The following is a 71619-nucleotide window of genomic DNA, read 5'->3' on the forward strand; positions in this document are numbered from 1 at the left end:
GCTTTTAGAGGCCATAACGAGCAAGTCCAAGTGACTTGATAGTTGTAGCCCAGAAAGCCCTGCAGCTGATGGCACACTTCACAATCAGCAGGGGACACAGCTAGGCCAAAGCCCAGACCTCTGCTGGGAACCTTTCTCCTCAAATACCCTTCAGACAAACCTCCATGCAAGTCAGTTGGGGAAGTTTCTTCAAATGATACATTTCTGGCACATAACTACACAGGGTTAATTGAAAGATTCTAAAGCAGCTGCTCTGGAGTCAAAGAGGCAGCACTAAGAGTCCCTGTCATCTCTTTGTAGCTAAATCACACTTTGGGGGAGTTGAAGGAGTTCGTAACGAGCTAAAGAGCGGACCTCTGAGTTTTTTAGATGATGCCATTGCTTTTTCTTGTCTTCTACACAGACAGGAAGGGTGAGTTTGGCTCACATCTCCACCGCATGGGTCACAAGGCCACAAGACTTGTAGTTACAAGAGCTTTGAAGGATTTCTTGGCCAAGAAGACACTGCCAACAAGGATATTTGTGTTTTGGAGCCAACCCTTCAATATTTCATCTTATGGACTCACGCTAGAGTGTAAGCTTCCTTAGCCAATCATGTTATCACACACAAACCTACAGCACTGCATCCTAAACTTCTTGTTTACCATTGTAACTACTTTTATTTTTTCTAGATCTTGAACTCTAAAACTCTAAACTTTCCTCCCCGTGTCTCTGCTATAAACTAGAAATCTGCATTCTTGCTTCTAGCGCCTAAGTTTGGAAGCCCTTTCCAAGGTCTCAGACCAAATCCTGTGTTTAATTCTAAGCTTTGCTGACAAGACCAAAGGTCTGAGATTTTCCTGCATTTGGATTTCCAACAACACCGATGCTGTTGGTTGCAGAGTGCCCAGGATCCTTCTTGCAAGTCAACTCTGTCAGGATCAAGGCAGCTGGCAGGGGGCTGCTTGTGGCCTCTGACAGCCCATTGCTCAGGGCTTGCCAGCGCCCCAGCCCCTCAGGGGCTGCCCCAGCCCGGCCAAGCTGCCCGGCAGCAGCGCCGCAGCCCCACAGCAGCTCCAGAGCAGCCCCATCCAGAGGCGCCTGGGAGCCCTCAGCAAGGCAGCCAGCAGCACACGGGCAGGAGGACACAGATGGCACTTCCTGCCTGGCACAGGGCTTGAGGCCATCTCCAGGCACTGCTCTGGCAGGGATCCCTGCAGCCCCGGCCCCTGCCCAGCCACTCTGTGGGCAGCACAAAGGCTTCAGCAGAGCCACCAAAGGCCAAGGGGCTTCTGGCCATTTCCCCTCTCCCGCTGCACGCCTGGGCAGCTGGCTGAGCACAAGCACCCTTTTCCCCCTTCAGGGCCTCATCACCCCTCAGCCTGCTGTGCTGCTGAGCACAAGCACCCTTTCCGCCCTTTCCTGCCTCTTGCCCTGCAGACCCTGGGCAGCAAAGAAAAGCTCCTGGCAGTCTGTGTATCATAACACATTCTAGAATTATTTACAGTAATCTATAATCTATAATAATATATATAATTCTATATACTCTATAATTTATTTATTTACAATAAAGATAAAAAATGGAAAAGAAGAAAAGAAAAATATTAAAGAAAAGGAAAATTACCCCTGGCTCAGGTTGCACCAACAAAGACAGCCTCCCAGATCAGCTCTCCTCCTCAGTCATCTGGCAGCGCAGGCAGCCGAGCCCCGACAGGCGAGGCCGAGTCCTCCATGCCCTGCGCAGCTGATCTTGCAGCCTCTGGATGGTGGAATATCGCCCACACTGTATTGCCAGGAGGACATGCAGTGTTTCAAGTGCCAGCTGCGACACGGCACTGCTCGTGTCCTCCGTCAGGCATTCCAGGGCTGCAAGAGAGTGGAACAGAGGCATGGTCAGAGCCGGATCTGCAGGGAGCCCAGGAGAGCCCCCTGCCAGGGCCATCCCAGCCGGCTCTTGCCATGGCCAGGAGGGAGCAGGGAGCAAGGGGATCAGCCCGAAGCTGCTGGCCACCAATGGCCCACGTGGCCCTGAAAGCTCTGTGTGCTCTGCCCACGGGAGCTGAGCCCTCCGCAGCTAGGGCAGGGCTTGCAGCTCCCCTCGGCAGCCCGCGCTGTCAGCCCGCTGCCCTCACTCACCAGTGCAGATCAGCTGGAGCTCTTGCTGCTGCCCCCTCAGGCGCCGCCCGGCCATGCCTGTGAACACAGAGCCTGTCACGGCCCCAGTGGCACAGCTCCCTGCCAGCGGCGCTGCCGGCGCTGTGGCCACACGGGCTGCTGGACCGGCAGGGCTCAGCCCGGCCCTTGCCGCTCGCTGCCGCCCCAGGGCACGGCTGCCAGAGGGCGGCAGCAGCAATGCCCAGGCCAGGCGGGGCTCCACGGCGCCAGACCCGGCTGGCGCTGCCAGGGCAGCAGGCGGGGCCGGGGCCGAGCTGCAGCGGGCGGGCCGGGAAGGGAGCCCGGGCTCGGGACTCACCCATGAACCTGACGGCCGCCGCTCGCAGGGGCTCCTGTGGGCTCTGCAGGTAGCGCAGGGCCTGGCGCAGGTGTTCGGCCACTCGGCTCCTGTCCTCCGCCAGCTGCAGAGAACGGCAGGAGGGAAGGGTTGGCGCGGGCTCAGCCCCTGGGCCGGGCGCTGCCTGCGCCCAGCCCTGGCCTCCCCTGCCCGCACAGCCCTGAGGCGCGGCCAGCAGCCGCTGGCCAAGGGCTCCCAAGGGCAGGGGGCAGAGGGCCGGCTGCTGCCCGGGGAGCCGCGGTGCCGGCCCGCCCCGCAGCCCCGCCGGGCCGGAGCTCCATGGGCACCCGGCTCGGGCCCACGGGAGCCTGGAGAAGAGCCCGCGCGGCCCAGGGAAGACAGCGGCGTGTGGGGCACAGGCTGGCGGCCCTGGCTGCAGCAGCGGGCAGGGGCACAGCTGCCAGCCCCGCACACTGAGCACCGCCCTCAGGGGCCTTCTCCAGGCTGAGGCTGGGGCTTGCAGGCCCTCCTTACCAGGAACTCAGTGAACTTCCATAGCTTCTTGCTCTTCAGCAGTCTTTCAAGATCCCTCCTCTTCAGGAACTCAGCCACACAAAGCAGCGTTTCCTGAGAAGCCTGGGGAGCAGCAGAGACGTGGAGATGTCCCCGAGCCCAGGGCACAGGACCCACGTCCCTGTGCCAAGGCCAGGAGGAGGCTGCAGTCCAGCAGGCGCCAGGGCAGGAGACAGCCGAGCCCCCTGCCAGGGGGACAGCAGCAGCCCACGAGTCCCCACCTGTGCCACACGCTGATTCTCATCATGGCAGTTGAAGAAGAGGGGCAGCAGGCTCTGGCGCAGGGGTGTCTTCAGGTCCTTTTTTGCCTTTTCCTCTGGATGAGTCACCAATGTTTGGAAGAGCAATATGGAGATCAGCTGCACCTGGCTATTGTCCTGTATGAAAGGAAGAAAAAAAGACCTCAGCATTGGCTGCAAGGAGCTCAGCTTGGCACAAGCCTGCAAGGGCATAAAGTGTCTGGGCAGCACCCAGTGGCTGTGGCTGGGAGCAGTGAGCCTTACGTGGTCAAAGAGTGGCAGGAGCGCCTCAAGCAGCTGCAGTGTGATGGGGCTGGGCAGCAGCCTGTCACTGTCCAAGATGATAGAGTTGAGTAGCATGACTGCCATGAAAACCATCTCTCCATCCCACAGGAGCTCCACAAGACTTTCAGTCAGGCTCTGCATGTTTTTGGTCTGTGCAGAACACAAGTTTATGAAATGCCATCCTGCTGCTGCAGGGCCCAGAGGCCAAAGGCCTGTCCCGAAGCACTCGGGCAGCTGAACTGGGAGGCAGGAGAGCTGGGAGCAGCTGCTCCAGCACCCAAAGCCCAGCGAAGCCCAAGTGACTGCATTCCCCCGCTAAGCTTCAGCTGTTGCCCTCTTCTCACCATGCAGGGATCATCAGTGAACTTGAGAAGGGCCCTGAGTGCCAGGCGACGCCTCTCCCTGCATTCACTCTGCAGCTGCCTTGACAAAATTTGCAGGACCCTGTTAGCACCACGTTCACTCAAGTCCAGCCACTCGAGGACCTGAAAGGCACAGGGCAGTGTCAGGGACCCGGCCGGCAGGAGCCCGGGGCCGCACAGGGCTGGGCCCAGGCAGCAGCACAGGGCGCGGGCACCGTGCCAGGCAGCTGCGGCTCCGAGAGGGCAGAGAGCTGGGGGGCAGCTCAGCCAGGCAGCGCTGGCCATCAGGCTCACCTCCACAAGGAATGCTAGGGCGGGAAGCTCCCAGCGTGGCTCCTGTGTGCTGAGCAGCCAGAGCAGGTAGTGAGCGATCTGGGAACACAAGGGGATGGCGACACAGCACATCCTCCTGGCAGGAGAAAAAGAAACCAAGACTGTGGTCCAGGGGGACAAACCTCTGCCAGGACTGACACACAGAGGTCTGGTCTTTCCCCAGCATCCTGCAAGAGGCCCTGGACTATTTGGGAGGTGGCTCCCTGTGGGCACCCTCCTCTCCCAGCCTCTTCCAGTCTGCTTGGAGATCCCTCGGTGACAAGGCCCTCTGGCCCATGACCTCGGGGACTGTGTGGAGCTCCCTGGGCACAGAGCACAATTGGCAGAGGCAGTGGGGAGAAGGGGGTCTCACCTGGCCAGCAGAGCCACGGCATAGTGGTGGGTGTCAGCGCACAGCAGCGTGTCCCAGCCACAATTGCGTTCTATTGCCACCACCACATCCTCGTGCTGCATTCGGCAGAGCAGGGACTTGAGGGTCTGCACTGCAAACCTGCGTGCACAGCAAAGCCCAGGTCATGCTGGGAGCACTGACTCCTGCCCAGGGACGTAGCAGGGAAAGGAGGAGTGGGATGGAGCACCTGTTGGGGCTGGTGGCAAGGCTGTGCTCTTCCTGGCATTCCTTCCAGAATGCATCAACCTCCTCTGGCATATCCAGAGTGCTGAAGAACACTTGGAAGAGCAGATGCACAAAGAGGTCGGGGAAATACGGCTCCACTACACGTGGGACAGGGGGCACCTGGAGGATCTTCCACATCACCACAGTTGCCTGCAAAGGACAAAGACCCCGAGACAGCGCTCAGTGCCGAGGTGTGCATGTGGCAGGGCCCGAGCGTGGCAGGGAGAGGCCAGGAGAGACCTTGGCAGGGGGAGCACGGGGCCTGGTGGGCTTGAAGCTGCCCCTGGGCCAGGTTTCAGGCCAGTGCCTGAGGAAGGGAGATGCAGTGGGGGAAGGAGGATGGAGAGCTCTGGAGAGGCGGCCTTGGGGCCAGGAAAGGCCAGTTGCAGAAACTCACAGCCAGGACAAAGACACCCGTTTTGTCCCCATTGGAGGTGCGCATGCTGTGCTCTGGCCAGCTCTCCAGCACATCCAGGAGTATCAGCTGCACTGGCTCCGCAGTCCTCGCTGAGCCCATGATGGTCTTCCACATGGAGATGGCAGCTCTGCGGGGTCAGAGCTCTGTCTCAGGGGCGTCTCAGACACAGCACCGTGGCCTGGGCATCCCTAGGGGCCCGGGCTGACTGCTGGTGCTGCCTCTGCCCACTGCCCCCCTGCCAGCAGCAGCCAGGCAGACCAGCCCTGTGGGGACAGGGCCCTGAGAGGCGGCAAGGGAGCATGGCAGCAGGCTCAGGGGCTGTCATAGCAGGGCTGGGAAAGGCAGCAGCCAGAGTGTGGTAGATAGGGAAAAGGCGCTGCGGAAGATCTCGCGATGTCACAGAAAGGCAGGACTCTCTGTTCCCCTTAGATAAGACCATCTGTTCCCCGTAGATAAGAAATTAACATAGGAATGTAGCCTCCCTCAACGGAATACCAGTAACTTTCCATCCCCTACCCAGTAACTTTCCACTCCTTACTAACCATAGATGGTAAAGACAGACCCACGCTGACGTAGAGACCCCTTAGACTATAAAAACCCAAGAGATGAGATAATAAAAGCCTTTTGACCGTCCATCATATTGATGCCTGCGTGTGTCATTGGCCCGAGCGGCCCTGGAGAGTTTGGGCCGCCGTGCTGTTCCTCTGAACCAGGTCGCCTGCCTTGCTCCAGAAGGCAACACCAGAGGGCCCTGGAAGTCTTTGTTGCTCAGACACCTGGGACAGGTGGTACAGGCTGATGGGCTGGGGAGGCCTGAGCCGTGTGGGCAGGTGGGCCCCATACCTGTCACAGGACGGGGCCACACGCAGGAGCGTCACGACTGCGTCAGCCGGGTGTGCTGTGGTGAGATTCAGCAGGGCCTTGTCCAGCCTGTGCTCGGCAAAATCATTGGCCATGAGCCAGCGGTGAATGTACCTCACCATGGCGGGCACCTGGAGAAGGCACGGGGAGACTTGGAAAGCTGCCAGAGGGAGCAATGTCCCCAGGGTCCCCAGAGAAGTCCTTCCCTTGCCAGCGCACTGCCATGGCCTCAAAGGCTCCCAGGGACCACCAGGCGTGGCTGGGAAAGCCATGGGACTCATGGGGGAATTGAAGCCTGGCCCCAGGCTGCTTACTTGTTCTGGCCTGGCAACACCCTTCTCCAGGAGCAAATCCAGCAGGGCGGCACTGGTCTCATGATGGAGGAGCTCGGAGTGTGCTCTGAGCCCAGTGCCCATGGTGCTGGTCTCTTCCTGCCAAATGCTCCTGATGAAGTCGCAAACAAGCTGTAGCAGAAGGGCAAGAAGCCGGGGATGTTGCATGGAATGCTGCACACACGGGGCTGGGCTGAGCAGGGACAGCAGGCCCAGCCCAGGTGGGGGTGGCTGCAGGTACCTGCGCTGTGCTGCGGAAGCGGCCACGTCTGCGCTCCTGCTGCTGTGTGCGCTCCAGGGCTGCATCTGGCAAAGAGCGAGCGCAGCCAGAGATGAGGGGCTGCGGGAGAGGCGGGAGAACACAGCCCAGCCCTGTGCTCACAGGCAGGGAGAGCCCCGGGATGCCCCAGGGGATGGAGCACGGCCCCTGCGGGGTGTCTGCCCGGCCCCTCTTCCATCCTGTCCTTGGGCATTTCCCCAGGGGATAGGATGGGATGGGATGGGATGGGATGGGACGGGATGGGATGGGATGGAGCCAAGTTGGCTGCAGGCTCCAGTCATGCAGCCCATCTCTGCCACTCACCCTCCTGCGGTGGATGGAATGGCACTGACTCTTCATTCTCCTCTGCTGGAGCAGCTCCAGAGCCTTCTTCCTCCTCCTCCTCTACAGTGGTCAGCTTGGGCACTCTCGAGGCTCTCTGGCGCCCCAGCACCGAACGCAGCCGGTGCCGCTCCTGCAGGGCCTCCTGCGCCTCACCTGCGGGCGGGACGCGGCGGTCAGCGCTCGGCCCGGGGCCAGCAACGGCCCCCGAGCGCCCCTCACCCGCCCCGGGCCGGCCATGCCCAGGCGTTCGCTTCCGGGAACGCGGCACGGGAGGCTCGGGGCCGGCGGCCGCGCTGCCGAGCGGCGGAGCTCGGGCCGGGGAAGCCGCAGCGGAGGCGGCGGGAGCGGCCGCGCCGCCTGTGTCCTCCGCGGGCCCCGGGAGGAGCCGGGGCCGGGGCCGGGGCCGGGGCCGGGGCCGGGGTCGGGGTCGGGACTGGACCCTGCCTCGGGTCCGGGGCCGGGCTCGGGCCAGGCGGAGCCGAAGGGCGGCGATGCCGCCCCCGCACCAGCCACTGACGCCCGCCCAGCAGCGCCACCGCCAGTACGGCCAGAGCCAGGCGGAGGCGAGATCGCGGCGGGACGGCCGGGGCCGGGCACGGGGTAGCCCCGCCCGGGGCCGGGGGCGGGCCGGGGGCATGGCCCGGCCTCGCAGGGGAGAGGGAGGCGGGGAGAGGAGAGGGACGCCGGGCAAGGGACCCCGAGAGAAGGGTGCCCGACAGCGGGAAAAGGAGAGAAAGAGAAAGAAAAAGAGAAAGAAAAAGAGAAATAGAAAGAGTGTTTAAAACTATCTCTTTGCTGCTGCTGCTGCTGCCGCTGCTGCTGCCGCTGCTGCTGCCGCTGCTGCTGCCGCTGCTGCAACTGAAGCACCGGGGCCGTTCGTCCCCGTGTCCGTTCCCCGCTCGCCCCACGAGCCCCACGTTCGAGCCCCGCGCGCCCCGGGGACAGCCCCTCCGTCTGCCCAAACACGGGAACTTTGCAGCCTTGAGCCCGGATGCAGAGCCCTGACTCCTGCGCACTGGCACAGCGATCCCCTCGCCTGCTGCTGTGCATTGTCCTTGCTGAGGGTCAAACACTGTCGGGCCACCTTCCCTTGGGGTAGGATTCCTACCTGACCCAAGCACTGCACTTACATCTCCAGTGTTGCTTTCCAGTAAAAACAGGGGAAGGAAAAGTGTGTGTGGCTCATGGGATTTTAGAGTGTCTAAAAATCACTAAGTCATCAATCTTAGAGATGAGGTGCATCTGGAATTTCTGGGGTGCAACATAAAAAAGGGGAGCATAGAAATAGATAGGGGAAAACATCTTGGATTGTTTCTTTCATTTTCATTTCACTTCTGGAAAGCTGTTTCAGTTTTCCAGGAATCTTCTCCTGTCTGCTCTTCCCAAGAATCTCTCATGGAGAGCAAGGTCAAGCTTCTGTCACAAGATTTGCCACCAGGAAATTATGCCACTGGTGAAGTTTTCATTGTGACTGTTTGTGCTGGCTTAGGGCAAATTTTGGGAGGAAATCTCCAAAAGGGGTCCATCTAGAAAGCAAGTTCAAGTGTCCCCTCCCCCTACTAGTTCAGGGAAAGACTTCCCTTGAGAAAAGTGAAAAAACCCCAGTTTATTAAACAAGTAAAGTATTCACAAGCATGAAAAATGAATCATATTAAATCAAACCTCTGACAGTGCTGAAGAGATGTCACATTCAGAAAGTCCTTTTTGTGGGTTGTAGTTGGCTCACTCGGTCTCTTCTAAGTCCCTCTGGTGCTGGAATGCAGCGTCCCAGAGCTCAGGGGGCCACAGGTGTGAGCTGCCGGTGTTTGTCTGGGTTTTCAGTCCACAGCAGGTTTAAACAGTTCCAAGAAAAAGGAAAGTCACAGCCCGAGGAACTTCTCTGCTCCAGCTAGCTAAAAAACAATTGCTAGACCTGGACTGTGAAGGCATCAGGAATTTTCCAAATCTGGGCACTGGCGGTCCCAGCAAACACCAGAGCTGGATGGTGCTGGAGCCAGAACCTGCAAATTTCCAAACTTTGGCTTTCTGTGCCAGCAAATCACTGGACTTGGGCTGTGCCAGCACCAGGAAGTTTTCAGATCTGGGCACTGGCACTGCCAGCAAACACCAGATCTGGGTGGTGTCATTGCCAGTGACAGAAATCTGCCAGATTTGGGCTCTGCTGGCACCAGGAAATTTCCAAATCTGGGTTCTGGTGCAGCAAACACAAGATGTGGGCGGTGCCAGACCAAGTGGCAGGAAGCTGCCACGGGCTTTGGATTTCTGTGCCAGCAAATTGCTGCACTTGGGCTGTGCCAGAAGAGGGAAATGTCCAGATCTGGGCACTGGCAGTGCCAGCAAACAGCCCATTTCAGGCTCCAGGCTCCAGGAAGGATTGGATCTGGATGCCTTCCTTTTTTCTTTCCTTCTATCCTTCCTTCTTTCCTGGGATCCTGCCGCCAGTAAACTCCAGATTGGGCGGTACTGGCAAGGGGAAATTGCCAGGTTTTAGCTTTCTTTGCCAGCAAATTGCTGGATATGGGTGGTGCCAGAAGAGGGAAATTGCCAGATGTGGGCACTGGCAGTGCCAGTGCACACCAGATCTGGGTGGGGGATGTGCCAGCACCAGGAAATTGCCAGATGTTAACTTTCAGTGCCAGCATATTGCTGGAATTATGCTGTGCAGGAACCTGAAAAATTCTGGATCTGGGCACTTGTGGTGTCAGCAAACACAAGACTGGGTTGCTGTAGGTACCAGGTATTTGCAAGGTTTTGGCTTTCTTTGCTAGAAAATTACTAGACTTGGGCTGTGCTGGCACCAGGAAATTCCTGCATCTGGGCACTGGTGGTGCCAGCAAACACCGGATCTTGGCATTGCCAATGACGGTAGCAGGGAATTGCCAGATTGTGGCTTTCTTTACCAGAAAATTGCTGGACTTGGCTCTGCCAGAATAGGGAAATATCCAGATGTGAGCACTGTCAGTGGCAGCAAACATCAGGTCTGGGCACCTGTATTGGCATCAGGAAATTGCCGGATTTTGGCTTTCGGTGCCAGCAAATTGCTGGACTTGGGCTGTGCCAGCGCTGGGAAATTTCCGGATCTGGGCACTTGCGCAGCAAACACCAGACCTGGGTGAGGCTGGTGGCAGCACTGGGAAGCTGCTGGGTTCTGGCTTTCTTTGCCAGAAAATTGCTGCATTTAGGTTTTGCTGGCAGTGAGAAATTTCCAGATGCTAATTTTGCAGTGCCAGCAAACTGCTGGAATTAGGCTGTGCAGGCATCTGAGACATTCCCGATCTGGGCACTGGTGGTGTCAGCAAACATGAGATCGGGTTGCTGTAGGTACCAGGTCTTTGCTTGGTTTTGGCTTTCTTTGCCAGCAAATTGCTGCACTTGGGCTGTGCCAGAATAGGGAAATATCAAGAACTGGGAACTGGCAGTGCCAGCAAACCCCACATTTCAGGAAGGATTGGATCTGGACCCGTTCCCTCCCTGCCTCCCTCCCTCAGCAAGGTGCCAGAGGGGCTGGACAGCAGCCAGGCAAAAGGGACCTGCAGGGACTGATGGACAGCAGGCTGGACATGAGGCAGCAGTGTGCCCGGGTGGCCAAGAAGGCCAATGGCTACTGGCCTGGCTCAGGAATGGTGTGGCCAGCAGGAGCAGGGACAGGATTCTTCCCCTGTGCTCAGCACTGCTTGGGCAGCACCTCGAGTGCTGTGTTCAGATCTGGAGCCCCCAATTTAGGAAGAACATGGAGGGGCTGGAGCGTTTCCAGAGAAGGACAAGGCTGGTGATGGATCTGGAACACAAGTGCTGTGATAAGTTCCTGAGGAAGCTGAGCTTGTGTATCCTGGAGAAGAGGAGGCTCAGGGGAGAAAAGGCAGTGTAAGGGCACAGGTTGGACTTGATGATCTCCATGGCCTGTTCCACCCTTGCTGATTCTGGGATTCTCTGAAGCCACCCTTGGAGCAGTTGCAGGAGGAGCCCTGGGCCTCCTCTTCAGCAGCTCCAGCAGCCCAGGTCCCTCAGCTTCTCCTGCCAGCCCCAAGGCCCATCCTGTCAGTCCTGCAGAGCCTCTGCAGCTCCTCCTCACTGCCCAGAACAGGGAGCCCCAGAGGCAGACACAGCAGCCCAGATGTGCCCCCCTGGCCTGGGGTGCCTCTGGCAAGGGAGCAGCACCAGGCACTGCAGGAGCCTGCAGACAATTGATCTGAAGGCCAAAGCTCCTTAGCTCCTTCTGGAAGAGCAGGAACAGTTCCTCATTCCAATGTGGTGGAATGCTGGGCACCACAGCTCCAGGTGAGGACTGGACACAAGTTTGCTCCCACTGAGTGCTGTGATGGGTTCTCCAGGAGCTCTGGGCTCCTGTGCTTGCCAGGCAGAATGAGGAGAGAAGGAGCCAAGTGCACTGATGTGGGAAATGGATTTGTAGAAAGCTTTTAGGGCCTAATAGAAGGCCCACAAAGTAGGAATCTGTATATAAATCTTGAGACAAGAAATGCTAACTTAAAAATGCCATGGCACAGGACAGATATTGTTGAGAGAAAAATGGAGCTAGAAAAAAGTTTCAAAAGACGGCCTTGCAAATAAGATTTTGGAAAAACAGAGCTATGAAAGATGCATTGTAGTGGGACCCATGAGGGGCAGTTTTAAATAATTGGCTTTAAGGCATCTACAACGTGGATTGGCAAAAGGCTGATAGACCAAGAAACGCTTATAATGTATTATAATTAGGAAATAGTTGGCTTCTGATTGTGATGGCGTGAATTATAACATCTGTATTGTCTCACCCTTCTCATGAGACTGAAAATGGAATAAAAGTTATTAAAACACCTCTCAGTGTCCCCATCTCTAGGTCAAGAAAAGAGTATTATCCAACACACTGACACACCTTTGCCTCGAGCATAACCCAGCCTGGACCAAACACACTGAAAGTTCCCCTGTGGCCCATGTCTCGAAACATCAGGTCTGCTGTTTGACAACTCAGGTTGGTTTGGTGCCAAGGAGTTCCCTCAGAAATACTGGGTTTGTCTTCCTCTGTGCCTTCCCCTCAGCAGCCTTGGGGATGCTCCTGTGTGAAGCCATCTGTCTCCCACAGTTTCAGACAACTTCAAACAGGATATTGTGCAATTAGTCGTCTCCTCTAAAGTGTTCCAACTATCCCTTTCCAGCAATAGGGAATTATTACTAATAGATGAAAGTGGAAAAACCCCAACAGTTTATTAACAAACAGAATCCCCCCATGGCACGCGTTACAAGAAGGTGCCGGGGTCTCTCTCGGAAGAACAGGAGCTGTCACGGAGCAGTTCCAGCAGCTGATGGAAGCTCGGGGGCTCGTCCGGCGTTGGCTTTCTCCCATGGCAGAGCTCCATGGGGCGGGCAGGGCAGTGAAGCAGCTGGGCTGGAGCCCCTCGCTGCCTTTTCTCCCCGGCGTGGCTCAGCTCACAGACTCTCGGGCTGGGAGCAGGGCCGCTCCGCTCCTGCCGGCACCGTGTCCCTGGGCTTGGACAAACAGTTTCCTGCCAGGAGAGCCCTGCACACTGCTCCACAGATCTTTCATAAAGGCCCAAACCAACTCCAAACACTCTGTCTGCAGTAGCTTTTCACAAAGGGCTGCAGCAATCCAGGACAGCTGCAAGTGAGTGTCGGAAGGCTCTTGTCTTGTTCCTGACAGCAGAATTCTTGATGATCTTGTGCAATTTTATTCAGATGTAACATGGGAGCTGAGGTTTTTTTTGTTAAAATATTTCATGATGAGTATGAAGCCTTGAGAGTGTGAGGTGAAAGACTGATGTGTGAAAGCATGAGCATATCCTCCAAAGTGGCCAGTTTAATTGTCCATTTTATTACTCTTGTATTTACTCCACACTAATTAGGAAAACCAAGCTTTGCTTGGAGGCAAAACAGGCATGGGATACACTACAGTCCATCGCAGGCTCAGCAGGGCTGGCAGTGACACAGCAGGCAGTCTGCTTCATTGTGAACCACTACAGAGCTACATCCCAATCTGGTTTAAGTAGCGTGCTGTTATTAAGAGCTCCTTTTCTGCATGAGACACCAAAAGGAGATCCCAAATGATCTTCATGCAAGCATGCAGTAAAGAACTGCTCCTGCTATCCTAACAAAGCATTTGCTTTGGCAATTACACTCTTCCCATTCATCTTTTTATGCAGGCACTTCAGGTTTTCCCCCACACCCCTGCAAGGCTGGCAGTCACTGTTTCCCATTTCCTGTTCTTCCCTAGAGATGGTGCAGTGGCTGCTTTGAAACAAAAAAGCCCTGGGATCTGGACAGCTTGAAGGAGCATGAAATGCTAATTAGGTGCTCATATTGGTAATACCCAGGTCTGCACTGCCCAGTCCTCTGAAGCAGCAGCAGCAGCAGGACCATGCATCATTCCTGTTGGTGGATGCTCATGCTTCTGGTGTGCAAGAGCAATGACTTTGAGGAGGGACAAAAATGCCCCTATTCAAACAGTGGGTGTGCAAGGAGGTGTGAAGTTTCACAGCCTTTTCTAGGATATTGCAGAAAGATCTAAGGTAATATTGTGGCATGGAGTAGGTCACTAAATTTGTCTCCAGAGGAATCCCCAGAGGGCACATTCACTCTGCTGCTGATGACAACCCCATAAGCTCACAGACCAGTTTTCCTTGCAACGTGCCACCCTGCCTGGGCTTTACTAGGCCGGGACTAGGCCCAGAGCTAAGCAAGCACATGCAGCCAGGTGACATTGTGTGACAACAGAAGCTGGCAACCATGAGGATTTTGCTGTCAAAAGGTTACAGCTTGCACTGGGCCCAGAAGTGTTTTACCCTAAAGCAAAGCAAATTAAAATGTGAAGTTTCAAAGTTTCAAATGACTATGAAAGGAAACTGCAGAATAATTTCTGGATGGGCAGCATTGTCAATGATCATATAGCCCACCAAGAGCTGGAGCTGAATCCAGAATTGCTTCTTCCAGCTGTGCAGGAATTCATTCCACTGGCAAGCACTGGTCCATGGGAACAAATGATCCCCTAGCTCTAGGCTGAATGGCAGCCAGGCTGCAGTGCAGATTGGAGGAACCCTTGTCACTTGTTATTGGCCTCCCAGTGCACTCATCCTTCTGCAAACAAGGGGCAAACAACACAGCTGCACTGCTGTCCCGGGTAAATATACATACAGGTGGCTTTTCCAAAGCAGTGCATCTTTTCCCAGTGAAATACATTACCTCTTCTTACCTATGGAATTGTGATTGAAGACACCTGTGAGCCAGATCTGTGGGAGATTGCAAAGGAGCAAAGCTTTGGGATTTGGGCACACTTCTCTTGGTTTCTTTGCTCAGGCCTTTGGTGAGCACAGAACACACCTTTGACTATACAGGATCTTTTGGATCCATTGTCCGTCAAACAGGTCAACAGGTGACTCTGTTGTAATGCCAAGTAACAAAGAGCAGCACAAATGACACAAAGAAAACATGGCCAAAGAGGAGGAGGAGAGGCCCAATGCGGAAAGGATGTGAGACGCTGGCACATTGAGTGAGCTGCACTCCCATAATCTCTAGGCTAGCAGGTCCTGGTCTCACATTCTCCTTTTGATTTTTTCAATTTTGTTTATTTATTTACTTTTTGTCATCATCAAAAAAAATATAGAATTAAAAATATGTCATCAAAACTTAAAGACAGAATCAAAACACGTTAATTCAAAACTGTATCTAAAGATCAGAACATATGTACAGCTCTAACTGTGAAGCTGTTATGTTTGCCCAATTATCCCATCATAAAAAAACCCCAAACAATATTAAAAGTAGTCGCTATTTGAATAGTTAAAATAAAAAAATATATAAAATTGGATACAATATAATTTGATTAAAATAAGGGATAATTTGGCTCAAATAAGAGCACATAAGCAAAAACAACCGCGGGGTACAGAGTGCGGGGTTCAATGACCCTTGCCACTTCACGTACAAGCTTGCCAAGTGAAAGTCACCCCTTATATGCTATGTGTCAATTCCATCTCCTCCCATTTTTGGTTCCTCATATCTCTATCTCCCCCTTCATTACCACCTTTACCATGCATGTGCCACCACTCGGTTTGGTGGTCGCACAAGTCTTTGGAGGTCGTCACTGATGAAGGCTCAGTAGTCTTCTTCGTTGTCCTTTAATTCACCTTTGGGTTACACAGGCGCACCAAGCCAGTACAATGTAAGCCAAGACTAACGTATCACTGCATCTACATATCAAGGCAATAAATCCCTTATAATTAGCATTTTCTGGGATCCAACCCGGTTCTTGGTCATTTTTAGAAACTCTATCTTCAGCTTCTTTCCTGTGGTCCTTGAGAACATCTGCTGGGAAGGGTGGGTGGAGCCCCTCCTCTCCCTCTCTTCTTTGGCATTACAACTTTAAACTATTTTATTATTCTCAAATATTAATTACTGTATCAATATTGATTCCTGTTTCAATATTTATCAGCAGAAATCATACCTATTTATCACAGACTGATGTCACTGGAAAAATTCCCTCTTTTCCAAAGGTTTTCATTTGCTTTGGCTGTACTTCGTATGGCTGCAGGTCACATTTCCTTTGGCTTAAGGAAGTATCTTGGCAGTTACTCTTGGTAATATATCTTGCTAATTCTGCCCTTGGAGGAATTACTCAGTTCTGCAGTCCTTATTACACGCCCTGTTCTAAAAGACTTTTATATTGTTTTCCCTCTCTCTGTGTTTTCACACTTGTTCAACCAGGTTTTCTTTCTAAGAATATTAGTCACAATATCCCAAAGGATTAAAAAATGCTTAGGTATTTGTTCCCTAAGTATTTACTAAAGAAAAATATAATAATTTAAAAAACCTGTATGCATGCTGGATGTAAAATACAAACAGAAATCAACTTGAGAGTTCTCCCAAAAACCTTAAGAAAAAACCCCATGTATTCCATAAAACCTGGAGTATTCATCTACAGTATACACAAAAGGGCATGTTCTAGAAGAGAAAATTTGTGCAATGGTTCCGCACAGAATTCTATGCTTTCAAGCTGTTTGCCCTTCAAGGGCAATACCATTCTCTGAACTGCAATGCTCTGAGCATGTTCTGCTCACCATGGCAGCTTTCTGCTCTCCCCTGGTACAGATCATCCTCCCAGCAAAGGGGCAGTGCAGCCACCACAACTCGCAGCACCTTCCCACACAGCAAGAACCTGAAGGAGACAGATGGCTTTCACCAGCTGCTGCGGGTTCTAATAGTGCCACCTCTCAGCTGCCGAAACCCTGAATTTCTGTGTTGCAGTGTGGTAGTTTATTGAGCCAAATGTTCTGTTATATAGTGCTATGCTCAAGTGTTCCCTGAGTTATTAGAGTTAGTCTCTCCCCTGTGTTAGGCCCTCCTACCCAAGTGTCTCTCAAGGAATTCCATCCCTCCTCACCAGATTTTTCCCTGTCTGTCAAGACAACCCGGCCCCTTTGCCCTACCCATCAGCCCAAACCCTACCCTTTGTTCCAGAAAGTTCCCTGTCCCTCACCCTAAGATCCAATCCCTATCCCAACGCTCTCTCTTCCCCTTGTTCTGATTTGTTGTAGGCCTCAAAACCACACCCCAAGAGTCGCTTATTGGTTACTATATGGTGTCCACGCCCTGTTTTGAAAGATTTTAAAAACCCGTGCACAGGGGTGCTGGGGCTTCTCTGAACATCTGTTCCCTTTGGGAATTTTTGCCTGCAGAACCTTCCCCCTGCCTCTCCTGATGAATTTGCTGCACTTCACACCGCAGAAGAGCCTCCTCTGCTTCCTTCACTCGGTCCTCCAGAGGTCTCTACTGCTCGGCATTTGGCCTAGAGGTTCTGGCTCAGGCAAAACCCTAACCTAGCCAGATCCCCGCTCTTGCCGTTGTCCCTGGAGCATCACAGAGCTAGCCAGGGCTGCGGAGGGCAGTGACAGTGACCCATGCCCTGGCATGTCACAGCCCCCAGAGCCACACCTGCCAGGCCACAAGCCCCAGCCCTGGTCCCCACTGCCGGCATCAGGGGCTCCTGGGCATCCTCACCCTGAGTGCAAAGGCAGCCTCAGGAGCCCCCCAGGGTGCTCTGGATCCAGGCTGCAGACACCCTAAAGCCATCACTGAAAGGGACATGGATGGGGACTGCAGCTGGATCTTGCAGTGCTCACCAGCCCTGACTGCTCTCTAAGTGAACCCAAACCTCATTGGCAGCACCTTGAGCACATTGACCCTGCTCGCCCCTCCTGGAACGTGGTGTTCCCACATCCTACACCAGCCCTTTGCAGGGAGTGACCAGCTCCCCAGCTGCTCTGCTACCCTGGCCTTACTTTCTGTTTGCCAGCAATGAACTTAACAGACACACTCCTGAGAAACCTAGCACAACATTTGCTTCTCAGGAGGTCTTCGGCAAAAAAACTCCACTAATCCCTAGTTATGCACAGAGAAGGAGGTCCTGACAAAGCATGAGGCACAGGCAGGGCTCTGGCATATGAATTCCTGAGCCGCAGGATTCCACCCATTGTTGTTCCTAGCTACTTTGCTGATATTTTAGAGCCAGTTCTGGACAAGGGCTGCTGCTGACAGGATAGGAAAATATGGAGGAAAAAAGGTGCAGGAGACAACAAAAAACAAACCAAGGGGGAAAACCCTTAGAAATACAGAGCACAACAGAAGTCCTTGGAGATGGTTCAATAGAAAATGCCAGCAGCAGTGAGCAGAGCCCGAGGTTGCTCACTGCCACCCCAGGGGCTCCTCAGTCCCCTGCTGGTTTGTGTCTGATGCAGCCCTGCCTGGAAAGGGCTCCAGGCTCTGGTGTTCCCAGCTTGCTCCAGGCTACATTCTTAGCAGCACTGAAAGAAGAGGTGAAACAAAGAGCCATTTTCTGTGCTGCCTGCAAACTCTTCTCCTTCAGTGCCACTGCCAGAGATCATCCCTCTGTCAGCTTGGCACTGTGCCTGCTGCATCCTTGTCCCTGTCCCTTGCATCAGCTCCTGCACATCATCAGCACTCGCTGTCCCACATCAGGAACAGAGAGAGCTGTGTCAGAAAAGCAAGGAGTGCATTTTCTTGGCCTTTCTAACAGACACAAGAAGCATGAGTCCAAATAACTTTGTTGTTTGTTCCTGTTATCCTTTTCGATAACTCTTTTCTGCTTTAATGCAAAAGCCTCATTTCATACATGGATGGAATGATCTGGAATTGGCAGTTCCTTCAGGCTTTCAGGCACCATGGGAGTTTTCTCTTGTCTCTGATGAGGATTTGGTGAATTTTCCATTGGTCACTTGGTGGTGTCACCATGGGCTGAGCTCAGCGGCCGACTCTGCTGTCCCCAGGGGATGCATTGGGACGCCAAGCCCCTCATGGCTGGGATTCGGGGGAGGGCGGGCTCGGAGCGCCCAGGGCCTGGGCCCGTGAGGAGCTGTTGCTGGCGCTGGCTGTGCTCAGCCCGCCGTGCCGAGCAGCCGCGGCCATGGAGACACAGGCGGGAGCTGTGGCCGAGGCCGGCAGGCGGCCCGGTCCGGCTCGCAGCTGCGAGGACGCCGGCAGCCTGTGCCCTGAGGCCGAGGCCGTGGCGGGCGGTTTGCGGGCAGGGATTTTCCGAGTCGGCCGCAATGTGCTGCCTCCCGTGTGAGCCCGGCTGCGGCAGAGGCAGGCGGGAGCGCAGCGGGGCCGGCAGCGGCGGGCAGAGGGCGCAGAGAGCAGCAGCCCAGCCGGGCCCGCTGCGGAGCGGCACGGAGCTGCCGGGCAGCCCTCGGCCGTGTTTGTGCGCACAGGGCAGGAGCAGAGGCCGGAGCAGAGGCAGGAGCCGCGGCAGGAGCCGGCCATAGCGGCAGCTCGCCGTGCCGGGGGCCGCAGCTGCAGTTCTCCCCTGCCGGCCACAGCAGCAGCCGCTCGCCTCCGAGGCTCCGGCGCTTCCCGAAGACGAAGGGCCCGGCCCTCAGCACGCCCTGGAACCCCGCAGCCAGAGGAGCTGCCGGCGCCGCAAATGGCAGCGCAGAGGGCGCAGGTTGAGGAGGAGGACATGAGGCTCGCTCTGGGCCGCGCTGGGGCGGCTGTGCCCTGTCAGCCTTCGCCTTGAGCCCTTTGCTTCTTTTCCATGAGCCCTGATCCCCGTCCTTGGCCAAGGGCCCCCGCAGCCCTTTCCAGGGCTGCAGGAAAAGCTGCCTCAGTCACAGAATCACGGAATCCCTGGCTTGGAAGACAGACACTTTCAAGATGATCGAGTTCAATCTGTGGCCTAATACCTCAACTAAAGCACGGCACCGAGTGCCACATCCAGTCTTCTTTCAAAGGCTTGCAGGGATGGTGAGTCCACCAGCTCCCTGCAGGGGTCTGTCCCAGGAAGAACCAAGATAACACTGGGGCCTTCTACCCCCTGGCGCTTGGAGCTCTGGAAGTTTGTCTTTCTGCTTAGGCAAGGGCCGTGGAAAAGGACTGGGAAAAGTAGTCACAAATCGAGTAGCCTACAGAGCTCTAAATTAATGTGCAAGGAATACAGAAAAGACAGAAAAGAAAAAAGGCAAAACCCAAATGGCATCAGCAAAGTCTTGGGCATGAACACATAGCTGCAAAGGGTCTTCTCAGCCCTATTTCTTTGTATTTCTGGGAACCAGAGGAATCCTGCTTGAGCCTCTGGGGAGATGGGTTTGGGAGGTAAAAGTTCATGTCTTTTTTCTCCTTGGGGCAGCTCCTGTTCCTAGCATCAGCTGAGCCTCTCTCCAGCCTGATGCCTGTTCTGATTGTTGCAGCAAAACAACTGATGGCAGACAGAAGGCACTGACACTTGCAGAGACATGACTTTTTCCAGTGCCAGCTGGGAGTGGGAGTCAGAAGACAAACTCCCGAAAGCACAACTCCAGTGGAAGATTGCCTTCCTTTTCATTGCGTAAAGAAGCTCTAGATCCCCTTGTGAATTGTCAGTTGTTTGTTAAGGATGGGAAGTTTTCTTTCCTGATTTTTTTCCTGTGGTTTGGAAGTGGATGAGGCTCTCGTTCATTCACAAACTCCAGACCAGAGTGCCTTTGGAAGATGGCCCACGTGGCAGTTTTTGCCCAGCCATGGTACTTGTGGATAGAAGAAAGCAAGGGCAATGGTATTTGCAGCCAAAACCCAGCAAAGCTTGGCTCAGCCAAAACATCCTGGGGAGAGAGAGGCCTCCAGCTGTTCCTAGAAATCAGCAGAGTTCCAGCCAAATGGTTGTGTAACACTAAGTGCAATCTCTTTGCCTGGATCAGAGCCTTGCTCAGCTGAAGAAGCAGAAAGATCAGCAAGGAGCTCTCAAAGGCCCCTCACATCATTTTGATTTTGCTCATCTTGTGTAAGTTTGCAACTGAATGTGTGTTTGCAGTTGAGCTAATGAAGAAAAAAAAGTAAATAGAAGCTTTACGGTGGGGCCATGATATTCCACAAGAGGAATCACTGGTGTGCATTTAATTGGAGCTCTCTCAATCCTATAAAAGTATTGTAGCCCTGATTTAAAATAGGCCGATATGAACCAATTTGGAGAGACAGAGACTAAAATGGCTTATGGGGTTTTTTTTTAAGAGTGAGAAAAACTACCCAAAAGGTGTTGTTTTGTGGCATTTTAAAATATACTACCTCAAAATTACCAACTGCAATAAATCAAGAGTTTAAAATGGAGTGTTTAGGTATATGAATAATTAAAACCACAAAAATGTAAAGACATGAATGCATGTTTTCATAAAAATCATGAAATTATAGACCAAAAAATACATGCCCTGAACTACAATGCAAAGGCAGGTAGAACTGTACTTGAATCTCTTTTTAGATTGCTGGAGTTTTTTCCTTGTGAAGAGGAGCTAGGGTATTGCTGAAGAAAAGTGGCACAAGCAGGACGGTGCAGCGTGCTGTGCTCCGTGCAGAGGCTGCCAGGGGCTGCCCGAAGAGCGCCCTGCTGCAGCCAGAGCCCTCCTGGCCTGGGGCCCGGGAGCAAAGGGCCAGGGCAGGCACCTCTTCCTCGTCCTGACCCTGACACTGCTCCCTGCTGCTGCTGCTGCTGAGGGAAAGAGAAGACTCTCCTAAGGCCCCATGAACGATTGCACTTACGCAGCCCTGGGGATGCCAGTGAAGGAAACCAGGTGTCACATAAAGCATGTGTGACCAGAGTCACCAAACACCACCTAAACATGGAATTGTTGCAGCTCTGGGACAGGCAGAAATTTATAGAATTAACTGGGGACTTGAAGGCAGAAGAGGCCAGAGGAGGAAAACAACTCTGATGGAAAAAAACCACCATATCTGGAGGGGAAAACATCTCTGCCTGCTCAGAATTGGTCGAGGGAGCATGCCTCTAATCCTCTCCTGAAAGGGATGCTTTAGGTGAGCTTTGCACCTCCAACTGCCTTGGACCAGAGCAAGGAAGATTCAATCATGTAAATGTTACATAGATAGATAGATACATACATACATAGATACATACATACATAGATACATAGATAGACAGACAGATCTCATTACTGAAATCTCTCTTTACTGTCCTCTCTATTGCTACACACATCGGAACTTGGTAGCCAGTGCCCCACTCAACTACAATCCTGAGATTGCTCTCCTGTTGCTTCAAAAAAGCACACTCTTGGGGAATCTGGAGCATGTAGGTCCTTATGGAATGCAACCAGACACCCAGAGCATTGCACTGGGAACTGGACTCTTTGTGCATCTGTGCTCAGGCAAGTTCTTCTCTTGGACTCGACCACACTGATGGTGCTGAAGTGGCTGGAATCAGAAATGCAGCCCAGCCCCTTCCAGCTCCTCTGATCCCTGAGCGCCAGGTGGAATGCAAGGGCATTGATTTCCTGCTCAATTCCCAAACACAACACACACTGATTCCCTGGGCTGCCAAAAGACACGGGAGCCATTAACCTTGAAAGTGATGTGTTTCTGCCAGTGCTGGAAAAGGGCAGCAAAAACTGAGAAAAAGCTCCCTGGAGAAAGAGAAATTACACAAGGCTTCTCCTTCGAGCAAACAAACAAATAAACAAAATATGAAAGTGTTACCTACTCCAGTGTCTAAAGCACTTGGATGCACTGAAGAGATGTTTGGCAGGGAAGCAGCCCTTGTGCTGAGCATTGGCTCTATGGATCTAAGGCAGGGATCTATGGAAGTCTGCCTGAAGGCAGAATCATGAGCCCCCATTCTCCAGGCTAAAGCTCCCTCAGCCCCTCCTCACTGGCCTTGTGCTGCACCCCCTTGCCCAGCTCCCCTGTCCTTCTGTGCACACGCTGCAGCCCCTCCATGACTTTCTGCTTCCCAGGGCCCACAGCTGCACACAGCACTCCAGCTGTGGCCGCAGCGCTGCCCAGCACAGGCCACGCTCACTGCCCTGCTCCTGCTGCCCCACTGCTGCTGGCACAGCCACCGTGCCCTTGGCCTTCTTGGCTCCCTGGCCCCACGCTGCCTCATCTTCAGCTGCTCACGGCCGCCAGCCCTGCGTCCTTTGGGCCCACGCAGCTCCCCAGCCACAAAGGTGCCCATTTCACTTCAGGTACAGCAGGCACCATTGCAAGATGGCCTTCCTTTTCTACCACCTCATTTTCCAAGTAGATATCATAAAATTTGATAGGAATAGGATTCTAAGTCACTCTCTTTAAATTAAAATTATCTAATTCAACTGTACAGGAAATTGCTCTTAATTAAATTATCCCTCTCTGCTGTCTGCAAGCATGGTTCTCTTTTCAAAACTAGGTTTTAGTTCTTCAAACTCTGAGAAGGAAATTTAAAAATATCTATAGCTGCCTTTGTTACTTTTGTTTCAGGCATGGCAATGGATTTCTTTCAGCCTTCCTAGCTGGCCCTGTACAGTCTACTGCTACTGGCCAAGCTCCTAGCTTGCTCTACAATTCCTCAACACCAGGAACACGAAATGTTCCTTTCTCACTCACCTCAGGATCTTTAGCACTGCTGAATACACGCTTCAGGTGACCTGTAGTGGGAAGGGAAAACGAACCAGCTGCTGTCAGAAAACTGCCTGGCCCTCTGAATCCAACAGAACAAGTCAACCCAAACAGGTACGATTTCCCGTTTCACAACCTCCCTCCAGGAGACACATTTTATTCACACAGCCAGCAAGGGATCAGAACAATATTCTTGGCTGTTCCTACACTTCATCCTGTTTAGCCAGTAAATGAATACAAAGATGATCAAGAAAATGCAAATTGTTCTTTAACACTCAATGCTCCTGTTCTACCAAACACATAAAACAGCTTCTGAAATCCTCTCCTTCAGGTACTCTTTTTTTTTTTCCAATCAGATACATGCAGTAATTCTCATAATAATTCTCATTAACTTGCAGGAAACAGTTGCCCAGAAAAGCTTCCCAAAATTCCTGTGAGCTGTGGCAGTTCTGTTGTGGAAGAGCACAGCAGCACCTCTAGGGTTCAGGAGCAGACACTCACTGCTTTAGAGTTTGCACTTCCTTTCAAAGGAAATAACTATTTTTGCCTTCAGTAAAAGGTTATTAAGTTAGACAGTCGAATCCTTTAATGACAAAATTTAAAAAGAAAGAAGCTTTCTCTGAATTTTGGGAACAACTGCAGAGTTTTTAGAAGGCCTTCCCTGAAGCTCTGCCAGTCTACATTTTCAAAGGTGTCTTGCTTGTCCCAGCAACCTGAGTAAATGACATAGTCTGTTGCCACAGACTCCCCTCTGGAGGGAACGGATGCCCTGCAGGTTCCCCTGTAAATGCTGCTCCTGTGGCTACAGACACCCCCTTTTTAGCTGAACCTCTTGACAGGAGCTTTACCAAACCACTGGCACTCTAATGCTCTTTCTGTTTCAAAATCAGAAACTCAGCCACCAAGAAAGAGCAGGAAGACATACAAAAGCCAGGTTAGGATACATCCTTACCGAAGTAGAATGGAAAACTCTACTTACGAACAAAGTGTGCAACGTAATATGCGGAAAAACAAACACCATAGGCAGCAAAAGCTGCTGTGGCCAGATGGTGGATCATTGTCCCAGTGCTGTGCAAGTTTTCTCCAACACTAGAAAAACAAGTGTCCTGTCAGAGTGCAGCTGCCCACTGACCAATGCTCAAACCAGGAGGGTTCTCCTGATGCGAGCAAGGCCTAGGGCTGCTCTGACACTCAGGCCTTCCGTGCACCAAGACAACCTTCTGATGCCACTATGACAACGTGGCAACCATGCCCTGACATCACAAAGCAAACGCTCCATATTGGTCTGTGAATTTATGCCAAGCAATAACCAACCTTCCCTACAGCAAACACAAAAGAGCCTGGGAAGTTCTTCTTTGTCACAAAGCAGCAAAAAATCCCCTCATGGGCCAAACCCTGTTGTTCAGGGATCCAAGAGGAACTCCAAGAGTGCCCCAAGGACCTACAGCCTGTACCCCAGCTGAGCACTCAGATGGGACACAAGCAAAGGAAGCCAGACTAAGAAAATGGCCCACAGCATTGCACATGTGAGAAATGACTCTCACTTTTAACATTTTAAAGGTTTAGTAAACCTTAACAAAGGACTGACTAAGGAAAACTTGCAGCATTGGGACTCTCTGTGACTAGCAGCCATGTGCTCATCTACAAAAAGGACGCTCTGCCTTTTATACCCTTAGCCCCTCCAAAAGTTTTGTCAGTCAACTCTTTCTCTGCTGTCCATTGGTGGAGATTACTTTCTTGCATCCTGACTGGAGGTCAGGTGTTGCTACACCCTGCCTGCTGGTCACAAGCCAGCCCTCCCCAGACGCCCTGACTACCAAGGCAATTACAAGGGAGACAGGAAAGAGGACTATGGGAGGATATATTACAATACCATCACTACACATTTGAACATCCACATAACATCTGCTTCTTAATCATCAGAGCCAACCATTGCATTACTCGTCTAGAACACACAGAACCAGGAGAGAAGCCACTGTTGGCATCACAGCTGAAATCCTTCCTAACAAATCTCCCCACATATTTGCACCTTTATTGGACATGCCCAGGGCTCCGGTGCGGGTACATCTCTGCCTTTCTTTCCCTTTGGCAGCAGTTGAACTGGCAGCATCTGCCCGCCAGCAGCAGCTGCTCCAAGCTGGGAACGCCACTGGTGGTGCTGATTTCCAGAGGGTTCTGTGTGCAGGGGAAGCCAAGGCAGGAGCGGGTTGAACGGTGCTGGCGCTGCTGCTGCTCTGTGCCAGAGAGCCCCGGCTGGGCAGGGCACGGTGCCCACTGCGCTGCGGGCTCCTTCTCCTGCCACAGCTGGGCACACCTGGCAACAAGGCATGACAACTTGTGGGCAAGCCAAGGGGTTTCTGGGGCTGCACTGCTCTGCACACACCCAGCACACCTGCAGCACAGAATTTTAACCCTCAAACAGGTAAACCAAAGGGAAACAGCTAGGAAAGATTTCATTTCAACCATTCTTACCTGCTCAACAGAAGTCTTCAAAATGAACGTTACCAAGCAGGGCCCAATCCCTGCTGCCAGCTCAGGGTTAGAAGAGAGGCAATCCTTGATCTCAGCACTGGGTGTGTGGGGAGCCACTTCCCCAACACGTGCACACCCAGCAATCTCACTTACTAGTTTGTATCCATGGATCTAAGACATATTCAATACTTTGCTGAAGCTCACAGGCTAAATATTCCCCCAAATTATTTGATTTACTGATTGATACCTTTTGACTTATTGATACTTAAATCACTTCTCCAAATTTACTGACATGAGAATAGGAGTGTCCTTTAGTCCCTGCCAGTCTTTGACACAGGTTCAGGAGGAGACCCATGCACAAAATAACCCAGGACAAAACTGGGATTGCAAAGCAAATTCATTCTATTTGTTGCAGTAGCAAATCATACATACCAAGTCCTGGATTCCTAAAAATCTGCTGAGCAGGAGAAGGAGGTGGAGCGTGGTGCTCGGCAGCAGGGGCAGGTAGGCAGTGCACTTTCAGAACACCCCCTGGATCAAAACGCTGTGCATCTCATCCTTCTCACCCTTCCAGCTCAGAACCAGGCCTTGTATCTCCTGCTCAGGAGTGGAATTTCCCAGTCACAGCATCGGCTCACACATGGCTGGTGTGTGAGATGAGGCCAATGAATCCAGGATTTAAAAGAACTGGAAGAGTTAAAATTTTAGCAAGATTTAGTTAGGATGAAAGAGTATAGCAAGAAGAGTGGAAATAATAAGGGATAGTTAATTTTTAGCAGATAAGGTAGTTAAGGCTAGGGTAATATATCACTTGTCTGTCTTTACTATGTTTAAAGAAGCAGGATGGGATGCGGATTTCTTTGTGACAAAGAAGAGGACCGTAGCCTGCACCTGGGCCCCGAAATTTCAGCTACAGCCAAGGGGTGCGAAAGCCTGCCAACAGGTCATAAGGAAAGAGGTCAAATTGAGGAAGACGTCTTGGCTTCATCAGAAGGACACCATTCCCTGCTTTAAAACCCACCAACCCATGTGATGTGAAAGAATCCGCAAATATGAGGGAACTTTGGACTCAGTTATAATACATTTTAATACAAAGGGGGTAGGTGGGGTTACCTAATTAATATGTATTAGTCGTTTTGGGAATTATATGAATATGTAGGACTTTTCTAGATAAGTAGAGCGGCAGTCATTATTCACACATGTCTTTAAGAGACAACTCCTTGTGTGCGTGGCGCTGTAATAAACACACCACCTTCTACCTTTAACTGTGGGGAGTTCTATTCCACACCTCATTTGGTGACCGCGGCAGGAACGCTTCTCTGCTCCAGCGAGAACAACCGGGCTCTGGACGTCTCTGGGCGCTGCCAGGACATTCCTTTCCTGGAGGCACCTCCGCTCTCAGCTGTTCCTCATGGGGGACAGAGAAGACTGCTGAGACTGTGGAGAAAGGGAACATTTAACTCTGTATAAAGTAACCCGTAAGGTGTATGCAGGGGAAGGGCTGTTCACAAGTCACACAGAGACGTCCTGTGCACAACGTACGCCTGTACAGTTTGGGTTTGGGTCTGGCTGCTGGCAGAAAGGATTTGCTGTGTCAATAAGGACCTGCTAGCAATTCTGGGGGTGAATTGAGCAAATCCTGTTTCATTGCTGCTATTTTTCCTGTGTGTTGTAATTGTGGTTGCGTTTTCAGTGTGTGAATGTTTGAGGATGATGATGTGGGTGGATGCTGATGTGATGGATGGTGTGTGTTGTGTTGAGAAAAGTGAGCACTCTGTCCCCTCATAAAGATATACTCCTTTCCCAGTGAGCCTGTGTGTGTGGACTTTCTAGTTGCAGGGGTTGGTGCTCCCTGTGACACCTGGTGCTTGGGTATACAGGGGGGTTGAGTGGTTTTTCTCCCACATTGTGGTCATTTGGGACTGCATGGTTGTGTTTGGGGAGATTTTAGGATTTTGTTTGCAACAAGTGCAGCAATTTATGCAGAAAACTTCAGTGTGGTGATTTAATTTGTTGAATTATGGTAGTTCCTTTCTACCCACCCTCCTCCCCCAGGGTTTCAAATCCCCTGCCATGAGGTGGACGCTCTCTATCCTCCTCTGGACATCTTCTTTCCTCTCCTGGACACTCCCTTTCTCTCCTGGAGTTGTTCTCCATTAAAGCTGTGAGACTTTGGTCCCAGGAAGAGAGAGCGCCTCTCGTCTTTTGCTTTTGTCCTTGTCAGTGTCACTGGGCCCAGAGCTTGCCAAAATGATCCCCCACGAGATGAAAACTGACAAATGGCGCCACATACACAGCTCAAAAATTGGCCACATTTTTGATGGACTGGGGTGTTTGCCACACTTTTGAAATTCCCTATTCCCACACAGACCACGCAATTGTTGAAAGGACGCACCACACTCTAAAACCATTCTAGATCAACAAAAGGGGGAGTGGCTCAAGCAACATCCCAGATGAGGTTGAGCAAAGCTTTAGATGTCTTTATGTTTTTAATAGCTCATTTGCAGGAACTAATCCTCCAATTTTTAGGCACTTTTCAAACAGCACACAGGAAAAATTGAAAGAAAATCCTTCAGTTTTGGTCAGAAACCTTGAGTTAGGACAAATTGAAGGACCATTTCGGCTAATCACTTGGGGCAAAGGGTACGCTTGTATTTGCAAAGGTGTCGGACCTATGTGGGTCCCCGCGAAGGGCGTGAAACCATCTCATACACAAGAGCTCAGCGACAATTCCACCAGCAGGGAAATGAGCACGCAGACATGAGCTGCATGTAGAAGCGACGGTTCATGCCAGATGATCCTGTTCAACCTGTGAAAGCTACAAATCTTGAGTCTGATGTTGATTTTTGGACTGTGAAAATGGTTTCTATCGTAGAGCTCTTTCAGCAAAAGCGTGGTGTCTATTGTGTTCAAAAGAATTCTAAGATATCCAAATTTGTAAAAATTGAAGGTTAGAGGGACAGTTTAGTGCCCTATAGTTGGCCAGTCCCTGAACAAGTGCTAAAAATTTTGCTTGAGAACTGAAATAGATGGGGAAGCTTTTGCCAAAAAACAGCTGAGCAGGAACATGGAGTTTGATCAAATGATATACAGGCGCTTGTTGGTTTTGCTTGCTTGCTTTTGCATGCATACATGCCTGTAGATCAACCAAAAATGAATGTTTGCCTTGCTTCAGCCAAGTCAGCAGGCTCAGACGCCATGTGTTTGACCAATTTGAGCCCAGATAAATCCTTTGCAACCCTTTTGGTCGGTGTGCCTGTGCCAGCCAAGGAGTAGGCAATACCCAGTCGTGACAAATATTGGTGTGAGGCTGCCAACGAGACCAATCCCATAACCAGCTGACATCACTGGGCCCCGGATCTTCTTAAAGCACCATCTGAACCTCAAGAATTGGAATTCTTGGTTCATTGGTGATGGAATTTTGTGCTGAGTTTCAGTACCAGGGAGATCCACAGTTAAATGTTACTCCCCATCATCCTGAGGACAGATACTCAAGTTTGTGGTGCAATTGTACTACCCCAGTGCCCCCTAAGGGTGAAACTACTGACGAGTAGATGACCTAGATGAGTCCCCTTGAGAATTAGCAACAAAATATTGGCTCATTTGTGGAGATAGAGCCTGGCAGGATATTCCCTCAAAAATAAAGGTGGCCCATGTAGCATCAGGCAACTCACTGTGATAGCACCTATCGTTAAAAAAGCCATCAAGAGAAAACACAGAGAAAAAAGATTTGCCCATCATTATAAAGAAAACTGTAATAGCAATTTCAGATCCTAGGGCCCTGCAAAATGAGGTACATCGAATTTATTTCTACATCAACTTGCCTCGGGCGAGGCACTGAAACCAATATACCGATTGGGGTGTTGGCTGAAGAAAGAAGACAGTGCTACTTCCAATGCAATTAGTGACATGATGACTGATGTTAGTGCTGTCAGACATGCAGCCTTACAGAACAGAGCAGCAATTGATTTCCTTAGCAGCCATTCCATGTGTTCAGTGTCACCCCCATGTTCAACACTGTCACTGTCAGCTTTGACAGCTTTGGGACTGTGTTTGAGAAGTCAAATTTTTCTGACTGTTGAAGGGCTTTGGGGCCCAGAGTTCTTGTTAGGAACAAGGGATTAAGTGTGTGAGCCATGGAGTTGTTGGACCAGGTGTTTTGTGTAAGTGGCGAGAAGGGTTTCTTCCTTTCTGTTTCTCTTTCAAGTGGAAGATTAATGTTGCCCCTGAGTCCTCAGGAGGGGAGCCTGTGGACTGAGCTGCAGCAGAGGGAGCTTTGCCTGGCACCGAGAGCTGAGGGAACAATTCCCAGGAGCCCGAGGAGCTTGGTAAGGACAGAGCCCCCACTGGTTTAGAGAGGGGTGAGATGGCTGCTCTGAGCCTGCCTCTGGCAGTGAGGGAGATGAGAAGGGTTGAGTTCCTCTCTGCAGGCTTGGTGCTTCCTGGTGCCTTTAGTTCAAATCCTGCACTGGCACAACCTGCCTGAGCCCTGCCCTCCACGCTTATCCAGAGGCTCTGACATTGAGTCCTCTGAGGGAATCCACAAAATTAGAGGGTTTTGGGAAAGCTGCAAAAGGCAGGTCTCAGATATAGTAGAACTGTGATTAGAGCCAAGCAGCAGCCATGAGATTGGTCAGCAGAAAAATTATTTAAACTGCAGAAAAGCAAAGAAAAATAGAACAATGGTCTGTGCATTAACACTGGTCTAGAATAACTCTCTAAGCTACAGAAAAGTTTATCTAGCAAGATATTAGGAAGGTTGAAGCTTAATAATGGAGCTCAGTGCGTTGTGTTTTAAGGCTTACACGTAGGTATTGTGTTCGAAATAAGCAAGCATTGTTTTAACCAATGGAACATGTGCTTATAGTGATTGGATAGAACTAGTGTCAATAAGCTTTTGCTTTGTGTGATTGGTCAAAAAATTTATCAAGTCAGTTGTAACATTAAGTTCTTTGTCTGCTGCCTGGGATGTGAGCTGCTGGCATCTTCCCATTGTCATAACCATGGAATGAGACTGATGCTGGAAAACAAACAGCTCGAGGTGCGTTCCACAGCAGCCCTGGCCGATTTGTGATTTCTACATAGCCCCTGCCAGTGTCAAATGGCATGGCTTGATTTGCAGGGCAGACAGTCTTAAACATCTGCAATATCCTATCAGAGTCCTAGTTTGGCTTCATTCAAAGAAAGAGGAGAGTGCACCTAACACTGACCACTTGTTAGGCAATATTTTCCACCTTGCCCTTGTACCCCTAAAGAGAGGCTGTCTGCAAAATGCCCAGAACACCATCCAAATCTGCAGCAAGTACAGGAAAATCAGGCAGAGAATCTTTCTGTTTTCAAGGTCCCCCTTCCTAGGTGACTTGACCCTTTCTACCTGATTCTCACTTGAGATCTACCCATGATAGAGCACTGCATGAAAACACTTTAAAGGGTCATTAACCAGGACCTGCTTGGAAAGCAAGGGCAGAAACTCTTTCCCTCCCTGATAGGATACGGGCTGGCAACTGCTGCTCTGAAGATGTGCAGCTGCTCCTCTCTGGAGAGGCCATGGAAGGGATGTGATGGTCTACGGGAACCAGAGGAACGATGAGCTCAGGTTGGCATTTAAGCTTCATGGGAACAAGCAGAATGAAGCGCTCACAGTGGAGATGAAATTTGACTGTGCCTGGCTCCTCCGAGGAAACCGCAAGAAGTCCAGATGAAGCAAACACCTTCTCCCAAGAAGCTAGGAACCCTCAGAGCCCTGAGCACCTGCACTTAGCCTGGAAGGGCCTGGAGGCAGCTCTAAATGCTCAGGTGAGGCAGCACTGAGGTCCTGGTATGAGAGCGCTGTGTAGCAGTGAGGGAAGGAAAAGGGAAGCAAAGGGAAGGCTGGGTCACTATTGGTCTTTGGGTGTGTTTCCCTTGGCAGCAACTGGACTGTCAGGGAAAACAAAAGCTCCCTGAATTGTTAAAACTGAAAATCAGGGACAAAGACTCTCTAACTAGTCAAAGTTACAAAGTGGTGTGTTCATTACGCCGGCGGCCAGCACAGGGGAGAGTCATTCCCGAAATGCGTGACCACTGGCCGGGCTCGGCTCGGCACAGCACAGCACAGCAGGATCCCGCAGGACAGGGAAGGGCAAGGCAGGCAGGGAAGGGCAGGGCAGGGCACTGGGAGCAGGGACAGGCTCTGTCCCCACGCTGCATCCCATGCCTGGGTAACCATTGGGGACAGAGAGGAAGGACATTGCTCTGTCTTGGCTGCGGAAAGGATGAAAAGGGGGAGTTAGAAAACATGAATTTGGACTCCTTTTCAGCAGACGAGCTGGTTTTATCTCACCATGTCTGCCTGTCTTTGGCAGAGTTGGCACATTGCTCATGAATTGGAGTCAGCTACGGCAGCAGGAATGGGAAGCAATTTTGTCAGCATTGATATCAAAGCCAAAGTGCTGCCCCATGGATGGATGGTGCTTTCTTCAGGGGATTTCGGGCCTAGAGTTGTAGCAAACTCACACTGGTGTCTTCCCAAGCAGCGTTGCCTTTTTCTTTCCTCAGGAATCACCTCTTCTTTTTCTTCCCCCCAATCTGGGGAGAGTTCCCATGCAAATGTCCCCTACAGCCGACTCCTGTCACTGTAGACTGACAAAGGAGATCTTGCAGTGGGGAGAGACTCCCTAGAGCTGCTGTGGAGAGCTGAAGGGGGAAGCTTTGTCCCTTAGTCTTGAAGTGTTGTTGGGAAGCTGCTGATGCTCTGGGGGATGGACACCAATGATGTTTATCCAAGCCTTGCAGGTTCATTCCTGAGCTTGCTGACACACCACAGAGACTTTGGGGTTGTCGTATTGGCAAACAAATTTCAGTCTGGGCACTTCTTGAAATGCTTCAATTATTCTTTTTTTGCTTTTCTGCAGAAATATTGTCATCATCTATTCCTGCAAGAGAATCTTTTCCTACTTTTTATGGAATTCCTTTTGTTGCCCTCCCAGACCAGGCCAATTCCCAGGGCTCCTTCCCAAAGTGAGGTGCAGCCCATGCCTCCACTCTCCAGCTGGAACAGAAGGAAGCATGGAGGTTGCGGTTGTGGGAGAGGAGCTTCTCTTTCCTGCCTGCTTTCCCTTTGGGACAGGTTGGTGTGTGCTCATTTGATAAAGGCAGGTTTAAACTCTGAAGCAGTTTTGTTTCAAACTGCTCCCTTCTTCTGTGGGTATCCTTGGACAAAAGGCCTCTTGGTGGGAACTCCCAATGGCAGGTTAAGGAAGGAGGTTAATATTTCAGGGTTGTGACTGCTGAAAGCAGGTGGTTTCTGGAGGTGTCCAGAGCTGGGAGTGGCTCCTTTTCTCACCTGCCTGCAGAAAAGGAAGTTGCAAAGTGGGAATTTCATTTGTGGAGATGGCCATCAGGGGTGTTTGCCAAGAGATGGGCTGGCAGAGAGGCAGGTCTCGTGCTAAACTGGCTGTGTGTTTGTTTTGATGGTGGGGAGGGTCAGAGATGCAGACACACCAGCTGAACGAACAGTGTGATTTACTGTAATGCAAAAGTGTAAAAAAGAGTCAGGAAAGGATAAGCTAAGCAATGCACCTCAGCATTATTACAAAAGGGTGCCTCTGGTGATTAAGGAAGATCCATCACCAGGTAGCCCAATGGTTTCCCCTTCATCCAGAGCTGCACATCAGCTGGGGGAAGCTGTCCCAGCCCAGCCCTGCAGAGCCACGGCCGGGAACCGGGAAATCCTGCGGTGCCTCCACCTTTGGCGGCCACGAGGCTCCCGAGAGCACTGTGAGAGTAGCCCGGCTCTGACAGTGCTGGGCGAGCAATGTGCCAGAGCTTCTGCTGGGGGCACAGCTGGTGTCATTCTCCTCTTGGTTTTCTCCCCGAGCCTGCCCAGGGCTCAAGGAGGAACCAAGGCCATGTGTGACCTTGTCCACTTTCCTCATGCAGAAAGGTGAAGACGTGTTTCACCAGTGAATGGATGCAACAATCCTTTTGATTAGTAACACTTGGTTAAGGAGCAGGTACATAGAACATTGGTTTGGGAAGGTCATCTAGAGGGCAGCTTTGGCTCAGGTCCTGTTGTTGAGGCTTCAGTCAGGGTCTGTTGTTCAGGCCTTGGTCCTTCAGTATTTTGTGGTGCAAATCATACCTGTGCAGAGCTGCAAACAACCAGGTCTATCATTAGCACATTTGAGACAGGGAACAGGATTAGCCCTGCAAGGCCGCGCTAGGGCCAAGAGCAGAAGGCCAGCACCCTGCTTTTGCCCCCAGGCAGCCCTGCAGAGCAAGCAGCCCCTCCTGCCCAGGGGCTGACGTGCCCGAAGCTGCCTCCCCGCTGTGCAGCTCTGCAGAGCCCGCGGGGCGCAGGGTCCTGGGCAGCCAGGGCAGCCCGGCTGCCTTGGAGCACAAGGAGTGCCCCAGAGAGAAGCTGCTTCCCTTTGCTTTGGAATTGTTCCTCAGAGTCTTGTCAATAATCCACAGTGTCTGATGTGTTTTCCTTTCCTCTCCCAAGTTTAACACAGCTTTTTGAGAAAATTGACTGATGTAGCTGCTGCTGGTGGTGGTGATAGTACTTTTGTCTGCAGGTGAGGGCAGGTGATTTGAACCAAGGACGGAGTCCATTGTTAACACCCCAGCCTTTGCCAAGTCAAGAAAACCATTCACAATTGGGCTACCAGTGCTCAGCAGTTTTCCTAGGTTTTGGAAAGCTACCACCTTAAGAAACCCAACAGATTTTCCTCCAGGAGGATACCAGCAGTAGCATGATGCCAATGTTTTCCACCCCTTTTCTGTGTCATTTTTAGAGTTCCACAGTGCCCAGCAGGAATGAAATGACCTGTGCTAATGTGGTTTGAGAGCTCTGTGTTGTTCAATGCCACATGAGTGTTCATGACAAGCTGGACACCCCACTCGTGGGTCTGTCGAGTTAAATTCATCCCAGTTCTGTGCAAACAGCAGCCCCAAGATGCTGAGAAGGGCAGGCACAATGGGTGGGTGTGCATGCACGCACCTGGGGGCTGACTGCTCTGTGGGCAGATGGTTTTGCACTGTTGTAAATCTTCACTCTCCCAAGCTGAAAGGCTATTTCAAATATGTATCTTAAATGAAAATATATATCAAAAAATAAAATTGTCCAAAAGTACATGTGCATAAATTTCATGCATATTATGTATTAAATATTTTTATTAATATAATATAATATAATATAATGTAATATAATATAATATAATATGATGAATATATGAGATCATTTTTGAAGCCATTGCTTGTGGGGGATATTAGATGATCTCCTAGTGTTTGTACATTTTTGCTTTCTGCTACTGCTGACCCTAGCAGCAACTCCCTGTCAGTTCTTCCAGGTCACTTCACACAAAGGGATTCCATCATTTCAGTGCCTGTGAGAGCTTGGCACTGAAATGCCAAGTTGATTCCCAGCTCTCCAGCCTCCTTCTGGATTTTGGGGCATCTCAGCACTTGTGTCCATGGCCCTTCCTTCATCCCCAGCCTGCAGCAGTCACAGTTGCTGCTGCCTCCCCCTTGCTGCAGCTCATTTGCCAAAGTGCTGCCAAAGGCAGCAGAGCTGGCTCAGGATCCCTGCTGGCTTCTGCTCTCTGGGATGAGCTTCAGGGGGACACTTGGAGCACTTTCCTAAAGAGCTGCCCGTGGGATGAGGGGTTTGTCCTCCCCGGGTGGCTCCTGCTTGGATTCTGTGCTCATGGAGCCCTGGAGTTTTCTCAGCAGCCTCTGCAGCGAGTTCTGAGCCAACGTGGGGCTCTGCTGCCAGCCCAAATCTGCGCTTCCCCTGCCCAGCCTGAGTGCAGGTGGGGCATGTGCTGGGCATGGCCGGAGATCTGCATGGCCAGAATCCTCCAGCATTTACATCTGCCCATGGCTTTGGGGAGCACAAATCTACACTTACTTCAGTTGAAACATTGCATTTATTGCAGATAGTTACACCCGCACTACTAATGTACAAATACACAAACATTAACTTATGTTTAAAAATGAAATTTATTTTAAATTGCAACACCTGTGCTACCGATATAGAAACACAGAAATATCAATTTATGAATAAAATTTATTCTTAGAATTGTGCTATTTAAATATATACAGATATCAACTTCAGTGAAAAAAAATTATTGCAACCCTCTGCAACAACTCACAAATATTGAAGTTACTGAATTGAAGTTTAACAATTAAATTCATTACTTATTACTACAAATGTACAGCCCATATACAAATACAGAAACAGCAATATCCCTCTGTAAAGGAACTCAGATCCAGAACTAAATAAATAGAATTTTAGAACTATACAACTCCATACATAATAAATAGAAGTAAATACATATATAGGCATAACAATATAGACATGTAAACATGCATTACATATTTCATGACATATAACATGACAATATATTACAAACATAACAAACCTGTCTATAAATACACAAATATCAATGGACCAATAAAAAAATCCATAGAACCCCAGCAATAGAAATGCACAGCTACAGAGCTATACAAGTATGTAAACAGATGAATATACACGCATCAATATAACAATATACATACATAATATCCCTATACAAATATCAGTGTATATAAATATCCCTATACTTGTAACTATCCAAATCTAACTACACATCCATAAACAGCGCTAGATCAGGAGGAATTGCAGCCGCCGATGTTCCCAGGCTCTCACTCGGTCTCCTCCTCCCGAGCAGAGCAGCTCTCCTGGACAGGGACAGCAGATGGGACATCTGGCAAGCAAAGGGAACACTGAGTGAGTGTGGGGACGTTTCCCTTGGCAGCAGCTGCGCTTCCATCAGGGAAGAGGAAATGTCAGAGCCTCCCCAGGGGGGTCAGAAGGAAAAGCAGCCGAGCGGGCCAGGCTGTGGTGAGCTGTTCACTTCTTTCTGGCATCCCAGTTGCTCTGGGGGAACTCCCTCATGTCACGTCATTGAATCACCTCTGCACTTATCAAGACTGTGGCCCCCAAATCAATCAGCATTTATGTCTCCAGCTGCTTGCACCAATGACAGGGAATGTCCTCTAACAGTGCTGGGGCACAAAGTTACCTTGCACAGGTCATCTGACAGGGCCTTGCTCCTTCTCTGCTTCCTGTGTTTCTCCTTACCTTCCACTTGGAACTTTTACAGCATTTCTTTTTCTTTCCCCTTGATCAGTGCTGAAATGTGTGTTTCTCTTCCAAGTTACAGTTTGTTCAGTGATCCTGTCAAGCCTTTTCTCAGAAGCTTTTATCATGGAATTGAGAGTTAATTTCAGCAATTTTGGTGATTTTCTGTGAGATTTATGCGAGTGTCCTGTTCATTGGGCACCATTTAGGAAGGTACAAAAGAGAAAAAGGATGTTCTGTAGGTCAGTTCACTAGTGGAATATTCATGGATAGAGAGAGTGATTAGCTGAATTTTCCATCTACTCCTAACCTTAAAGTGCAACAGGTAATTTGGGGAGAAATTAAAGCCTGATTTCTCCTTCTACCAGCCTGTATTCAAATGTAAAGTAAATAGAGCAGGGAGAGAATGTCAGTGTTCAGTTCCTGAAGTGCCTTATTAAGGTGTTCTTAAAGTAATGGAGATAAAATCTGGGTGGGCATTCCTAATTTCCAGCCACTCATTGTCAATTTCATTGACTCTGAAAACAGCAGAGATGTGCACATCATACCTGATCAATCCATTTGGGGATGGTTTAGGTTCAGATTCTGTGAGGCTTTAGATTTTTAGATCTCTAGACAATGCTTCCAGGAATCTCAATAGCTTTCAGAAATTAAACTTTTCTCCTTTTTTCCTCAGTCTTTGCACTCATGTGCACCAGAGACCTTCAGTGAATGGATTCCACTCTAATCCATCTCCAAGCTGAATCTCCCAGCTGTGTTCACACTGGTGGTTCGTGTGTCTCTTCTGCACAGTGCAATTTTAAAATCCTCGTTCCTTATTATCTCTGCCCTTCCTTTTCTGTTTTAGCTTGCAAATGCATGCAGATATATCAGAAATTATACATCTAATTTCTGATGCATCAGTTCCTGTCTAGCAATTTCATTTTATCCTGTTCTGATGTTATGCTAGCCTTATATGTTTTATTTTAAGTGGACTCCTGTTTTCTTGCATGTGGAAGTTTTACAATGCAATGCTCTCATTCACCTGCTTTCATGAAACCCTTCATTAACATTAGCACAAGTAACTGTGTGATTCCCCTCTGCTTTGTAGATTTGGGAAGCTCAAGTCCTGCTCAGCTACAGCAAAACATACATGGTGCTTGGTAATTCCCCTAAGAGCTTAAGTTAATGGTAAACAACTGCAGCTTATTAATTTCACAGAAATTGGGAGAAAAGACATTGCAAATATTGAGGAATGTAGTGCAATATTGATGGGCATCCCTCAGTTATCCAGACAGACTGATCTCACTGGCAAAATTCCCTCTTTTCCAAAGGTTTTCATTTGCTTTGGCTGTGCTTCGTATGGCTGCAGGTCACATTTCCCTTGGTTGAAGGAAGTATCTTTGTCCCGTTCTCAGCTGTTTTTGATGGCCTGGAAAGGCTCGGGATTGCCTTGGGACAGCCCGCGCTCCAAAGGACGAAAAGAGTCTTCGGGTTTTTTCTCGGTCTTCAGTGTTTATTAGTTTTTATCTACAAGATTTTCTCCCGGCCTGACAGAGGTCTGCACAGCACGTCGGCCATGAGCACACTGAGAGCCCTCGGGGCGGTCACTTATCTTTATACCCAAAACTGCGTATAAGATATTTACCTATTTTCCCCAATACCTTTCACCCTTATTGACAAGTGCACTTTTAGTAAGAACCAATCCCAAAGTGCCACCACCATCACAGAAGATGGAGGCCAAGAAGAAGAAGGAGGACAGGACACGCCCTAATTCCTCCATCTTGTTTCTCTAGACCCCCCTGTACTGAAATTCTAAAACCTGTGTTTCACACTATAATTAACCTATCCCTTCACCATTTATCCCCGTGAGATCCTCCCATCCTCATACAGGTGTCGTCTCCTGTGCAGGATCAAAGTCCAGCCACCAGACACTTCTGGCAACATTCCAGGACCTCTGAGCCCCCCAAGGGTTATCTCGGTGACTCTGCACATCAGGACTGATGTGCTGAGATCCCACATATCTTGGTAGGTATTCTTTGTGTTATATCTTGCTAATTCTGCCCTTGGAGGAATTACTGAGTTCTGCAGTCCTTATTACACGCCCTTTTCTAAAAGACTTTTATACTGTTTTCCCTCTCTCTATGTTTTCACATGTGTTCAACAAGGTTTTCTTTCTAAGAATATTAATCACTATATCCCAAAAGATTAAAAAATGCTTAGGTATTTTTCCCTAAGTATTTACTAAAGAAAAATAATAATAATTTAAAAAACCTGTATGCATGCTGGATGTAAAATACAAACAGAAATAAACTTGAGAGTTCTCCCAAAAACCCTTAAGAAAAAAACCCCATGTATTCTATAAAACCTGGAGTATTCATCTACAGTATACAAAAATGGGCATGTTCTAGAAGAGAAAATTTGTGCAACGGTTCTGCACAGAATTCTATGCTTTCAAGCTGTTTGCCCTTCAGGGGCAGTGCCATTCTCTGAACTGCAATGCTCTGAGCATGTTCTGCTCACCATGGCAGCTTTCTGCTCTCCCCTGGTACAGATCATCCTCCCAGCATAGGGGCAGTGCAACCACCACAACTCGCAGCACCTTACCACACAGCAAGAACCTGAAGGAGACAGATGGCTTTCACCAGCTGCTGCGGGTTCTAATAGTGCCACCTCTCAGCTGCTGAAAGCCTGAATTTCTGTGCTGCAATGTGGTAGTTTATTGAGCCAAATGTTGTTATATAGTGGTATGTTCAAGTGTTCCCCGAGTTATTACAGTTAGTTTCTCCCCTGTGTTATCCCCTCCTACCCAAGTGTCTCTCAAGGAATTCCATCCCTCCTCACCAGATTTTTCCCTGTCTGTCAAGACAACCCGGCCCCTTTGCCCCATCCATCAGCCCAAACCCTACCCTTTGTTCCAGAAAGTTCCCTGTCCCTCACCCTAAGATCCAATCCCTATCCCAACGCTCTCTCTTCCCCTTGTTCTGATTTGTTCTAGCCCTCAAAACCAGTACCCAAGAGTTGCTTATTGGTTACTATATGGTGTCCACCCCGTGTTTTGAAAGATTTTAAAAACCCGTGCACAGGGGGGCTGGGGATTCTCTGAACGTTTGTTCCTTTTTGTAATTCTCTGCTGTGAACCTTCCCCTTGCCTGTCCCTTGCTGCACTTTACACTGCAGAAGAGCCTCCTCTGCTTCCTCCACTCGGTCCTCCAGGGGTCTCTACGTCTCGGCATTTGGCCTAGAGGTTCTGGCTCAGGCAAAACCCTAACCTAGCCAGATCCCCACTCCTGCCATTGTCCCTGGAGCATCACAGAGCTAGCCAGGGCTGCGGAGGGCAGTGACAGTGACCCATGCCCTGGCATGTCACAGCCCCCAGAGCCACACCTGCCAAGCCACAAGCCTCAGCCCTGGTCCTCACTGCCGGCCTCAGGGGCTCCTGGGCATCCTCACCCTGAGTGCAAAGGCAGCCTCAGGAGCCCCCCAGGGCGCTCTGGATCCAGGCTGCAGACACCCTAAAGCCATCACTGAAAGGGACGTGGATGGGGACTGCAGCTGGATCTTGCAGTGCTCACCAGCCCTGATTGTTCTCTAAGTGAACCTAAACCTCATTTGCAGGACCTTGAGCACATTGACCCTGCTTGCCCGTCCTGGAATGTGGTGTTCTCACATCATACACCAGCCCTTTGCAGGGAGTGACCAGCTCCCAGCTGCTCTGCTACCCTGGCCTTACTTTCTGTTTGCCAGCAATGAACTTAACGGATACACTCCTGAGAAACCTAGCACAACATTTGCTTCTCAGGAGGTCTTGGGCAAAAAAACTCCACTAATCCCTAGTTTTTGCACAGAGAAGGAGGTCCTGACAAAGCATAAGGCACAGGCAGGGCTCTGGCATATGAATTCCTGAGCCACAGGATTCCACCCATTGTTGTTCTTAGCTACTTTGCTGATATTTTAGAGCCAGTTCTGCACAAGGGCTGCTGCTGACAGGATAGGAAAATTTGGAGAAAAAAAGGTGCAGGAGACAACCAAAAAAAACCAAGGGGGAAAACCCTTAGAAATACAGAGCACAACAGAAGTCCTTGGAGATGGTTCAATAGAAAATGCCGGCAGCAGTGAGCAGAGCCCGAGGTTGCTCACTGCCACCCCAGGGGCTCCTCAGTCCCCTGCTGGTTTGTGTCTGATGCAGCCCTGCCTGGAAAGGGCTCCAGGCTCTGGAGTTCTCAGCTTGCTCCAGGCTACATTCTTAGCAGCACTGAAAGAAGAGGTGAAACAAAGAGCCATTTTCTGTGCTGCCTGCAAACTCTTCTCCTTCAGTGCCACTGCCAGAGATCATCCCTCTGTCAGCTTGGCACTGTGCCTGCTGCGTCCTTGTCCCTGTCCCTTGCATCAGCTCCTGCACATCATCAGCACTCGCTGTCCCACATCATGAACAGAGAGAGCTGTGTCAGAAGAGCAAGGAGTGCATTTTCTTGGCCTTTCTAACAGACAAAAGAAGCATGAGTCCAAATAACTTTGTTGTTTGTTCCTGCCCTCCTTTTCGATAACTCTTTTCTGCTTTAATGCAAAAGCCTCATTTCATACATGGAAGGAATGATCTGGAATTGGCAGTTGCTTCAGGCTGTCAGGCACCATGGGAGTTTTCTCTTGTCTCTGTGTCGTGGTTTGACCGGAAATGGGACATCTGGGATATGTTGTTTTGCTGTGGTTACCAATGGGTAATTGGAATTTAAGATGGGCACCTAGTTTGACCAGTGGGACATTTGGATCCGCCTCTTGAGACTACGAACCCAAGGGGTTAAAAGCAGGGCCCTTGGCCTTCGGAGCCCTCTTGGGATTTCCGGCGTGAAGAAGTCTCTCCCCCGGCCCAGTTGCTGGCTGGGCTGGGGGAGGGGAAAGCCACGTGGCCCATCTACGGTAGGCCCGGGTTCGGAGGAAGGGTGGCAGACCCTTGAGCGACCAGTTTATTCCCCCCCCCAGAGAATGCAGCCCGTGCTCGAACTGTATATCTTGAAACTTGATATCATGTGCCGGCAGGCAGCACGGCTGGGAGTAGAAAGGGGAGGGGGGCAGCGGGCAGTCCGGCCGCCTGGGAGAACTTTTAACCCTTTGGGGAATGAAGGCTTCGCAGAACATTGCCTTTCCTGGGAAAGGGACAGGAGTGGAAGATGAAGGAAGAAAATCAGGCCAGTAAGGAGGGTCTGGCAAAGGGAGAAGAGAGATGTTGAAGGAATGGAGGAAGATGGAGTGGCAGTTTTTGCTGGACTCTTTTTTGTTGTATTTCCATGGACTGTTTCCTGGTGAGGCAGAGGCTGTATTGCAGGGGGAAGCGGAGGCTCGGCGTCAAGAGAGTTTGGTTTTGAGACCCCTCGGCCCCAGGGGGTATAGAAGACATGGGGGGGGGACAGAGGTCCCAGGATTGTGACTGTACTCTGCTTGGAACGAGACGAGGCATTCTTAAAAGGCCCTGAAGGCAGGCCCCTGCCCCATCCCATGCCAGGTGGTGAGAGCACCTCGGCATGGAAAGGAGATGTCACAAGATAGCAAGATACCGGGCGGATTGCTGATTGTGACAAGAAGTCCGTGGCACAAGGAAGGACTCCGTCTATCCCTTATGAGCTGAAGATTTGATTTTTTTTTCCAAAGGGTGGTGCCAGACCGAGTGTGGATAATTTTTGGGAAATGTAAATGTGTTTGGGAATTTGGTGGGAGGAGGATAAGGAAGTGTTTCTGTGTAGTTCTCATTCTCCTTGTTTTTTTTCCCCTGTGTGTGTGTAGGTTAGTAATTGTGTGTGTAGTTTAGTAATTGTGTGTGTAGTTTAGTTAATAAACTTCTCTTTATGTTTAAGTTGGAGCCTGCTTTGCTTATTTCCTGGCCACATCTCACAGCAGATATCAGGTAAAAGGTATATTTATGGGGGCCCTGGCTTTGCCAGGCCTAAACCATAACACTCTGATGAGGATTTGGTGAATTTTCCATTGGTCACTTGGTGGTGTCACCATGGGCTGAGCTCAGCGGCCGACTGTGCTGTCCCCAGGGGATGCATTGGGACGCCAAGCCCCTCATGGCTGGGATTCGGGGGAGGGCAGGCTCGGAGCGCCCAGGGCCCGGGCCCGTGAGGAGGTGCTGCTGGCGCTGGCTGTGCTCAGCCCGCTGTCCTGAGCAGCCGCGGCCATGGAGACACAGGCGGGAGCTGTGGCCGAGGCCGGCAGGCGGCCCGTGCCGGCTCGCAGCTGCGAGGACGCCGGCAGCCTGTGCTCTGAGGCCAAGGCCGTGGCGGGCGGTTTGCGGGCAGGGCTTTTCCGAGCCGGCCGCAATGTGCTGCCTCCCGTGTGGGCCCGGCTGCGGCAGAGGCCGGCAGGAGCGCGGCGGGGCCGGCAGCGGCGGGCAGAGGCCGCAGAGAGCAGCAGCCCGGCCGGGCCCGCTGCAGAGCGGCATGGAGCTGCCGGGCAGCCCTCGGCCGTGTCTGTGCGCACAGGGCAGGAGCAGAGGCAGGAGCCGCGGCAGGAGCTGCGGCAGGAGCCGGCCATAGCGGCAGCTTGTCGTGCCCGGGGCCGCAGCCGCAGCTCTCCCCTGCCGGCCACAGCAGCAGCCGCTCGCCTCCGAGGCTCCGGCGCTTCCTGAAGACGAGGGGCCCGGCCCCCAGCACGCCCTGGCGCCCCGCAGCCAGAGGAGCCGCCGGCGCCGCAAAGGGCAGTGCAGAGGGCGCAGGTTGAGGAGGAGGACATGAGGCTCACTCTGGGCTGCGCTGGGGCGGCTGTGCCCTGTCAGCCTTCGCCTTGAGCCCTTTGCTTCTTTTCCATGAGCCTTGATCCCCGTCCTTGGCCAAGGGCCCCCACAGCCCTTTGCGGGGCTGCAGGAAAAGCTGCCTCAGTCACAGAATCACATAATCCCTGGCTTGGAAGACAGACACTTTCAAGATGATCGAGTTCAATCTGTGGCCTAATACCTCAACTAAAGCACGGCACCGAGTGCCACATCCAGTCTTCTTTCAAAGGCTTGCAGGGATGGTGAGTCCACCAGCTCCCTGCAGGGGTCTGTCCCAGAAGAACCAAGATAACACTGGGGCCTTCTACGCCCTGGCGCTTGGAGCTCTGGAAGTTTGTCTTTCTGCTTAGGCAAAGGCCATGGAAAAGGACTGGGAAAAGTAGTCACAAATCGAGTAGCCTACAGAGCTCTAAATTGATGTGCAAGGAATACAGAAAAGACAGAAAAGAAAAAAGGCAAAACCCAAACGGCATCAGCAAAGTCTTGGGCATGAACACGTAGCTGCAAAGGGTCTTCTCAGCCCTATTTCTTTGTATTTCTGGGAACCAGAGGAATCCTGCTAGAGCCTCTGGGGAGATGGGTTTGGGAGGTAAAAGTTCATGTCTTTTTTCTCCTTGGGGCAGCTCCTGTTCCTAGCATCAGCTGAGCCTCTCTCCAGCCTGATGCCTGTTCTGATTGTTGCAGCAAAACAACTGATGGCAGACAGAAGACACTGACACTTGCAGAGACGTGACTTTTTCCAGTGCCAGCTGGGAGTGGTAGTCAGAAGAAAAACTCGTGAAAGCACAACTCCATTGGAAGATTGCCTTCCTTTTCATTGCGTAAAGAAGCTCTAGATTCACTTGTGAATTGTCAGTTGTTTGTTAAGGATGGGAAGTTTTCTTTCCTGATTTTTTTCCTGTGGTTTGGAAGTGGATGAGGCTCTCGTTCATTCACAAACTCCAGACCAGAGTGCCTTTGGAAGATGGCCCACATGGCAGTTTTTGCCCAGCCATGGTACTTGTGGATAGAAGAAAGCAAGGGCAATGGTATTTGCAGCCAAAACCCAGCAAAGCTTGGCTCAGCCAAAACATCCTGGGGAGAGAGAGGCCTCCAGCTGTTCCTAGAAATCAGCAGAGTACCAGCCAAATGGTTGTGTAGCACTAAGTGCAATCTCTTTGCCTGGATCAGAGCCTTGCTCAGCTGAAGAAGCAGAAAGATCAGCAAGGAGCTCCCAAAGGCCCCTCAAATAATTTTGATTTTGCTCATCTTGTGTAAGTTTGCAACTGAACGTGTGTTTGCAGTTGAGCTAATGAGAGAAAAAAAAAGTAAATAGAGGCTTTACGGTGGGGCCCTGACATTGCACAAGAGGAATCACCGGTGTGCATTTAATTGGAGCTCTCTCAATCCTATAAAAGTATTGTAGCCCTGATTTAAAATAGGCCGATATGAACCAATTTGGAGAGACAGAGACTAAAATGGCTTATGGGGGTTTTTTTAAGAGTGAGAAAAACTACCCAAAAGGCGTTGTTTTGTGACATTTTAAAATATACTACCTCAAAATTACCAACTGCAATAAATCAAGAGTTTAAAATGGAGTGTTTAGGTATATGAATAATTAAAACCACAAAAATGTGAAGATATGAATGCATGTTTTCATAAAAATCATGAAAGTATAGACCAAAAAATACATGCCCTGAACTACAATGCAAAGGCAGGTAGAACTGTACTTGAATGATTTCTTTTTAGATTGCTGGAGTTTTTTCCTTGTGAAGAGGAGCTAGGGTATTGCTGAAGAAAAGTGGCACAAGCAGGACGGGGCAGCGTGCTGTGCTCCGTGCAGAGGCTGCCAGGGGCTGCCCGAAGAGCGCCCTGCTGCAGCCAGAGCCCTCCTGGCCTGGGGTCTGGGAGCAGAGGGCCAGGGCAGCCACCTCCTCCTTGTCCTGACCCTGCCACCGCTCCCTGCTGCTGCTGCTGCTGAGGGAAAGAGAAGACTCTCCTAAGGCCCCATGAACGAATGCACTTACGCAGCCCTGGGGATGCCAGTGAAGGAAACCATGTGTCACATAAAGCATGTGTGACCAGAGTCACCAAACACCACCTAAACATGGAATTGTTGCAGCTCTGGGACAGGCAGAAATTTATAGAATTAACTGGGGACTTGAAGGCAGAAGAGGCCGGAGGAGGAAAACAACTCTGATGGAAAAAAACCACCATATCTGGAGGGGAAAACATCTCGGCCTGCTCAGAATTGGTCGAGGGAGCATGCCTCTAATCCTCTCCTGAAAGGGATGCTTTAGGTGAGCTTTGCATCTCCAACTGCCTTGGACCAGAGCAAGGAAGATTCAATTATGTAAATGTTACATAGATAGATAAATAGATAGATAGATAGATAGATAGATACATAGATACATACATACATAGATACATAGATAGACAGACAGATCTCATTACTGAAATCTCTCTTTACTGTCCTCTCTATTGCTACACACATCGGAACTTGGTAGCCAGTGCCCCACTCAACTACAATCCTGAGATTGCTCTCCTGTTGCTTCAAAAAAGCACACTCTTGGGGAATCTGGAGCATGTAGGTCCTTATGGAATGCAACCAGACACCCAGAGCATTGCACTGGGAACTGGACTCTTTGTGCATCTGTGCTCAGGCAAGTTCTTCTCTTGGACTCGACCACACTGATGGTGCTGAAGTGGCTGGAATCAGAAATGCAGCCCAGCCCCTTCCAGCTCCTCTGATCCCTGAGCGCCAGGTGGAATGCAAGGGCATTGATTTCCTGCTCAATTCCCAAACACAACACACACTGATTCCCTGGGCTGCCAAAAGACACGGGAGCCATTAACCTTGAAAGTGATGTGTTTCTGCCAGTGCTGGAAAAGGGCAGCAAAAACTGAGAAAAAGCTCCCTGGAGAAAGAGAAATTACACAAGGCTTCTCCTTCGAGCAAACAAACAAATAAACAAAATATGAAAGTGTTACCTACTCCAGTGTCTAAAGCACTTGGATGCACTGAAGAGATGTTTGGCAGGGAAGCAGCCCTTGTGCTGAGCATTGGCTCTATGGGTCTAAGGCAGGGATCTATGGAAGTCTGCCTGAAGGCAGAATCATGAGCCCCCATTGTGCAGGCTAAAGCTCCCTCAGCACCTCCTCCCTGGCCTTGTGCTGCACCCCCTTGCCCAGCTCCCCTGTCCTTCTGTGCACACGCTGCAGCCCCTCCATGACTTTCTGCTTCCCAGGGCCCACAGCTGCACACAGCACTCCAGCTGTGGCCGCAGCGCTGCCCAGCACAGGCCACGCTCACTGCCCTGCTCCTGCTGCCCCACTGCTGCTGGCACAGCCACCGTGCCCTTGGCCTTCTTGGCCCCCTGGCCCCACGCTGCCTCATCTGCAGCTGCTCACGGCCGCCAGCCCTGCGTCCTTTGGGCCCACGCAGCTCCCCAGCCACAAAGGTGCCCATTTCACTTCAGGTACAGCAGGCACCATTGCAAGACGGTCTTCCTGTTCTACAACGACATCTTCTAAGTAGATATCATAAAGTGTGATAAGAATAGAATTGTAAGGCACTCTGACTAAATCAAAATGGTCTAATTCAACTGTACAGGAAATTGCTCTTAAGTAAATATTCCACCCTATCTGCCGTCAGCAAGCAAGGTTCTCTCTGCAAAACTGGATTTGTAGTTCTTTAAAGCTCTGAGATGGAAATTTTAAAATATCCACTTATGCCTTTGTTATTTTCATTGCAGGCATGAAAACTGATTTTCTTTCAGCCTTCCTTGCTGGCCCTCTACACTCTATTGCTACTGACCAAGCTCTCAGCTTCCTCTACAATTCTTAAGCACCAGGAACATGAAATGTTCCTTTCTCACTCACCTCAGGGTCAGCACTGCTGAATGCACACTTCAGGTGACCTGTAGTGGGCAGGGAAAATCAACCAGATGGTGTGAGAAAACTGCTTGGGCTGCTGAATCCAACAGAAAAGTCAACCCAAACAGAGAAGATTTCCCATTTTGTAACATCCCTCCAGGAGACACCTTTCATTCACACAGCCAGCAAGGGGTCAGGACAATAATCTTGCTTGTGCCTACACTTCAACCTGTTTAGCCAGTAAATGAATACAAACATGACCAAGAAAATCCAAATTGTTCTTCAACACTCAATGCTCCTGTTCTAGAAAACACATAAAACGGCTTTTTAAATCCACTCCTTCAGGTCTTTTTTTTGGTTTTTTTTCTGTTTGGTTTTTTATTTTTTTTTTTAATCAGTTGCATGCACTAATTCTCTTTAATTTGCTGGAAATGCTTGCCCAGAAATGCTTCCTCAAAATCCCCTCTGAGCTGTGGCGGACACTCACTGCTTTAGAGTTTACATTTCCTTGCAAAGAGAATCACTAGTTAAGCACTTGGTAAAGGGTCAAGTTAGAGAGTTAAATCCTTTCATGACAAAATTTAAAAAGAAATAAGCTTTCCCTGAGTTCTGGGAACAACGGCAGAGATTTTAAAAGGCATTCCAAGATGGTCTGCCAGTCTGCATTTTCAAAGCTGTCTTGCTTGTCCCAGCAACCTGAGGAAATGACAGACTCTGCTGCCACAGACTCTCCCGTGGAGGGAACAGAGCCCTGCAGGTTCCCCTGCAAATGCTGCCCCTGTGGCTACAGACACCCCCTTTTTAGCTGAACCTCTTGACAGGAGCTTTACCAAACCAGTGGCATCCTAATGCTCTTTCTCCTACAAAATCAGAAACTCAGCCACCAAGAAAGAGCAGGAAGACATCCAAAAGCCAGGTTAGGATACACTCTAACCTAAGTAGAATGGAAAACTCTACTTAGGTGCAAAGTGGGTAACATAATACGCGGAAAAAGAAATGCCATAAGCAGCAAAAGCTGCCCTGGCCAGATAGTGAAACATTGTTATTTTTGAAAGTTAGGTAAATAGATGAAACAATGCTCTTGTCAGTGGGCAGCTACCCACTGACAAAGGTGCCAATCAGGAAAGTTCTCCTGAATCTGAGCCAGCACTAGGGCTGCTCTGACACTCAGGCCTTCTGTGCACCAAGGCAACCTTCTGATGCCACTATGACGATGTGGCAACCATGCCCTGACATCACAAAGCAAACGCTCCATGTTGGTCTGTGAATTTATGCCAAGCAATAACCAACCTTCCCTACAGCAAACACAGAAGAGCCTGGGAAGTTTTCCTCTGTCACAAAGCAGCACAAATTCCCCTCATGGGCCAAACCCTGTTGTTCAGGGGATCCAAGAGGAGCTCCAAGAGTGCCCCAAGCACCTACAGCCTGTACCCCAGCTGAGCACTCAGATGGGATACAAGCAAAGGAAACCAGACCAAGAAAATGGCCCACAGCCCAGGGCTCCTGTGGATGTACATCTCTGCCTTTCTTTCCCTTTGGAAGCAGTCAAACTGGCAACTTGAGGGGAAACCAAGGGCTTTGTGGGGGCTGCATTGCTCTGCACACACCCAGGCCACCCGTGGCACAGAGCTTTGGTGCCTAAAAGGATAAACCAGCTGGAAAATGTTTCATTTTGACCTTTCTTACCTGCTAACAGAAGTTGCCAAAATGAAAGTTTCCAAGCAGGGCCTGATCCCTGTTGCCAGCTCTGGGCTAGAAAGGAGGCATTACTTTGTTTCAGTGGTGGGTGCATAGGGAATCACTTCCCTAAGCCCTGCACACCCAGCAATCTCACCTACCCATTTTGTATCCATGGAACTAAGACATATTCAATACTTTGCTGAAACTCATAGGCTAAACATTACCTCAAATTTATTGACATATTTCAATCACTTCTCAGAATTTACTGACATGAGAATAGGAGTGTCCTGTAGGTCCCTGCTGGTCGTTGCCACAGGTTCAGGAGGCGATCCATGCACAAAAGAACCTAAGACACAACTGAGCTTGCAAAGCAACTTTATTCCATTAGTTGCAGTAGCAAATAATACATACCAACCCCTGGATTCCCAAAAATCCGCTGAGCAGGAGAAGGAGATGGAGCGTGGTGCTCGGCAGCAGGGGCAGGTAGGCAGTGCACTTTCAGGACATCCCCTGGATCAAAACGCTGTGCATCTCAGTCTTCTCACCCTTCCAGCTCAGAACCAGGCCTTGCGTCTCCTGCTCAGGAGTGGAATTTTCCCAGTTACAGCATCAGCTCACACATAGCTGGCTGTGAGATGATGGCTCAGGATGACTCCATGACTCCCTGCCACCGAGGGCTCCATTATGCACCGTTCCACTTTCAAAGCTTGACTGCCCACCAATTGACCAATACATTGTTTTTCTTTCAAGGGTCAAGGTCCCCCCTGTTAAACAAGACACTTTCCTTCACTGTCTTGTCAACCTGCTCAAACATGGATCAAATATGGCAGGGCTTCGGGCACAACTCTGGTTCCTGACACAGTCATTTGGGAAATATTCCCATTCCTCAAATTCTCCTTTGGTGGTCAAGAGCCTTGTAAAAACACTTTCTTCCCTTTGAATGCATTCCAGCTACCTTCTTAGCAGGAGCACTCTCCTTATTCACAAGGCCAAGATCGCCAGTTGCACACAGTAAGCACTGCAGTGGGGGAATACAGGCTTCAGCACTCCTGTTAAAGCTAAAGGAATTCACAAGACTAAGCCCTGTTTGTTACATGCCTCTCCTTCCTATTCCGGGAATCAAACACAAGCGTTTCATCAATACACCCTGCAGGTGCCCTTGCTGAGTGAAGCCACATTGCTGTGTCAGTAAAGCAGCTGGGACTCAGTTTCTTCATGCAGGAAAAACCAATTCTTTATTCACATGACTCATTTTTATACTGTTTTCACAGACCTCGTGTTCAACTCCCACTGGCTGGTAGTTTCCTTGCCACACAATTTATTGCTTAGAAGGTGTATTAGTGTGTAATATGCAAAGATTCACTCTTTTTAAGAATCACTCTTACTCAGGTGATTACATTTTTCTTTCGTGGACGCTCATGGGAGAGATTTCTTGTTTATTACAGATGCAAACAGTTTTCTTAGCACAATAGCCTGTTGTGCTAACTGCACTCATCACTATTCCTATGGGAAGTTAGCTGGCTGCATGTAGAAGAGGTAACAGGCTAGCTGGGAATTTACCATAGCAAGGCCTGATTTTATAAGGCCTTCCTTTCCTAATCCGCCTACCTGTGTGCAACGCATTATGACTTTGTTTCAGAAATTAATGAAGAAAACACAGATTCTCTACTGAAACCCTTCCGCCCCCTTCCAAATCAGTTCACTCCTCAAGCACAAGCCTCAGGCACATCCCCGATTCCCTCTCTCCCAGCAGCTCAGAGCTGCATTACACAGGGCTTGATGTGCGCCAGAGAGCACAAAGCAGGCTGGCCTAGTGGGCCTGAATATTTCTGCCAAACACTCTGCATCTCACACCTTTGCTCTGGCTCAGTGCAGAACTGCAGGATTGCAGGCGCTTCCTCCCAGAGCTGCGTGAGGCACTGGCTCCTGCAGATGTGCCCTGCCAAGCTGTCCCTGCCTCACGCTGGCCTCGCTTCCCCTGGCACAAGTGCCGGGCCTGAAGGAGCTGCCCTGTGCTCCAGCCTGCCGAGCAGCCCGGCTCCCTGCCCCGGTGCCCAGAGTGCTGCACACACTGCTGGCCTTTGCCAGGAGTTGCAGGGCAGCCGGCAGAAGAGGAGGAATCCTCAGCCAGCCCAGCGGCCCGCGGCTGCCCTTGGCCTTTCTCTGCTCCTGGGCACACTCCAGATGGCCAATGCCTCCAGGCCGGGCTGTGCCCAGCTCGGCTGCGCTTCCCCTCAGCAGCAGCCAGCTGCCACCTGGGCTCTGAGAGCGGAGGATTCGCCCGCTCCCAGCAAGAGGCACCCAGGGCCTGGCTGCTGCCTCTTGCAGCTCCAAGGGCCTCCTTCCAGCCTGCCTCTGCCGGGGCTCAGGCTGCTCCGGCCTCTGCCGGGGCTCTGCTGGGGCTCCAGCCCGGGCAAGGCCGGGCCCGCTCTCACCTCACAGGCGCTGACAGCTCTGCACCACAGGAGACCTTCCCCAGCACCCTCTCTGATCTTTCTGCTTTCTCACTTGAGCAAGGCTCTCCTCCAGCCAAAGAGATTATTGCATTTAGGGATACAAATCCAAGTGGCAGGAACCCCAATGCTCTCCAGTCACAGCTGAAGGCCTGCATCTGCACAAGATGTTTGGGCTGCCTCATTCTTCCTTTGGTTTTGCCTTCAAATGCCATTGCCCTTTCTGCCTCAACTAGAAATACCACAGCTGTGCCATAACCAGCCAGTGGGTCATATTCCAAAGGCAGTGTGGTCTGGAGAGGATGAATGAAGAAGAGACCTCCTCGCTTATGAAACCATACAAAAGAAGCCATATGTGTGACTTAGCACCAATAAAAAACAATTGGTAATTCAGAAGGAAATGTTGAATTTTCTGAAGGGGTCAGAAGGAGGAGAATCTTCCAAATGAATTGATGTTTCAGAAACTTCATTAATTACAACTCTAATCTATAATTCTATGCTACAAATCTCTTCAGCAACCCTACTCTACAATCCTACTTTAAATTGGTAACAGAGATTACATCTTGACATGATTGCTATGTTCTCGTCTCCTAGGGTTAGGGTTAGGCTTAGGCTTAGGCTTAGGCTTAGGCTTAGGTTTAGGCTTAGGCTTCGGTTTAGGCTTAGGCTTAGGCTTAGGCTTAGGGTAAGGGTTAGGGATAGGGTTAGGGTTAGGGTTTGGGTTTGAGTTAGCATTTAAGGTTAGGGTTAGGATTTAGGGTTAGGGTTTAGGGTTAGGGTTATTCGTCTTCTTCACTGAGTTGATGAGTTGTTCCAGGATGAATGGTGGCTTGGCTGAAGTCAGAAATGGGTGCTGTCCACCGGAAAAAAAAATACAACAAAGAATAGTGAACCATTACTTTCCAAGCTCATTGCTTCAGGGACTCAATCAGGATACATCAAGTTCCTGGAAAGACCCAGAAAGAGGAGCAATGGGACCATCTGCTCCCCAGTCATCTCCAGTGTGCAAGACCTTGCCATCACAGGCAAACCTGGCCCAGAATCCCACTCATCTGTTTATTGTGATGTCTTCATCATGCTGGGATTTTTGCCCTGCCAGTGCTCTAGAAATGGCGCTTTCTGTCCCTGGGTTTTCTTCCTTTCAGGAAACTCCAATGACTCACATAGGCCCCTGCCTTTGAAAGACAGGCACTGTGCTAATTCCCACAGGGACAGAAAGCAGTGTCTACCGTTCCATGCCCTGCCCCTCGTGTGCTGGATGGCACCTTCCTTCCCAGCAGGGCCAACCCAGAGGCACTGGGCCCTGCAGTTCCCTCTCTGCCACACAGCCTGGCAGTAACCCTGGCACAGTTCCCGTCTGCTTGAGCGTGCCAGGCAGCAGATGGGGCTGGGACAAGTCCCTCCCATCTGTCCCTGTTTGCATGGCAGAAACCTCAAAGGGTGGGCTGGGGGGCACAAACCAGGGCCCCTCAGAGGCTCACAGTGAGCCCCCCACAGCCCCTCCTGCCCACAGCCAAATCTCTGACCCCTAGGCTGGGACTGGCTTCCTTGGGTTCCTCCACCACCATTTCATGTCTCTGTACCCTGCATTGCTCTACTTCAATTCTTTTGCCATTAGATAAAATCGAACACCCCACCAAATCACAGAAGAAGGCAACAGAAACAGTCAGCGGACAGAGGACCTCTCCTCTCAGGAAATGCGAAGAGAGGTGGAGTTATTCAGTTTTGTGAAGAACAGGCCCCGGGGAGACTTTATTGCCAATTTCCAAGACTTCACAGTGGCTTTGAAGAAAGTGGGGGACACCTTTTTTAACAGGACCAGTTACAATAGGATATGGACAAATATTTTTAAACACAAAGGGCATCTAATCAGAGTAGGTCTAAGGAATAACTTGCTTACTCTCGGAGCATGGTGCCACCCTGGCACAGCTTGCCCCAAGAGCTTCTAGGAGCCCCATCCCTGCAACCATTCCGGCTCTGGTGGCAAAGGGCTCTGAGCAACCTGATCTCTTTAAAGATGTCCCTGCTCATTGCAGGACACTTGCACCAGAGGACCTTTACAGGGCCCTGCTAGCCCAGCCCAGTCTAGGATTCCTCAGTGTTTTCATTTGAAGAGCAGCAAGAGTGGAGGTGACGAGGAAGTGGGCTCATCTGCTGCCTTGGACTTGAGTGGAGGAGGAACCCATCCCTCAGAGCCTGTTTCACCTGCAGCCCCTTCACATTTTACCTGCAGGAGCTCCTTGGCAGACCAGCGCTGCTCCTCATCTCTCTGCAGGCAGCAGCTCAGGAAGTCACGCAGCAAAGCCGAGAGGAGCTTGGGCTGCTGCAGCTGTGGAGTCCCTACTGTGGCTATCAGGTGTGTAGCCTGGAGAAAAAGGAGACACCAGGCTCCACCTCCTGCCTTCACATCTCTAAGGCTCTCCCAGATCCCTTTGTTTAACCTCTGTTCTGCAGTGGCAGTTTCTGCCTTGGCAGAGACCCAGAGATGACTTTCCTTTACCAACCAAAAACCCAAGCCCCGATGCAGCCACAGCTTTTCCACCATCCTGCAGATCTTGCCTTGGCAGCTGATTTCATTGCCTGACCTAGTTAGTGAGAACTACATCAGCAAAAGGACATTTGCTTCTCTGAGGATTCACACCAGCTTGAGAGGGTTTTTGGAAGAGGGACTGTGCTATACTAACTAATTTCAAGGGTTAGTACATGAAAGGCATCTCTGCAGTGCTTGTTGGTCCTTTAAGCGCACGTGCCCTAGAACAAAACTCATCAAGCTTTTTGCTTTGTTCTTGAAAACAATGGGAATTGGAAAAAAAGAAAGGAAATCCATCAGTTAGTACCCAGGTAGGAAAACAAACATTTACAATCTCCTCTTCAACACAGACACATTAAGATGCCTGCACAAATGTATTGGGATGAAAATGCCTGCTTGGGCACACAGGAGGCACCTGCAGCTCTGTCTCTCAGCAGTCTGAAAATTGCAGCTTCCCATTTTTACAGCAAAAGAAAAATTGTCTAGGTCAGAAGAAGGAGAGATGCCATCCCTACGGTCACCCTCTGCTCATTTGGCTTCTCAAGTCAATGCATGAATGGTAGGCCCATTCCAGAAACTGCCAGGAATCACTGGGAGGTTTTGGCAGGCTCTCTCCATCACCAGGCTCTGGCTTGGTGACGTGCAGAATGTTGCTTGGGCTGGGAGAGAAACACGGTCACTGAGTGTTTCAGCAGCACTGCACAAGAAGCAGAAGAGACTCTGTGGCCTTTACGCCCTCATGCCCAGGTTTGAGGCATGTTTCCCAGTGAGAAGAAACTGCACAGAGGGTTAGGTTCCTCTCCTAAGACCACAGTTCTAGAAACTTTTTTGGGTTTGGGTTTCCTTCCTTCATTTATGGAAAGATAACAGTTTTAAGATGCTTTTTTCCTGTTATTAAGGCCATCTACACTGACAAAAGAACTGGAACCACTAACCCAAAGGAAAGTGTTGCCTGAGAATGGAGTTTGTTTGGAGTTTTTTTGCATGTGGTAAGGCTTGAGTTCCCCCACTGATGCACCAAAATTACAGCAGATGCTGATGTGTTGCAGGGACATTTGCAGGAGGGGACCTTGGTGGAAGTAGTTCCAGCAGATGGCAATGGGATTTTGTCCAATGGCACACAGAACATGGGACAGGTGAGAAAGACAGTGGGATCAGTGATTATTTGCTCCTTACCGTGCCAGAACCTTCACTCAAGTAAGGAGGTTCTTGTTCTATCATTTCAATTCCCACAATTCCCAAAGACCATATGTTCACTTTGGGGCCATATGGTTGACCTGTCACCACTTCAGGCGCCATCCACCAAGGAGTCCCAGTTCGCGAGCACCGTTTGCTCTGCTCAGGGGTGAGCTGAGTAGAGAGGCCAAAATCAGCTGAGGAGAAAGCAAAATACTGCTTTTATTTGAATTCTATGCAATTAGGAAAGCAAGCAAAAGAATTCCCCAGTAGAAGTTTGAAATTGTGCTGTTGAATCTCCTGGCATTGGCAACTTTAAAAATCCCCCCATTTTTTACACTGCCTCCGGTAGTGGCTTTTGTTCTTTGGAAACTTTACATTTGTAACTCCCTCCCTCTGGAAGGGACACACACAGAGCAAGGCCACTCTTGACTGCTTGTGGCTCCTTATACCTCTGTGCACGTTGCAACTGTGCCCCCAGCTCGCAGCAGGGGTCCCTGCACTGCCACCAGCACCATTTTTGGGGAGCTGGCTGTCACTCCAAGCAGCCCCACACCCACATCCCTGGAATGCTGCACCTGACCAAGAATATACCGACCCAGCTTGACAGAACCGTTGGTTCTGAGAAGGATGTTGTCACTCTTCACGTCTCGGATCACATTGTTTGAATGAAGAAAATCCAGTCCTTGCAGGCACTGAGGGAGAAAACAGAAACAGCAGGGCAAAAATGAGTGATGTGATTTCATCACACAAGAAAGGAAACAAAGAATCTGAAAGATTCCCTCTCCAGGAGAATGGGGAGTAATGGCAGAACAGTAATGGCCACTGAGAGGAAGAGCTTGCTGCTCCAACACTTGCAGAGCAGGACCTTTCTGAGGAAAGGAATGTCAGCTTTTGAAAGAGCAACAGCACCTGCTGTTGTAGGTTGTCCCCTGCAAACCAGCCAGGATGACTCCTGCATCAGTGCATGTGCTCAGAAGCAAAGAGCATTTTGGCTGCACTCCTATCCTTTTTAGCTGAGGACTGAGAGAAATGAGTCTCTCTCTTTTTTCTTTGCTTTTTGTGTTGCCTTCAAGGCGTGGCAACCTGGTTCTCAGTTCGGCACGGTGGCCCAAAGCCCAGGGTCACTCGGTCCATATGCTTCTGACACCAATGTGGTGGACAGCAAATGGCCTTTATTGAGGGGTCACAAGGGTTTTTATAGCTTGGGCAGTCAGTGTCATTTCCTTCTGTTCACATCTGGCTGGGTGCGGCCAGGTACGGAGCAAAGGTCTGACTGCAGGGGGGCGGGGGTGTGTCCTGACTGACCGTACAGCCCGATTTCTTCCACACGCATGTCCCTAACTCTCCACAGTTTGTTTCAAATCCTGCCACCAGCACCTTTGCTTTTACAGGCAAGGAATGCAGTGAAGACAGACTCCAGGCAAACATTTAGAGAGGCAAGGTGGAGAACAGCAAATACAAACAAGAGACAGAGCGAGAATACAACAGCAGGAGATAATAGTACTGGCACTGAGTACAGGGAGTGCAGGGGCACTGGCAGGCCTTTCACTTGAGATGCTTTTACTTGCCCATAGCATACCAGCAACACAGAAACAAAGCTTGGCACAAGAAACCTCTCCTGTTCTGAGCCCCTGTTTCCCAGACAATCCTGCCCAAGCCCTTGGAAACACAGCTGGGATTGCTGACCTCCCGACTGATGGCTGCCGTCTCATCTTCAGACAGGCAGGTCTGGCTGACGATATCGCTCAGGACACCTCCATCCATGTACTCTATAACCAGCAAGAGTTCCTCGCCCAGAAGGTAGCTGAAAGAAGGAAACAAGGGCATGGAGATGAACATGCATGGCTACATTGATTTTTTGCTTCCAGGTTTCTTATTTCCAGATGCCTTTGTGACAAGGACAGAATCAAAGGAATAGATATTCCCTCTTGGCTGTGCATTGTTTGCAATCTGTGCAGTCTCAAAGAGAAAGACCCATCTGTGGAAAAGGAGATGTCTTAGATGGGCAGCAAATGAAAAGTGCAGTTTAGAAACAGCCCAGATAAAAAAAAACCTGTCAGGCATGGTGTTTCTGGAAATAAGCACCTAGTCTTCCTGGCCTACATAGCAATGGCAGGGAGGGGCAACAATCCAAGCGAAATCAACTTTAGGATGGTTCATCTGCACTTAAGAAACTTTAAAAAATCAATCCCAAATAAATGTGGAGGCAGTGAACTTTGAGGCTATTGAGTTAGGAAGATACAGCTGATCCAGGTATTGAATATTTTGGAGTAATTATCAAACTAGGTGTGCCAGGGAAGACTGATGCAGACAAGATGCACTCTCTTCTCATCCATTGGAGATGAGTAGAGAAATATGAATAAATAAAAATTAACAGCTTTACTTGCTGCCACGAACCAAAGTGGGTGTTTAACCTCTCATGTTTGCTTTATGTAAACACACATCCATGGGATAAGACCATGACCTCTCACCTGTCTAAATAATTCACAACATTGGGACTCCTATACCTCTTCATGATCAATATTTCATTAAAGGTTAGCTCCTTCCTCCTCACTCCTTGAAGATTTATTTTTTTTATTGCCACCTAAAATGACATTGAAAATCAGTAACTTGGGAGGTTGGTGGCACGAGACCACAAGGCACGTGGAGGGAGTGATTTTGCAATGACACGGCTGAGCTGTGCCAAACTGCCTTGTGATTAGGCACTGCAGTCATTAGGAACTGACATTCCAACAGCCCATTTCTCTGCTCCCTTGGGAGCCAGTTACAGGACACGTGGGGCCACTGACATTTTGCCTTGACCACTTGGTAACAGCAGTGTCTCAGTTATCACCCACAAACCTCTGACCGCACTCTCTGCTGCTTTGTTTGGCACTCAGAAGAAGTAATCCATGCCTTAATACTCTGTGGATACATCTTGGGATATGGGCAAGGCTTAGGGCTTTCAGGGACGCCTTGCAGATCTCTCCCTATGTGCAGTTTCCAAGTGCAGCACTGCAGGTGGCCAAGGAACTACCAGTAACTTTCAGACGGGTTTGCCAGCAGCCAGAAATGAGAATTCAGGACTCTGAAGCTGTAGCCCCAAAGAGCAGTGAGGTGCTTGAAGGCACCGCCTTTGTTTTAGCAATGGAGAGCGAGTGAGCGCGTCCTTCTCTGAAAGGAACCGCTGCCCTCCGTGCCTTCCTTCCGGCAGCTGAGGAGGACAAAGTCCCAAATGTGTTTTGTGGGCTGGCACCAGTCTGTGCTTCTTGTGCCTTTTCAGCACAGCTCTGCCCAAAGCTCCAGCCACAGCTCACACTAGAGGGGAAAGCCCTCGAGTGCAGCAGAGCCTGCAGGGCCTGTTGACATTTACCTCTCCTCCTGTGGAAGTGTCAAGTGCTCTGTAAACATCTCCATACCCCCTAGAAACAAAACAGAAGCAGAGAAAGGGGAAGCTGTTTAGACCTTGCAGTGAAAGCCAGCCCACACAGGAAATCTCTGCTGGAAGTGTCAAAACCTGCAGGATGCAGGAGGGCTCTGCCAGAAGGCAGATGATGCATTTTCCTCTCAAGTGCATGGGCACTGGGCCTGTTCCTGAAGCACTGGGGTTCAATTTCTAAAGGGAGGTTAGTATTTCCTCTTGGGTTTCACTGTCTAAATGGTGTGGTCCTATCCTGACCACAGAGTGTTTCTTTCTTCAAACCAGGGGAAAGAATTGTTCCTGGGAACTGTTATCTCACAGCTTTGATAGGGCATAGGTTGCTCTTTCAGGCAAGCAAGTTTCTTCTCTTTTCATTAGTGTGCCACTATGATTTTGAGACATACAAAAAACGCTAAAGAAATTGACACAGAGCTGTTCCACACTTGAGAGACAAGGAGACCTTCCAGGTCCTGTTCCTTGATGCAGGCAAGACCTCGGTAGCAAGGCATCTCTGACAATGCCTTCTGAGCCCACTCACAAATTCTGAGCAGCATTGAGAGATGGGACAATCTATCCCCAGTGTGTGAACATTTTTGCAGCTGGCCTGACTTCACGCTGGATAGACATTCCACCCGAAAAACACCTGGCCCATGGTTGTACAGGAGTAACTGCTGTTGGACTCACCCGCTGCCAATATAATTCAGATGTGTGTATTTCATCAGGGGATTTTCAGTGGGGTTCACCGTTCTCCCTGAGGGAAACAAAATGCAAGATGCTGACTTTAAAGCAGAGATCCCAGCTTCCAGGAGATACAAAAGGCAGCCCCAGCGCCTGGAGCTCTGAGCCCTTTGTGGTTGGCTGGGTAAAAACAACCACAACCAGGCAGACAGCTCTGCAGCAGAGGTGGCCAGCACAGAGAGTGATTTGTACAGTCTTTTGAAGAGTTCTCTTGACAGGAAACAAAGCACAGGGACCTGCAATCCCAGGAGAGGAGGACATCTTCCCCACCTTTCAGCAATTTGCAAAAGGAATGCCTTCCCATTTGTAAACCAGAGCACCTCAAGCTGTAACTGATTCTGACGGGGCTTTCAGCATCAGGACCCTGACCTGTTTATGAGCAGGCTGAGCTCCAAGATGCCCCTCTCCCAGCTAAGGAAGGCTCCAGCCTCTGCAGTCCCTCCAGCCCTCAGGGGCAGGGCAGCTAGCACAACAAGGCTGGCAAAGCCCAAGCATGAGCACTGACAGGCACTGATGGGAAGAAGCCAGAGTGAGCCTGGGCCCCGGACAAGCTGTTGCCCCCATTCAGGACACACCAGGATGGGCTTTGAGATCAGCCACACCGAGGCGCAGATCAGTGCCCTTTTTGTCCCAGCAGGTGATGGCAGACACAGAATTCACTGGGCTCTGGTCTCAGCCCCACCAGGTCTTATCTGAGAGCACAGCACTGGCAGCTGTTACGGGCAAGAAGCAGATTCATTGGGTTGTACTGCAGAATCACAAAGGGCTTGATGTGTTTTCCTAGAGCAGGGCCTGGGCCAATGGGTAGGATTCTAACAGTCGTGGGAAAGAGTGGGAATCAGGTATGGAAAAGTGCCATGGATCTGAGGGATATACCATGGCTGAGCTGGAGGCTCTCTCCTGAGAAAGGCCTGCAGTACAGTTTTATCTGATCACGCCACTTGGATGTGTCTCCTGGACACATCTTGATTAGCATAAAACTAGAAGATTAAATAAACGTTGTTATCAAAGTCTCTGTTTTTTCTTTGGGGGCACATAGAAAATCCCTCGTGCTCTCTATTTGTCCTGTAACCTGATGTTCTTTCAAAGTAGTTCTTATTGACAAAAAGATAGCATTCTCTTATTGACAAAAATATAGCATTCTCATGAAAATAAACTGCAGATGTAGTAGTGGTAACAGTAACAGTCATAAAAATGACATCAGTAAGACATGGGGTAGAAGGGCTCCTTCAGGATAGAGAAAAACACAACAAAGAACCCCCACCAAAAATGAACAACACAAAAGCAATCCCACCCCCCCTCCCCCCAAAAAAGATTCCCCAACCAAAAAGACAAAACTCCAAAGCCAGTCCATTTCTCTGAAGTTTTTTTGCTCTGATGACTGGTTGGAAGTCAGGAGTCTAAGGAGAATTTAGGAAGCTAAAAATTCTATTCAGTTTGGCCACTAGCACATAGGACTTGCCTAGATCATTTGCTAGGTCACAGCCTTCTGCTGATCCAAGAACAATATCTGCTTCAGCCTTTAGCAGAGAGGGAAGCTCAGGCAAACCCAAGCCAGTCCCAGGTGCCCTCAGAGGCAGCAGGAACACCCAGAGCTCTCTCGCTGCCTCGGAGCACAGCACTTCCCTGGGGAATCCTAAATGGCCCTGTGACACCAAACTCAGGAGGAGCATTTGGTACAGCTCTGCTGACACCCGCACACAATTCACTGTCCCTCAGATAAGAAACACCCCAGACGTACCCAGCAGCTCCAGGTACTCCTCCTCAATCTCCTGTTCCCAGGATCTGCCCGAGCTTGAGTTCCCGGGTTTCACAGAAGGATTTCCTCGAGGTGATGCTGCTGCGGCAGCAGGTTCAGAGCCCAGGATGTGCTGAACCTGGAGCATTTCTGGTGGGCACTGTTCCTGTGCCTCACTCCTAACTTGGGGCCATTCATTGCCACACATTCCCTGCAAGTCTTCGCAGGCTGCCCGGTGAGATGTCAACACTTGCACCTCAAGTCAAACAGAACAAAGCAGTCAGACACTACAGCTTGTCCCTGTCAGCCAGGAGTCATCGACTGTGAGGAAAGGCAAAGAACAGATTGACAGGGGATACAATAGCTTGTTTCAATCCTCCATCTGGGTCACCAAGTTCCACTGTAAAAACACCTCAAGAAAAAAGGAGAGCAGGAACAGGCCAGCAGGAATCAATTTGGATGACTGCTGGCCAAAAGGCCAAAGGACAAGTTTCGCTGTCCAGGGCAGCAGCTGAGATTCAGCACACCAGGAAATGTCCTTCAGAGTGACCTGTGATACACACACTACAGCAGCATGGCACTCAGAGGCATGGCCCCACTCCCTGCTGCTCTGCACTGGAAAGGCAAGAAGGGCAGAAACCACCAGACTGGTGACTGCAGTGGCTGCATCCCTCTTTCACTCACTTGGTTTTGCAGAGACTGATGGAAGCGATTAAGTTTCTCTCTGATGATTTTCATTTCTTCCTCCAGCTGCTTGTGCCTTGCCTTGGTCATACTGTGAGCTATCTGAAGCTCTGCATCCAGCTGTTCCTTCATGTTCTCTAACAAACAAAAGAGAGGACATTTCATGAGTGGAGTGGCTACCACTCTTTCATTCACCTGGTTTTGTTGATCGGCCCTCTGCTGATGGAGATTCTCCTGTTGAATTCTTCCCATGTCTTGCTTGTTCTTTCTCTTCACTGCCATGATGTCACTCTGAGCTTCGGGCAGCTCTGCTTGTGGCTCTGCATTGATGTTCTGTACACACAAAAGCAGAGCAATAACTGGGAGCTGCCGTAAGGCTCAGCTTTTTTCCTCTTTTAGCCTCAAAATCACATTTATTCAGCCATTTCTTTCTGCTTCCCTCCCCACATCACCCTCCATGGCAAACCTCCTGTCCCAGGGCTGATCTCTGCAGATTGCAAGGCTCTGTCCTTCCAGTGCCTGTGGGACTCCTGGCCTCCTCAGTCCCAGGAGTTCTGGTTTACGCCCCTCTTCCTGCCCTTCCCTCTGTCCCCTGGCCAGTCAGGCTCACCTGGCCATTCTCCTGTGGCTCTTCCACCTGCTGCCTGTGCTGCTCTTCCTGCCCTCGGGCAGGGAACAGCTCTCCCCGAGTCTGGCATGGCATCTCAGATAAGGCAGTGTGCTCCTGCTCTTTCTCTAGAAGCACCTGCACAGAAAGCAAGACAAGATGGGTTTCAACTTCCCATACGCCCTTTGTGGGCCAAGACTCACAGACTGCTGGGCTCACACGTTCCCAAAGCACTGTGCTGCTGCTCTCCTGGGTGGGGAGGCACAGATTCCAAAGTGCCCCTGGCCCTACAATCAGAGGCAATCTGGGACTGAAGCTCCAACAGCCTCTCAGGCAGCTGACAGGGAAGGGGTGGCATTTCTCAAGGGTCTGGTGAGGGCCTCCCTCTGCTTCTGCCATGTCCTGTTTGTCTTTCAGTAGTGACTGACACCCCGCCCTGTCCCACAGCTCCATCCTGGCTCTGCAGGGGCTTCCTGGGTGAGCTCCCTCCTTGTGAGAGACACTTCTGGAGTTCACCTTCTCTTCAGGCCTGCACCAGCTTTGTGACTGCCTGACATCCACATTCTTGTTAGAAAACTGGGTCATTCAGGAGATGAGGATGCGTGCAAAGATCTCTGATGGAAGTCAGAGAACCTCTATGGCCACCTCAGTATATGGAGGAGGACCAAGGTGTTTCTTCTCCCTCTTTTGTCAACTGAGAGTTCTGACCAGCAGCAACAGAGTTTCTCATAAGGCCCCATTAACGAATGGACTTACACAGCCCTGGGGATGCCAGTGAAGGAAACCATGTGTCATGTAATGCGTGTATGAGCAAAGTCACCAGACCCCAGCTACAGCATGGGATAGTTCCACTCCCTTAGGACATGCAAAAATTTAAAGGATAAAAAGAAGGCTTCAGGGCACAAGAGGCTGGAGTAGAAAAACAGGAGGGGAAAAAACAACCATCTCTGGAGGGGGAAACATCTCTGCCTGCTCACAATCAGTCAATGGAACTTGTCTCTACCCCTCTCCTGAAGGGATGCCTTTAGGTGAGGTTTGCATCTTCCACTGCTTTGGAGCAGAACCAGGAAGATTCAAATAGATAGATAGATAGATAGGTATCACTTTTATAATCTCTCTTTACTGTGCTGTGGTATTTACATTCTTTGAACACAGAGAGATATAATTCCCTCTCCTAGGTTTTTTTTAAGGGAAGGTAGTGACAAACTTAGAGAAGAAGAGAAAACAATTATTATCTCTACTGGCTGTTCTTGTTGTTTAGTACATGTAGAATGTGTTATAGTGATTGTTTACTGAAAGTGATTTGTTAATTGGATTTTAGCGATAGTTGTTTAGCTTGACTAGCTAATTAGATAAAAGCTGTGTCATGACTGTCTGGGGCCAGTCACGAGTTTTTCTTTAGTAGCTTTATAGTATAATATCTCTTTAGTATAGTTTTAATACAGTACTAGTGTAATATAACATAGCTTAAAAAAGCATTTGTTTAACATTTTAAATCATAGAGTCAAAGCACATTATTCACCACGTGGGGGTCACCCTGAATCAACACTGTCATTTCTGTCACTACACACATCAGCACTCGGTAGCAGTGCCCCGATCAGCAGCCATCCTGAACTTGCTCTCCTGTTGCTTCAGTAACCCACACACTTGGGGAATCTGGAGCATATGGGTCCTTATGAAATGCAATCAGACCCAGAGCACTGCACTGGGAACTGCACTCTTTGTGCATCTGTGCTCGGGCAAGTTCTTCTCTTGCCCTTGGCCACAGTGATGGTGCTGAAGTGGCTGGAATCAGAAATACAGCCCAGCCCATCCCAGCTCCTCTAATCTCTGAGCACCAGCTGGAATGCAAGGGCATTGATTTCCTGCTCAATTCCCAAACACAACACACACTGATTCCCTGGGCTGCCAAAAGACACAGGAGCCGTTACCGTGAAAGTGATGTGTTTCTGCCAGTGCTGGAAAAGGGCAGGAAAGATGGAAAAAAAGCTCCCTGGAGAAGGAGAAATTACAGGCTAGAAGGCTTCTCCTTCTAGCAAACAAACAAACAAATAAACAAACAAAATATGAAAGCGTTACCTACTCCAGTGTCTAAAGCACTTGGATACAGTGAAGGGATGTTTGGCAGGGAAGCAGCCCTTGTGCTGAGCATTGGCTCTATGGATCTAAGGCAGGGATCTATGGAAGTCTGCCTGAAGGTCCCTCAGGAGCCCCCATTCTCCAGGCTAAAGCTCCCTCAGCACCTCCTCACTGGCCTTGTGCTGCACCCCCTTGCCCAGCTCCCCTGTCCTTCTGTGCACTCACTGCAGCCCCTCCATGACTTTCTGCTTCCCAGGGCCCACAGCTGCACACAGCACTCCAGCTGTGGCCGCAGCGCTGCCCAGCACAGGCCACGCTCACTGCCCTGCTCCTGCTGCCCCACTGCTGCCGGCACAGCCACCGTGCCCTTGGCCTTCTTGGCCCCCTGGCCCCACACTGCCTCATCTGCAGCTGCTCAGTGCCGCCAGCCCTGCGTCCTTTGGGCCCACGCAGTTCCCCAGCCACAAAGGTGCCCATTGCACTTCAGATACTGCAGGCACCATTGCAAGATGGCCTTCCTTTTCTACCACCTCATGTTCCAAGTAGATATCATAAAATTTGATAGGAATAGGATTCTAAGTCACTCTGTTTAAATTAAAATTATCTAATTCAACTGTACAGCAAAACGGTCTTAATTAAATTTTTCCTATCTGCTGTCTGCAAGCATTGTTCTCTTTTCAAAACTAGGTTTTAGTTCTTCAAACTCTGAGAAGGAAATTTAAAAATATCTATAGCTGCCTTTGTTACTTTTGTTTCAGGCATGGAAATGGATTTCTTTCAGCCTTCCTAGCTGGCCCTCTACACTCTACTGCTACTGGCCAAGCTCCCAGCTTGCTCTACAATTCTTAAACACCAGGAACATGAAATGTTCCTTTCTCACTCACCTCAGGATCTTTAGCACTGCTGAATACATGCTTCAGGTGACCTGTAGTGGGAAGGGAAAATGAACCAGCTGCTGTCAGAAAACTGCCTGGCCCTCTGAATCCAACAGAACAAGTCAACCCAAACAGGTACGATTTCCCATTTCACAACATCCCTCCAGGAGACACATTCCATTCACACAGCCAGCAAGGGATCAGGACAATATTCTTGGCTGTTCCTACACTTCAGCCTGTTTAGCCAGTAAATGAATACAAAGATGATCAAGAAAATGCAAATTGTTCTTTAACACTCAATGCTCCTGTTCTACCAAAGACATAAAACAGCTTCTGAAATCCTCTCCTTCAGGTACTCTTTTTTTTTTCCAATCAGATACATGCAGTAATTCTCATAATAATTCTCATTAACTTGCAGGAAACAGTTGCCCAGAAAAGCTTCCCAAAATTCCCCTGAGCTGTGGCAGTTCTGTTGTGGAAGAGCACAGCAGCACCTCTAGGGTTCAGGAGCAGACACTCACTGCTTTAGAGTTTGCACTTCCTTTCAAAGGAAATAACTATTTTTGCACTCAGTAAAAGGTTATTAAGTTAGACAGTCAAATCCTTTAATGACAAAATTTAAAAAGAAATAAGCTTTCTCTGAATTCTGGGAACAACTGCAGAGTTTTTAGAAGGCCTTCCCTGAAGCTCTGCCAGTCTGCATTTTCAAAGCTGTCTTGCTTGTCCCAGCAACCTGAGGAAATGACAGACTCTGCTGCCACAGACACCCCTGTGGAGGGAACGGATGCCCTGCAGGTTCCCCTGTAAATGCTGCTCCTGTGGCTACAGACACCCCCTTTTTAGCTGAACCTCTTGACGGGAGCTTTACCAAACCACTGGTACTCTAATGCTCTTTCTGTTTCAAAATCAGAAACTCAGCCACCAAGAAAGAGCAGGAAGACATCCAAAAGCCAGGTTAGGATACACCCTTATCGAAGTAGAATGGAAAACTCTACTTACGTGCAAAGTGTGCAACGTAATATGCAGAAAAACAAACACCATAGGCCAGATGGTGGATCATTGTCCCAGTGCTGCGCAACTTTTCTCCAACACTAGAAAAACAAGTGCCCTGTCAGAGTGCAGCTGCCCACTGACCAATGCTCAAACCAGGAGGGTTCTCCTGATGCGAGCAAGGCCTTGGGCTGCTCTGACACTCAGGCCTTCCGTGCACCAAGACAACCTTCTGATGCCACTATGACGATGCGGCAACCATGCCCTGACATCACAAAGCAAACGCTCCATGTTGGTCTGTGAATTTATGCACAGCAATAACCAACCTTCCCTACAGCAAACACAAAAGAGCCTGGGAAGTTCTCATCTGTCACCAAGCAGCACAAAATCCCCTCATGGGCCAAACCCTGTTGTTCAGGGGATCCAAGAGGAACTCCAGGAGTGCCCCAAGCACCTACAGCCTGTACCCCAGCTGAGCACTCAGATGGGACACAAGCAAAGGAAACCAGACTAAGAAAATGGCCCACAGCATTGCACATGTGAGAAATGACTCTCACTTTTAAAGGTTTAGTAAACCTTAACAAAGGACTGACGAAGGAAAACTTGCAGCATTGGGACTCTCTGTGACTAGCAGCCATGTGCTTATCTACAAAAAGGACGCTCTGCCTTTTATACCCTTAGCCCCTCTAAAAATTTTGTCAGTCAACTCTTTCTCTGCTGCCCATTGGTGGAGATTACTTTCTTGCATCCTGACTGGAGGTCAGGTGTTGTTACACCCTGCCTGCTGGTCACGAGCCAGCCCTCCCCAAATGCCCTGACTACCAAGGCTATTACAAGGGGGACGGGAAAGAGGACTATGGGAGGATATATTACAATACCATCACTACACATTTGAACATCCACATAACATCTACTTCTTAATTGTCAGAGCCAACCATTGCATTACTCCCCCAGAACACACAGAACCAGGAGAGAAGCCACTGTTGGCATCACAGCTGAAATGCTTCCTAACAAATCTCCCCACAAATTTACACCTTTATTGGACATGCCCAGGGCTCCGGTGCGGGTACATCTCTGCCTTTCTTCCCCTGTGGCAGCAGTCGAACTGGAAGCATCTGCCCGCCAGCAGCAGCTGCTCCAAGCTGGGAACGCCACTGACAGTGCTGATTTCCAGAGGCTTCTGTGTGCCAGGGGAAGCCAAGGTAGGAGCGGGATGAACGGTGCTGGCGCTGCTGCTGCTCTGTGCCAGAGAGCCCCGGCTGGGCAGGGCACGGTGCCCACTGTGCTGCGGGCTCCTTCTCCTGCCACAGCTGGGCACACCTGGCAACAAGGCATGACAACTTGTGGGCAAGCCAAGGGGTGTCTGGGGCTGCACTGCTCTGCACACACCCAGCACACCTGCAGCACAGAATTTTAACCCTCAAACAGGTGAACCAAAGGGAAACAGGTGGAAAAGATTTCATTTCAACCATTCTTTATGCTTCAATAGGAATGACCAAAATGAAAGTTACCAAGCAGGGCCCGATCCACACTGCCAGCTCAGTGTGAGAAAAGAGGCATTACTTTATTTCAGTGCTGGGTGCGTGGGAATCACTTTCCTGAAACATGCACACCCACGTGTTAGTATCCATGGAATTAAGACATTACTTTCATTACTTTTATTCATTACTTTGCTCAAACTCACAGGCTAAACATTCTCAGAAAGTATTTGACATGTTAAAATCCCTTCCCCAAAATTACTTACATTTAGAGTAGGGGTCTCTTGAGGGTCTCTGGGGGTCATATGGTGAATATCCCATTCCTCAAATTCTACTTCCATGGTTAAGAGCCTTCTTCTCCTTGAATGCATTGCAGCTACCTCCTCAGTAGGCCCACTGTCTTTATTCTCAAGGCTAAGCCATCCACTTGCACACATTAACCACTGCTGTGAGAGAAGGTACGACTAAGCACTGCCTGTAAAAGCTTAACAAATTCACAATTTGTTGCACATCAGCACTTCCCCAACATCTCTCGTTCCTTCTCTGGGAACCAAACACAAGCATTTTGTGGTCACTGAGCCCAAGGCCGCCTCCAGCCCTCCTGTCACCCAGCAGCCCTTCTCTCCTCACAAACAGCAGGCCCAGCAGTGCCTTCCCTCACTGCCTCAGTCACCAGCTGTGTCAGGAGTTCTCTGTCACACACTCCAGGAACATCCTGGACTGTTTGCTCTCCGCTGCACTCTGTTGCCAGCAGACATCCCCACCCTGTTCCATGCCCCTTGCAGAACCCTGCACCTGCTGTCCATGGGCACCTGGAAGGGGAGGCACTCACGGCAGAGATGCACCAGCTGCCCTGGGCAGGAACCAAAACCCTCTGGTGGCACAGCTGCTGGCCTGGGTCTGGCACAGCTCTGCACGCCCCACTCCTCACGGGCTCTGGGCTGGAAATGCAATTGCACTTTCTGCCTCATGGAGAAATACCAGGGCTGCACAAACAACGGCCAGCAGGCCACATCCCAAAGGCACTGCAGCATGGATTGAGAAGGAAGAAGACCCTTCCCCAATTCCTAACCATACCAAAACCCCCATCATTGGGACTTTTAATCTTCTGAATGTAGAGTTGATTCACAGGGTGACAAGGGAAGCTTCCAATAGAGTTGAAGTTTGGTAGAGTATTTTTTCTGAGTCCTACTCAGACTGTTGATTTGAAAATTTATTTAAAAATATTTTTTTAAAAGGCTGTCCAGTCATATGGTTTTGTTCTAATACCAAAATGGCTAGATGAAATGTAGTGGCATTTTAATTACATCCAAACTGATTAGTCTGTAAAAGCTTTCCTGCAGAATAGCCACTAAACAAGAAATGAAAATCTGTAAACTGTGGACTTTGCAAATTTCTACTAAACTTACCAGACAATGAGGCATTTTTAGGTAGATCATAGAGCAAATAAATTCCTATGGATAACTTGATTTGGATAAACCTGTTGATTTCAAATTAAAACTGCCAGCACATACTAAGTGGAAATCTGAATAGTCACTTCTATGAGTTCTGAATTATTAGATAGTCATTGTTTGCCATATTAACAAAAATTAACATTCTGGCTATTTTTTTTTACTTACAGCCAGCTCTTCAACACTCTTTGTAACATCGGAAAGAGAGTTTGTAGCAATGTGAACCATGGGTTGGTGGAGCATTGCAGAAGGCTCCTATGTCAGCACTAAACGTTCACATTTACCATGGCATCACTTCTTGCCTTTAATTCCAAGCTACAGCTCAGTTCCTGCAGTATAGATTCACACTTGTAGTCTGTATTTGCAGCTGGTTCTTACTTTCCTGTCCAGAAAAAAATCATGCTTGGATCTCAAATCAAAATAAAACGAGGACAGAGTCAAGTTCTGGATAGGTATAGCAAGAACTAAGAGAGTTTTTTGCAAATATGTTGAAAAGTTTTTGTACATGCTGCAAAAATGGCAGATTAAAGACTTGCACCCTAACTTGCAAGCTGAGGTTTGCCTGTTCTTTCTGGACTGATTTCTTGAAGCCAGACACTGAACCTAATCCATAAGAAAATCAAAACCACAGGAGTAGTTTGGAGAATATTGTAAATTATTCTGTCATGATGCTTTTTGCCTACAAGTTCTGGCCATCATCCGATTGGAGTAATTAGAGGAGATCGAAGCCATCATACTGTGCCTGTGCACACAATTCCTTCCCAGGAGTAATCCATGAAGCAACGCTGACAAATCCACACCAGCAGCTGCTGCCACACAGTCATGAAGCAGAGAATTTGTCTTTCTGCTACATTTGGACAGCTGAAGATGCCTCTGCTGAGCGAATTTTAGTGACTGCTCACCACAGATTAGACCTTGTGGTCAGTCTCCAACAAGTCAGGACAGTTAATATTCTGCCTAAATGAAGTAAGTCTAGCAATACATAGACCATGGAGCCTGAGGAAAGCCAGCAGCTGTGGGAGATTTAATTTGTTTCTGTATCTTTCTTTTTACTAATTTATTGCAGTCTCTTACTTAAAGAATGGAAACTTTTGGCATACCATTGGCTGGAAGGTTGATCAGTCTTCCATTCATGACTCCTCTGAAAGCATCACCCCAGTGTTTTTATCAGTAGCTCTTCCATCATCATGGCTCACACAGCATTTCCTGCAGCTCTTCCTGGAGTCAGGGAGAGGCACCAGGAGAAGGGGGAGAAAGCTGTGTGCAGAGAGTGTGTCAGCTAAAGAGACATTTGTTTCCTCTGATTTGACTGAATGGCTGCAGGAACCTTGCTGGCACTGCTGACGGGGTGGCCTTTTGCAGGGCTGGGCAGAGTTTGGGGCCCAGGATCCCTCCTCTTGGTGGGACACCAGGGTGAGCAGCCCCTGTCCCAGGCAGGAGCAGAGGTTCTGTGGCTCTGCCCTGGGCACAGGGACCTGCCACTGCCATGAGCTCCTGCCGCGGCTCCTCTGGGGCAGCTCCTGCTCTGCAGTGATGATGGGCGCAGATGGGGGTGTCTGCAATGGAGGGGGGCTTCCAGTGGGCTCTGCTGGTCTGCCACACTGGAGCCAGCAGAGCTTCTGGAAGGAGTCTCCTCTTGTGAGCTGCTGGAGCTGGAGCTGGCACTGGCCACAGCGCCGCTGTGTTCATCCCTGACAGGAGCAGAGCACAGCAGCCTCTGGGCCTCCTTGCTGCACGATGGCAGTGAGGAGGCCATGCACCAGAGGTTCAGTGTGTGTGACTCAGTTTCCTGATAAACTGTGCTGAGAAAACCCTGCATCCCTCCTGCCAGATCTAAGACACTCCAAGAAATCTGTTGGCACATTGGGAACTCAGAATTGTTTGCATTTTGAACAATTGTCTTATGAGTGCTTTTGATTGTTTTTGTCATTTTGTGTTGATTCAGTTGATCCTTCAGAGAAGCTTTCCTAATAATATAAAACACGGGAAATTGTGGAGACCCTGGAGGGGCCTTGCCTGGTCAAGGGATGTCACTAAAGGACATGAAAGAACACAAGCACACCACCGTTCTCAAGGTGAAAGAAAAAAGGGAAGTTTTATTCTCTGACTCCAATATTTATAGTTTTACAAAAGTGACAGCAGATTGGAAGGTGACAGTGATACCTCTCCAATGACACTGGTCAAACCAACAGTCCATCAACTCTCTCCTCCTTCAAAAAGGAATGCAAAACAATGAGTTATTTACAGAAAGTGTGTGATAAAGTTCACTACAAGAATGTCAACATCAGAAGGCTTAGAAAATCTTAAAAAACCAGGGTGACATCTCGCCCTTTTCCATTTAAAAAAGAAAAAGAAAGAAGAAATGAACAATGTGAAAAGGAAAATATGAACAATGTTCAGTGTCCACTTGCAGAGGAATCATCGGAGTGATCACTCTCATCATCTCCATCCGAATCATCACTCAATGATTCATCCGCTTGATGCCTTTCAGGCTGGTCACGGTTTCCATCTTGCTCATTAGCTGGATTCTGTCTCTGCCCTCGCAGGTCAGGGGGAACACATTTCGAAGGTGCCCAGCATACCCCAGTATCTGTGGATACACAAGCATACCCGCGCCCCAAAGCGATAAGGTCATAGGGA

This window comes from Melozone crissalis, unplaced genomic scaffold, assembly GCF_028551555.1.
Source record: "Melozone crissalis strain CALT ecotype California unplaced genomic scaffold, PUWL_Pcris_2 ptg000159l_1, whole genome shotgun sequence".
Lineage (NCBI taxonomy): Eukaryota > Metazoa > Chordata > Aves > Passeriformes > Passerellidae > Melozone > Melozone crissalis.